The sequence below is a fragment of the Eretmochelys imbricata genome, chromosome 26, assembly GCF_965152235.1.
Source record: "Eretmochelys imbricata isolate rEreImb1 chromosome 26, rEreImb1.hap1, whole genome shotgun sequence".
NCBI lineage: Eukaryota > Metazoa > Chordata > Testudines > Cheloniidae > Eretmochelys > Eretmochelys imbricata.
The window spans coordinates 2158310-2228276 of NC_135597.1; the positions used below are offsets into that span (position 1 = coordinate 2158310).

General features: G+C 47.8%; 4 protein-coding genes across 5 annotated transcripts in view; 2 read left to right on the plus strand and 2 right to left on the minus strand.

Annotated features, from left to right (window-relative positions):
• The first annotated feature begins 9559 nt into the window (after positions 1–9559).
• On the plus strand, positions 9560–14675 carry STAR (steroidogenic acute regulatory protein). The gene is made up of 7 exons (XM_077805761.1): positions 9560–9623; positions 10907–11020; positions 11392–11519; positions 11613–11771; positions 12492–12676; positions 14119–14212; positions 14559–14675. Exons 1-7 carry the CDS (start codon positions 9560–9562, stop codon positions 14673–14675), a joined length of 861 nt encoding a protein of 286 aa, XP_077661887.1.
• ASH2L (ASH2 like, histone lysine methyltransferase complex subunit) lies at positions 12404–32170 on the minus strand. Of its 2 annotated transcripts, XR_013344578.1 has the most exons (18): positions 32043–32170; positions 31533–31602; positions 29213–29358; positions 27437–27525; positions 26885–26979; positions 26541–26636; positions 26219–26314; positions 25005–25080; positions 23897–23914; positions 22253–22346; positions 21520–21737; positions 21163–21330; positions 20365–20558; positions 19651–19743; positions 19069–19167; positions 18300–18359; positions 16812–17038; positions 12404–12986 (listed from the first exon to the last, which is right to left on the minus strand). XR_013344578.1 is itself a non-coding variant. In XM_077805755.1 (17 exons), exons 1-17 carry the CDS (start codon positions 32168–32170, stop codon positions 16931–16933), a joined length of 1848 nt encoding a protein of 615 aa, XP_077661881.1. In that variant the 3' UTR covers positions 16380–16930. The 2 variants fall into 2 exon arrangements, 1 of the variants encoding a protein (XP_077661881.1); XM_077805755.1 differs by lacking the exon at positions 12404–12986 and having other exon boundaries at positions 16380–17038.
• An 11683-nt stretch (positions 32171–43853) lies between these two features.
• NODAL (nodal growth differentiation factor) lies at positions 43854–49002 on the plus strand. The gene is made up of 3 exons (XM_077805536.1): positions 43854–44166; positions 47016–47827; positions 48850–49002. The coding sequence occupies exons 1-3, from the start codon at positions 43854–43856 to the stop codon at positions 49000–49002; spliced, it is 1278 nt and encodes a 425-aa protein (XP_077661662.1).
• An 18287-nt stretch (positions 49003–67289) lies between these two features.
• The window catches only part of EIF4EBP1 (eukaryotic translation initiation factor 4E binding protein 1), a 7232-nt gene continuing 4554 nt past the window's right edge, over positions 67290–69967 (minus strand). Inside the window, exons 2-3 of the mRNA XM_077805893.1 lie at positions 69087–69257; positions 67290–67689 (exon numbers count right to left, since the gene is read on the minus strand). Of these exons, the coding sequence (XP_077662019.1) occupies positions 67658–67689; positions 69087–69257 (203 nt within the window). The 3' untranslated portion in view covers positions 67290–67657. The remainder of the gene's footprint in view (positions 67690–69086; positions 69258–69967) is intronic.

Genomic DNA, 69967 nt, shown 5'->3' on the forward strand with positions numbered 1-69967 from the left:
GAGTGGCCCTGGATCTGGAAGCAGATGGTGTACAGGAAGGCAGATAAATGCAGCAAGCACACGCAGCAGAAGATAGTCACCGCAATGATGGTGTGGGACTCCCACGGGGACGGCTCCGGGGCCAACGGAGACCATGTTGTGTTCTCGTTGAGCTGGGGACCGCTCCCCAGCCCCTCTGTGCGGTTCATGGTAACCCGGGCCTTTCCTAAGGGAACACACATTCTGGCATCTTCTCAGCACTGTCTGGTTGGTAGCATGGTCTCATGGGAAGGGATTTCCAGGTACCTGCAAAGAGAGAATGCAGCAGCTCTGGGCTCCCCGTGATTAGCCCGCCCCGCCCCACCCTCCGAGTCGGAGAGAATGGGCTGGTTGCACCATGCCAGGCTGAGCTGAGAGGAGCCAGCCCAGCTGGGGATCCCGTTCTCTCAATGTATGTCCTGCGAGAGCCCTCTAGACATGCAGCCAGTGCGGGGCTGGCTGCCAGATGTCCAGAGCGCACGCTGCACAGTGGGCTGGGGAGAGGAGAGCTTGGCCACGGATCCTGGGGAGCCCTGACTCGGGAAGCGACCTGCGATCCTTGGTGTCTGTGGAGCAGGCAGGACCTTGGGATTCGAGGGCTGCGCGCATGGCAAAAGGCCCTGGCTGCTTGATGTATCTGCCTTGGAGGGAGACGGGGCTGGGATCCTTCCATCACCATCCCAGCCTGGGGTGCGGGGATTACAGGGCTGTCAGGCCTGAGTTCCCTTCCTTCCCTGGGAAGCTCAGAGGGGTCAGGCCTGGTTCGCAGGCTCACTACAGCCCCTGCACACCGCTCTGGCAGGGAGAAGGAGTTTTAATATGGGAGCAGCTTATCTCCCCGCCTCCCCTTGCCAGGGTGAGGTGGGAATCGGGCCCGTTGTTTCCAAATTCCTTCCTGCACCCTGCATTGGGGAGCCTGTTTGCAGCCCCACCTGGCTGGATTCCTCCAGCTGAGGGCTAGAATCAACCCCCTCTGCCCCTGCTGGGCCCCCCGTTCCTGGGGAAGGGTGCCCTGTATCTCCCTGAGATGGCTGCTTGCCAACTGAGCCATACGGGTTGTGGCAGAGCTCTGCCGTGGGGTACCTTGGCTGACAGGCTCTTGTTTGGGTGCCAGACCTCTTTCCCTGCGGGCCCATTGCTGGCGGCTGAGCCGTGAGACTAGCGAGGTGAGTCACAGAAGCCCGAAGTGCAATGAGGATTGTGTGCCGTGGGTGTAGATTGCAGTGACACCGGGCTCACTTGGGAACCGATGTACAGAGCCCTTAAATCAGGGCTGCCCATGGGCTGCAGACCCTCATGGGCAGCTCCACAGCATGTCTTTCTTTAGGAGAAGGGCCTAATGCTTTGCTGGTGGTGTCATGTCTGGGCAGCAGGGGGCGCTGTTTATGATCTGTGTTTAGTACATGGCTGAGGCCACAGAACACACGATTTCCATCCGTTTGCCAGGAGCTTGAGGCCTGTGTCCATAAGGCAAGAGTCTAAATGCAGCTGGTTGAAAACGTTGCATCCAAACAGTTTTCGGCCAGAAAATGCAGTTTCAACTAAACCAATCGTTTTTGCAAAACGGTATCGACGTGGATAAAATCCCCCACGAAAACAAACGTTTTGAAACGTTTCTTTTGTTTGTTTTGGACAGAAAAAGTAGGAAATTTCATTTTGAAAAATTTCCAAGGCAAAATTGTCCAAACCCAAGATTTGAAGTGTCCCGTGAAAGGCAAGTGTCCTTCCGATTGGAACAAACCCCCTAACTTCTGCATGTCGCCATTTCCACCCTGTTTGGAGCAGCCCGAACTGTGAGCGCTTCGGGGCAGGGACTGTCTTTGTTCTGTTTGAGCAGCGCTTCGCACAAGGCTCCTACGTACTGTGTACAGAGCACACGCAAGACTTTGCCCTTTGGAGACTACAGGGCCCAGCGTGCAATGTTCCAGCTTGATCCCACTGCCCTGCCGGGGCCCTATTGTCCATCACTGTGTCGAGGACGGAGGGTGAGCTGCATTGTAAAATGCTGGGAGGGGAGGCTGCCTTTTGAAACGGCCAGAGTGCTAGTGACCAGCTCTGGGAGCCCCGGCGGGGGCCCAGAACGGGCTCCTCCAAAAGCCGCCTGTTTTTATTCCTGCGCGTGCCCCTGCTCTGGGGGTGTCTGGGAAAGGTGACATCAGCCAGGCTAACGAGAGACTTGTCAATGTCTCTCGTAGGAAATGGGCCTTTTCTCAACCCCAGCAGCCGGTTGAGCTCCCTGCTCCCAGCTGCAGGAGAGAAGGCGAGGACCCTCCGGGATGTTGCTGCTGCAGTTTTATCTCTCTATGCAGTAGCACGTAGAGGTGACCAGGCTGGGCGCCATCACGCTGGCCGGGGGCAGATATGGGGTAAAGACTGGCCTGGCCCCAAAATGCTCAGAGCCTGCAAGCAAAGTTGTGCTGAAGGCTACAGCTGGATGGGAGATGGGAAACGGTCTGTTCCAGACAGTCCTTTCTGGGCCTTTCATGCTGGGAGCCTGGGGCCCGACTAGCACATCCCACCTTCCATGCCAGCTTCCACTAGATGATCCCGGTAACAAAAATGACAGCCTCCCCTACCCGGCATAACCAGCCAGCCTGGGTGTCCGACTGCCTGTCCCCGAGCGAGTCCCGAGGAAACCGGCTGCATCCCCTAGCCGGGAGAGCGTTAGCCCTAATGCTCTAGGCATCGGCACCTACCTCTCCCTCTCTGGTGCAGCAGTTGGGCATCTGGTGCTTCCAGCCACGAGTACCTTCTGTCCAGGCAGCCCTGCCTCCCACGCCTGTCTCCCCACCGTCCGACTGCTTGGAGGCTCCCTGCAAACGGTGAGGAGAGCAGGGGAAATCGCCTCCGTTCCTGTTGCTCTGGAAACTGAACGAGCCAAAGAGCCCTCAGCTCTGTGTGAGGGTGGGCTCGGGCTGGGCTCGCGGCATCCCCCTGCAGCGGTGAGCCGAGCATGTGAGCCCCTGCTCTGCTCCATGGGGCCGGTGCTGGATCCTCAGCACTTTGCCACTTCACACCCCAGCTCCAGGCTTTACAGTGTGTCTGCTGTCACGAGCTGATTGAAACCCGTTTACTTCAGTACCTTAGCGGCTCGGCTCAGTTTTAGGGGAACCTGCTCTCCCCTCTTGGCCCCAGTGGCTAATAGAAGGGGTAGGTGATTGCTGCCCCCTACAGTAACCCTGGTCTATTGGCCCTTCTCCGCCACAGGTTTCCTGTGTGACCCTGGGCAAGTCATTGAGCTCTCTGTGCCCCAGCTCCCAGCTGTACACAAGGGATCATAGCACTGCCGTCCCTCCCAGGGGGGTGAGGAGAAAACGGTGTCAGAGCCAGGCATTGTTACGACAGTGAGTGAATAACCTGTCTTGGGTCACTCCTCTTTCCCTGCCCAGGAGCGTGTAGGCCTCGAACATCAGGGCCCCCAGGCTCCCCCGATTCAGAGCCTGATGTCCTGGCTCCAGACAAACCTGGCAGCTCGACTCTCGTGCTGTGGGCAGCCTGTTCCATCCTGGCTCTGAATTGGTCTCTCGGGTGGCATTTCTCCCTGCGCCTGCCAGCTGGGCTGTGCCACTTCACCCGGGCACCTAGAGCCAATTTGCCTTTGCGTGAGGAGCCAGCCAGCACGCACAGCCCCTCCAGTTGCAACTGCCCTAGTCCCGGGAGAGTCTTGGGTGAAACAATGGACCTTGCTGAGCAGGTCATGCTGCAGCAAAGGCCACCGGGGCCCATGGTGGGATGGTTTGCGCCGCGGCTGCTTTTTGTAAAATGGACCCTGTCGCTATGTTCTGAGCGCTGAACGCCCACCTGCTCGCTTCCCGGGACTCGACTGCTCGACTCAGAAGGTCTTGCTGGAGCTGAGGGCTCCGGGAATCCGAACCCTGCCGCTCCGAGACCCAGACTCACGCTGCTTTGGGAGGCGAGAACATTGATTTGAAATCGGTGGTTGTTCGTGCTGCGTGCAGTGAGCTGGCCTGTCCACATTCAGACAGCGCTCCTGTCTTAGCAATCCCTCTGCTGCCGGCCCCGTGCATGGCGCTCTCCGGCATGTGTCACAGGGGGCCAGCCCACTATCCCTTCTGGTCTTACAACTGACACTAGCGTCTGGGACCAGGAACTGCAGAGGTGGCTCTGTCCTGAGCTCTTGGGGGTGGTTTTGGTTTTGGATACTTTTCAAAACAAAAGGAACAGGAGGACTTGTGGCACCTTAGAGACTAACCCATTTATTGGAGCATGAGCTTTCGTGAGCTGCAGCTCACATCCGATGAAGTGACCTGTCGCTCACGAAAGCTCATGCTCCAATAAATGGGTTAGTCTCTAAGGTGCCCCAAGTCCTCCTGTTCTTTTTGCGAATACAGACTAGCACGGCTGCTACTCTGAAACTTTTCAAAACAAAACCATGTCCTTGGACAGAGGCCTTGCCTTCGGGAGCGACTGCTTTGTGTGGATAAGTGCAGCCTGCACAACCACAGGGGCTCTGGGCTACCTCGTCTGACCAGCACCTCTGGGGAAGATGAAACCTGAGGGGTTCAGGGTACCCCTGTCTGGGATGGTTTCCTTGTTACCCACTGTCACAGCGGTCTGCTTCCTGTGCCTATGCACATGGAGACTCTCTCCCCTGCAAACACTGCTGTTCCCCAGCCATGCCTAGAGTCTCTGTCCCTCTGCTGCTGTTTATCTGCAGCTCTGCGTCCTGGGGATGTGGTTCCTGTGAAAGACGCAATGCAAACAATTGCATGTAGACTCTTCAGCCACCAGCTGCAATGCGGGTGTCCAGCTGGCTGTCCCACTGAAGCAGAAGCTGCAAAACAAGCCCTGTTACCAACCAAGTAAGCCACAGACCAGCCATGCTAAGAGAGCCACAGTCTTGGGGTGAGGGGTGTGTGTTCTCTACTTGCATCTATTTCCCGGGGCAGTGGTGGGCAGCCCCATGTCTGGAGGCATGCTCTCACACACTGGCTTTCCCCAGTACAGCTGGAGCTGGGTGTTGGATGGTTTTTGCAAGAGTTAAAGTAACTGAATATGATCTGTCTGCTCTGGGAGGAGGTGAGGCAGGGTCAGTAGAAGCATTGGCCACCTGCAAGTTAACTGTGGAGAGGGGGCACTGCTAGCCAGTGCTGGTCAGCATGCAGACCTGCACTCAGAGGTCTGGCTCAGCTTCTCTCTCAGGCTGGACTAGCCTCTGCTGTGGCCACCACCAGGGATGGGCCTTGAATTGGGATCCCCAACTGGAACGTTCTGAGCTGTGCGCCCCCGTAGGGAAAGCTGGGCTGAGCCGAGTGCCCATCTCTAGGGCAGCTTAGGGGTAGAGTGTGCCAGGGGGTGCCAGGCTGAACTCAAGGCTGTTTGGGAGGTGTCGGGCATGGTGATGGGAGCCATAAAGTCAGCCAGATAGATGCCTGGCCTGGGCCTTATAATTCTGGTTCTCTTGGAAAATCTTTCAAACTCCTGCGAATGGCAGGGTACATAAGAACGGCCACACTGTGTCAGACGAAAGGTCCATCTAGCCCAGGATCCTTTCTTCTGACAGTGGCAGGTGCCAGATGTATCAGAGGGACTGAACAGGACAGGGCAATTTATCGAGGGATCCATCCCGTCATTCCAGCTTTTGCTCCCGTGCTTGTGTTGTCAGCTGAGCTGCGAATTCCAGCAAAGAGCTGGCTGGGAACTTTTCTTCTTTTTTTATTTAAAAAATTCTTAATTTTCACCAAAAAATGGCACTTTTCCCCCTGCATGTTTCTACCTGCTCTAAACAAAACAAAAAGAACCAGCCAAGCAATACGTCTGAGGTGAGTCTTCGATATTTGGGATAGGAGGGGAAAAAATCTTCGTGAGTGAAATGTGACCTTCTGACATACTGGTTTTTCCTTCTAGGGACTGTTGCTGACTTTATCTGGCCCCTGTATGTGTAGATCTGCGTCCCTCTCAGGCCCCACATCTTCTTTCTGCTCGGTGGCTGCATTGCAAAATGGTGAGTCCTTTCTGTGCAAATACTTTGAAAGGGAAAAAGACCCTTTTCTCTGTATGCAGGGGAGGGGGAGTGGAAAACGGACGGAAATATCCCTATTGCTTGAAAAGCCGCTCTCCTCCCCCCACCCCCCCAAGACCTTTTTGCTCAGAGATGTTCGACTGGAGAGGAGCGTGGCAGGGGGCTGGAATTGACCCACCTTGTGAGGAAAGCCGGCTCCAGGCCTGCTTCAGTTGCTTGTTGTGTAATTTTCAGCCAGGACTGATAGTTTATCTGTCTGTGTTAAAACACTTTATCCGAACCCTACCAGGCAGCTCTAGCGAATTGATTTTATTACTCACTTAAATGCTAGATATCTCTTATCTAGCATGACCGAAGAGGCTGTTTGTTTGTTTCTATGCAGTGTCCTTCAGGCACACAATCACTGCATGATTTAGAGGGGGAAGCGCATGCTAGCCAGGGGGAGGATGGGGGTGGTGGTAAACTAGCTTGTTATATATACCCTGCTGGGAGGGGTGGCGGGTGAATTGGTGATAGGATAGCCCCATGGTTGTGTCAGAAATTCACCTGCCTGCTTGTCCGTCTTCCCTGAGCCCGTTCCACGGCCCGAGCAGCATCCCCCAGCAGCTCCTTGGTTTTTAAATTGATCTGCCAGAGAGAAACGTTTCCCTCGTGTGGAACTGGCACTGACTTTACCCTTGCCTGAGGCCTACGCTCATGCCTGGGCCAGCTGCAGGCTTCCAAGCTGTGATGCTGCCCTGGGTGGAACCTGTTATGGCCTGGCAGCTCGAGCTGTGCCGGGCTGAGGAACTGGAGGCTGCTGGCAGGGGAGGTGCATGTTCTTGCTCTCGGTAGCAGCAGTTGTTTGTATTATGGTAGCACGTAGAGGCTGGAACCCCATGCTGGGTGCTGCACAGGATCATAACTGGAGACAGTCCCTGCCTCAAAGAGCTCGCAAGACAAAGGGTCGGAGGGAAAATGGGGGAAGTCACTTGGCTGGGGTTGCCCAGTAGGTCTGGGGAAACAAAGCCCAGCATTCCTGAGTCCCAGCCTGGTGCCCTGGCCATGGGCCCCCCCAGCCCCATATGCTGGCTTTGAGACCGGACTGTGGGGTTAATGGCGCAGAGGGGGCTGGCCTCATCCATTCTTGCAACATCAAGTGCGAAGGTCAGGCTCCCCGCACAAGGGTACGAACGCTGACGTCAAAAGAAGCAGCTGGTGATTCACTAGCTCTTCTGGTCCTTTGTCTCTCTGGCTGTAACTCATCTGGGAAATGTCATACCATCCTTGAGTGTTATCGTTGCACTGTCAGTTTGCCCACCCTGCTGGGAGATAATCCAGCCTCTGAAGGAGATATTGGCCCTGCCAATACAGGCTTTTTGAAAACCTCAGTGTAGGGGGACTTCCCCTTCCCTTGGATGACTGCATCTGTACTGCACTGCAGAGCAGTGCCTATGGGGAGACCTGGGCTTTGTCCCCTGCTATATTCAGAGATTCCCAGGCCAGAAGGGAATCTGGGGGGGAGGGATAGCTCAGTGGTTTGAGCATTGGCCTGCTAAACCCAGGGCTGAGAGTTCAATCCTTGGGGGGGGCATTTAGGGATCTGGGGTAAAAACTGGGGATCGGCCCTGCTTTGAGCAGGGGGTTGGACTAGATGACTCCTGAGGTCCCTTCCAACCCTGATATTCTAGGATTCTATGACTGCTGTGATCAGCTAGTCAGGCCTCCAGTGTAACAGAGGCTGGAGACCCTCCCGAAAATCATCCTTAGAGCAGATCTCTGTGGCCAGTGATGGAGAATCCACCACGCCCCTCGGCAAATTGTTCCCGTGGTTAATCACCCTCAGTGAGTCATCTCCCAGCCATTGGATTGTTGAGCACGTCCCCCTGTATGCCTCAGTTTCCCCCACTGTAAAATGGGATGATGGTACTGACCTCTTCGAGCTCTATGGATGGAGGGGCATATAAAAGCCAAGTGCTACTGCTGTTCATTAAGGTTGCTTCGGTTAGTACATGCGGTCCTGCTTTGAGCAGGAGGTTGGATTAGATGACCTCCTGAGGTCCCTTCCACCCCTGATATTCTATGATTCTATGTCCTGCAGGGTTCGAATCCTGCACCGTGCCCTGGGGAGAGGATGAGCCAGTCAGCCTTCTCTGTCTCGAGGGGCAGATGTGCCAGGAGAACGCCCAAAGCCAATGGTTCTGTTCATTCCCAGGAGACTCTGGGGGCAGCTGAGTTCAAAAGCCCACTCAAGGCACTGGGGGGTGTGGGGCTTCTGAGGGTGCAGGTATATACATAATGGGTCGGCCCCGTGCTCAGAGATGCCAGTGTAGCACCACGCCATGATTCCAGCCTACTTTCCCCCATCCTCGCTCAAACAGGGTGGGACTGCTGCCACCCCCTCCCCCCGCAGCGGCATCTTTCCTCAGCCAGGTCTGCTCCCGTCGCTGGGAGGCTCTGCTAACTCTCCAGGGACTGGATCCTCTCATGCCCAGCGTCCAAACTGAATCCGCAGGAAGCTGCACTGACAGACCAGCCCTCATCACGGGATATGCCCCTTGTGCACGCGGCTGGCTCAGGTACGAGCAGCACACAGGGTCTCTGTTTTGCTAATGCTCTGCCCAAGGCTAGTGACTCCACTGGCTTTCTGAGGCTGCTTCTCCCCCCCAGCACCTTCTTTAAAAATCATGTTTTCAAAGTTAAAGGACACTTCCACCAGCCCTGCCTGTTACAACTAGATCTGTGTTTGCAAATCCATGCAACTCGTTCCTTAGGGCACCGGTGCTCCATTCAGTTACCCTGGCCTGGCACTCCCGGGCCCCTCTACAATAGCCAGACAGTGCCTGTGAGCTACTCGCCAAACGGTGAGCTACTCTTCACCTGTCCTAGGTGAAGGCAGGTTCCATTGCCAACCCCCTGAGCCATCCAGTGCCCTTCCCTGTGACCCCCCCACACCCACTGATCCAGGGCTACGGAGCAGCTCACGCCATGTATGACAGACTCTGGGTCCTAGCTGGCCAATCATGGGGGAGAAAAACAACCCTGCTTGGGACGAACTGCAGTGTCTAAGTCGTGGTGACCATGTCTAACTATCACTGCACTGTTTGGTCCCTCCCTGGGAGACGGCCGCTCTCACGGTGTGCTGGACACCTGCATTCGGGTGGCGCCAGGCTATCGGTACTCATAGTTCAGCAGGAACTCCAAGCACTGGCCTGCTGGCGGCCTTTGCTTTGGGACTAGGTCCAGCTAACTGTGCTCAGCCGTCGCTCTGGAGAGAGAACGTCTGGTTGGCTGCAGAGAGTTAACGTAGCCAAGGGAGGATATGTCTGTTCCCTTAATCAGCTTTGCCTCTTGTAACGCTGCCCACATGACAGATGCATGAGAAGGGTTTGGCCTTGGCCCCCCGCAGGCCTGGGTAAGTGATGTCTTTTCTTATCTCTCTGCTGACTAACCAGCATCCTTCAGCGGGAGTATTTAAGGCTGCGAGTGAGGAGAGCTGCAGCAGAGAAGCGCTAGTCCAGCAGAGGCAGCCCTGGAGACACTGACGCTGGAAGCCTGAGCTGCAACCAGAAAAGAAAAATGCTGCCAGCAACTTTCAAACTGTGTGCCGGGATCTCCTATAGGCATCTGCGCAACATGACCGGTGAGGGGGGTGTGCAGCTGTCACTGGGGCAGCAGCTGCCTTAGGAGCTGGGCTGGGGGCGGCTGGCTTGAAGGCCCCATTGCTGTGGATTCAAAGTGCCTCGTTTCTTGCTCCTTAGTAGTGATGTTTATTTCTATTACGGTTACTCTGTCTGCGACACCTGATTGCCCCAAGCACTGGGCAGCAAGAGGCTGCCCTGCTCACCACCCAGGAAGCCAGCAGGGATCACTGGGGGAATTCTCTGCTGTGTGTTACGCAGCTCAGACCCTCAGCTGGTGTAAATTGTCGTAGTTCCCTTGGAGTTAAAGGTCTGTCCCATGTCCCCAGTGGTTCCAGCTGGCCTTAAAATCTATTCACCTCTCCCATTTTTGCTGCCAGGAGACTCTTTCCAGCTCAACGGGGGAAGGGTATGCCTGTTTCTGAATGCAGAACAGTCCTCTGTTTCCATGGAGGCTGTTATTTATAGTGCCATAAATGTACCTATGTACAGATAAAACATTCTCCCTGCCTTGAAGAGCTCACATGGAAAGGACTTAAGATTATCCACTCCAATGGCTAACCATTGGCTCTCTTTTCCAAACTGCTGGAGAGAGAGAGAAAAACTTCCAACAGACTCTTCTTGGCTTCTGGATGTCTCGGTTTCTGCTGGACCTAGGGATCAGTTTGAGGTCTAGATTACACATTTCTTTGGCAAAAGTCATTCTGCAGGCTTGGCAGAAGTCTGCCTCCCTTCTGCTTGGTGTGGTGTTGCACACACTGCTCTCCAGTCCCAGCATGCTGTATAGGCAGAGTTTCTAAAACAGCTTCTAGTCTCAGTGTAAAGTGAATTTTCCGCTATGGTGAACTGCTGGATTCTAGAGCGCCCCCCCCCCCGCCCAAGGATGTGATTAGTCCCCATTCCCCATGTTTTGCACGTCCTAGGCTCCACATATGGTCCCCAAATACAATTGTGACTCTGTTGGGAAAGGGCCTACATTGATTTTCTTTTAAAAGACCACCATGCTTGCAGAAATCCAAAGCAAACCAAATGTAGCTGCTGTATACACATGCTGCTGCTTCAACTGTGTGTGGATGATGATAAACCCTCTTTCTGTAGATGTACTGACCCAGCCGGTGATGATGGAAAGTAAATAAAACTAAAAGAAGGATCAGCATAGGCCTGATGGGAGGAAATTGGCCAGGAACAGCTTTATCTTCAGGCAGGGTCACAAACAGTGAAGCATGAAAAGTAAACTGTGAAGTTCGTAGCTCTTTTCACTTCTATCTTACCCTCTCATTTCAAGGCTTGAGGAGGCAGGCTGCTGTTGCCATCAGCCAGGAACTGAATAAACTCGCCTTTGCTGGACCTGGTCCCAGTAAATGGATCAACCAAGTTCGCAGGAGGAGCTCCTTACTTAGTAAGTACCATAGTCAAATGTACAGTGACAAGCAAAGGGGGTGATCCAAGCCTGACAGACTTGCACCTGGCTCCAGTGGGAGCAGGATTGAGGCCCAAGTCCTTTAAGAGGCTGCAGCTGTGGTATAGACTCAGACCTGCTGATGCATATAGAAATGCACAGCCTATGCTGCAAAATCTAAATACAGAAAGATAGCAGGAAACTAGCATCACTCCTAAGCCCCCCAGCACCGGTGCTGAACTGGAAAGGTTACTTAGTTCAGCTAAGTTATTCGGTCCTGTGTACTGCAGTGGTGATTTGGTTAGAGGACAGAGCTGCAACCAGCACTGTATAAATGCCCAAGTAAAACCCTCTACTCCAACCCCTTTCAGGCTCCAGGTTGGAGGAGAAGCCGTTCAGTGAAGTGGAGATGTCCTACATTAAACAGGGAGAGGAAGCCCTTCAGAAATCGCTCAGCATCCTCGGAGAACAGGATGGCTGGAAAACTGAGACCATAGCGGTACAATTTCTGACTTGTGGTGATTTCTGACTTGTCCTTTTTCAACTGCACCTACTGGGAATACTAACTCTTTGGGGCTTTGACTTCCTGTAGGGGAATGGGGACAAAGTGCTGAGCAAGATGCTCCCAGACGTTGGGAAGGTATTTCGGCTAGAGGTGGTTGTGGACCAGCCCTTGAACTCTGTGTATGATGAGTTGGTGGAAAGAATGGAGCAGATGGGAGACTGGAATCCAAGCATCAAGGAAATCAAGGTGAGAGACTCAACTGCATGCGTTCTCCGAAGAGGGAGGAATGCTTGCTTTGGCCCCGATGCAGCCAAGGACTTAAGCACATGCTTTGCTGAATAGGGGCCTTTATGATTAAGCAGTAAAATAAAGGGGTTTTCTACTATATATTTTAAAGAGAGAAACGTCTAATGTGCCCAAAGGGGTAAATACAGCTGGCCCGAAGGGTGTTCCAGCCTTTGAATGCCAGCTCCAAGCTTAAGCTGTTATCTTGGCTCCGCTGTGCAGCTGATATGGAGGGTGTTTGGCAATAGCCACAAGGTGTCAGCAAAGGGGAGAAGTCCAGTTCTTTATCTCAGCAACATGTTTCCAGGTGGAGGTTATGGAATCTTATTGCAAGGGGGTGGGTGTCCTTTATCTACTGAAGTGGTAACAGTGGTGGCCTGCTGCCTGACTGACTGCCACATCTCACACAGCACAGCTTGCTCCTAGAGCGCTGAATACCGAAATCCATTTCCCCCCTCAGTGTTGCAGGACTGCAGAGCCAATGAGGTAGACCTAGCAGGCTGTGGTTGGGGGAGGGGAGAGGCACAGAACTTTATTAAATGCATTGCACGATTCCTAGTACAGGGAGCCCGAGAGAGAAGTAGGGCACAGAGACATACACCACGACCCACCGGCTATTGAATGTGTAAACAGCCCCGTTACGCTGGCTCTGCCTAACGTTGTGTAACTGTCACCCTCCAGATTCTCCAGAAGATTGGGAAAGATACCGTGATAACCCATGAGACTGCTGCGGCCACGCCTGGCAATGTGGTGGGACCACGGGACTTCGTCAGCGTGCGGTGTTCTAGAAGACGTGGCTCAACGTGTGTCCTGGCAGGGATGGCCACAAACTATGGAGCGATGCCAGAACAGAAGGGATTTATAAGGTAGGGAAGCCTCCAGCTGTTGTCTTGCTTTACAAACCTGGAGCCAAAGCTACGGTAGTTGGACAGCCAGGAAAGGGCACATCTGCACAGCGTGGGGGAGGCGCCATTCCCAGCTCGGGTGCACATAGCAGTGTGGCCGCAGCTGCCCGAGTACGGTGCCGGGGGGTGGCTAACCCAAGAGGCCATGGCCTGGTTGCTGTTTGGAAGTAACAGCTTGAGCAGAGCTAGCCCATGGACGTCTGCCAGTCTGGGAGCTGCTGATGTACCAAAGTACAGAGGCTCCTGCTACCAGCCTGGGGTGGGAGGAGGGCTGTAAAAGAGGCGAGTATGTTAGTTTGGAGTCCTGCCTATTTTATACATTTCAAGCTTGCTTGAGCTGTTATCTTGTCTCATTAGCAAGTCCCTGCTATCACTGGGGCCTCAGGCAGTGGTCAAACCTCATGTTCTCCCCAAGGACTGAAATCCTGTAGTCTGTAGCATGCCGTTTCCCCAGTCCTCCCTTAACTGGCTCTTGGCATTCACCAAACAACCAGGACTAAAGGGCTAGAAGCTGGCAATCTCTCCTGTGGCTACTAGGCCACACTGCTTTTCCCATTCTCTGGTTTATCCCACTTAGGCCAGCGAACCTGGGTTCTACTATACAGGTATCTAGGTGATGCTCTAGCCTGCCCTCCTATGTACCTCAAACCACCTCCTGGGGCCTCCTGGCCTTACGTGCCACGAAACAGGAGGCTCTTCACAGCCAGAAGAGACTATTAAATCATCTAGTCTGACCGCCTGCATAGTACACGCTATTAAATTTCACCTAATGTCCCTTTACTAAGCTCAAAGCCCCTACAGCATTTCACTCTTCAGTGGCAGAGAACTGATCTGATATCTCATCCCCATTACCAACAAAGATTCAAATGTGTAAAATAGGCAGGACTCTAAGGTCCCCCAGCCCCTGCCCCTTTTTGACTGGTACTGTCTCTCTCTCCTCTAGTAAATGCACCCTTCTTTCTCAACACTCATTCTAGGCTGTAGGAAACTATAGCTAGGCAACTTTTAAATTTAACTCCAGGAAGGAGCATGGGGGTAGCAGCCAGGCTTGGCACAGGCCCTCATTACACACCTCCATTAAGCAGATATAGTCTTCAAAGTTCTTTATTTAACCTGAATTTTAAAAAAAATTGGCAGTCAAGGGCTAGAGAGACTTAAATCAGCAGAAAGACTCGTGGCCAAGTCCTGCTACCTGGACAGCAGTGACTTGTGCCATGGGAAATTTCTGGCTGCTGGGAGCACGCTGAAGCATCTTCTAGGGCTCTGTAGCAAACTCCAGCCTGCAAGGTGAGGTATTGCCACCCTCCTGCCTTTAAAACTGACTCTAGAGAAGACACACACATTTGGATGGTAAATCATTTGTCCCTGGTTTCCTAATGCAATGTTTTCCTGCCCTTCTCCAGAGCTGAGAACGGTCCCACCTGTATGGTTCTCCATCCACTGCCTGAAAATCCTTCGCAGACCAAGTTAACCTGGCTACTCAGCATTGACCTAAAGGTAAGTGCTCCTATGGAACCTCATTCAAACAGTATAAATGAGTCCTCTCAAGAAGGAGTCTGCCTCGGAAGGGGGTGGTTGTCTAAGGTTAGGAAATTAGGAGCAGCTGCTTAACTTCTTGAAATGAAATTCTCCTGATTGAAGTCATTCCCTGTGTGGGTCAGGTGAAAACTAATTTCATAGTTCCAGCTCTTTCCAACCAGAAAGAAGTGGTTCATGTTTCATCCCAATCCACTTGTCAATCTCATTGCAACTTAAGATGCAAGGTTGGCTCCCTCCAACCCCCTACTCCTTAGGTTCAGTAAATACCTCTGCTTTAACACATGCCTGCTCTCCTCTTTTTCAGGGCTGGCTGCCTAAGACGATAATCAACCAAGTCCTTTCCCAGACCCAGGTGGACTTTGCCAACCACCTGCGCAAGCGCTTGGCTACCCCAACCACTCCAATTGCTGTCAGCTGCTGAACCCTCAAGAACTATTAACCTTCAGCAACAGCCAGAAGCCTACCTGATGCTTAGATTTCGCCTCAGAGGTGATTATCCTGTGTAGTGTTACCTGAGACATGCTTTGGGGCTTTTTTGGGGTAAATGAATGGGTTCAGGTTTCTAATGCTGGGCTCCCTTCTTAGCTGAACATATCAGACTTGGTGGTGTAGGCAGCCACTTCAAAATCCCCCAGAAGGTGTGTTTGACTGAAAAGGCTACTGCTCCGTGCTCTGCAACAGCTTGTGATCAAACAGGGGCTGGATGTCAAGGCACCCAGTAGAACACTCAGCGAGAGCTCCAGGTTAACCCTTGCTGTACAGGAACACACTCTTTAGCTTTAAGATCAGAAGTGAGTTATAGGTTTAATACATAACTCAAGGCATCTTGCAATATCCAAAAAATCAATCCCCGTGCAGATCCTATTATTGAATTGTTAGTGCAAAGGGAGATTTGCCAATTTATACCAAGCTAGCTTTCTGTTTAATTTAAATGTGCCAATGTAAGTTACTTTGCTGCTCTTTTCTGTCAGCAAACTCTAAGCAGCCCTGGTCTGTTGGGTACAAATTTAGCATGTACTTACACAGCCCCCTCTGAAAGTGGGCAGGAATAACTTGTCTTAGTTTTGAATAGGCTGGATAGTGTCTGATTTGATTTCTCATAAGACATTTTATACAGTTAACATCGTAGGACAGTGTAAGCTTACACTTTTACCTAAGAACCCAATACACCAGCATTCGTTTTGCACTCAGTGGAATTCAGCTGTAGGAAGTTAATTTATAAAGCCAGTTTGCAGGTATTTATTTTTCATGCATGGACTATTTAATATTTATTCTCAGTGACCATGGAGCTCTAAGCAAGTTTATTTTAGGGGGTGGGGGTTCCTTATCCAGTAGGGAAATCTTAAGCAATGCTTGACTTCCCTAGAACCAACCAGTTCCTGTACCCTGCTGAGATAAGACTGTTGCTATGCAGAACTCTGCAAATATTTCAGTGTAATTCTGTAGTAGCCTAATGTACTGACTCAGTTTAAATAATCCACTTTGATGTAAGATGTATAGATACTTTTAAAATATATAGCTGAAAAAGATTAAAATTCTTGCCTGGCTCTCTTTATCCAGACCACAGAGTGCAAATGTAACAACTTCATACAAAGCCTTACTCTCCATTATTAGTAGTGTTAGCTGTGAGTGGGAAGAAGAGACTTGTCTTATAATATATGTGCTGCTAGGCACCAAGACAAACCACTGTGATTAGAGACATACTCCTCCAGGACAAGGTAGTGTTTTACAGGCACTGGATAACTAACTTATCTAAATATGCTTGAAAGCCTGGGCCCTGGAATTTCATCTTAACTTAGCTTGCTCTCTCTACTCACAACAAAATAAACCTTTAGATGGTTTGTTAGTGCCATAAGGCCTGAAAAGTAGCTTATAGCTGCTGTTGGTCTCTGCAAGTCAAACCTTAACTTACATCAGGTAAGCACAGTTCTAGTGAATAGCCCCTGCAGTATACATTTAAACTCAGCGAAAGTGCACTCTGACTCACTCCTACACAGGATAAGGCTGGTGCACTGTTTCCTACAATGCCTGGAGAAAGGGGGGGGTCAAGCTAAGAGCACATCACCTATGCTACTCTGGCTAAGGAGGTTTGTTAAGTCTTTAGCCATAAAACAGACAAAAGATGTAAAAAGCTTGGGGAAAGTTTATTTTAAACTGGTTGCCAGTTAATATAAAAATCACAATCTCTCCCCCATAACTTTAGTTTTGGTACAACAAGATCCCTTTGTATGGAAGCTGTTTACAGTTTCAAAAATCCTTAACACAGTTTAGTATAAGCATCTGTGTTGAAGGTATTTGGCTACAACTGCTCAATTGAAATGTATGATGAAGCAGGGCTGTATGGCTATTGCCCACTCCTGGTGCAGTGACTAATCTGGATATTAAATGCAGTTGTGATACAATCAAATACTCACTCCAGTAACTTGTTAAAAATAGTTAGCTGAAAACTCCAGAAAACACCACTGAGTAGCACAATACATGTAACGTGGCGGAGGTTTGGTTTTCAAAATATAGCGTACACCTACCACCACCAATAACCCAAGCCCTCTATAAATACCTGCCAGTTAGGTAGCAGCTGAGCCTGGTTCATCCTTTACAAAGTAGTGATGTTGCAATTCTCTAGAAATAAACCATGTCTGTCCAGTGTTTAAGAAATCTGTATATACAGCATCTCCTCTAGGGCTCCCACGGTGGGCTTCGTCTTCCATCAACTTCGGTTTCCACATGATACAGGACATCTGCCAATGTGTGCTCTACAACAGCACCCCAGCCCATGTCGCTTAGCTGTCAGGAAGGGGAAGAGAAGAGATTACAGCAGCCCTGCTTTAATTACTTGGGGTGCAGGGCACAGCTTCGCACTGTGCTGTTTTCTATCACTTCTCTGATGGGAAATGGGTTAACTTCAGTATAAAGACTCCTTACTTCTGTCACACAACTCTTTGTGTATATAGCAATGGGCATAACTGCCTTCAAGGAACATTTTCTGCTAAATATACCCTATGGAAAAGGCAATAATCCTTAAACTACCAGTGTCTTACACTAAGCAATGAAATCCACATCCAGGGCTTTCACTCACTCTAATCTAGCTCATCCCTCTATTTTAATACCTGTTAAGAGTTCTTTAGACCAATTCCTTAAGATTTATTGGAAAAAGCACTTAAATCCCCCACCACACAATAAGGTTGGCAAGCATACGCTCTTTTCAAAGTAGAGAGCTGGTGGACAAAGGAAAGTTAAAGGAATACCTGATGCAATACCTTCCATTTGTGACCGGGGTCATACTTTCACCGATGGAACACTGGAGTTGACATGCTCTCTGAAGCATCGCCTTAGAGGCAAAATGCCGCTTTCTACCTTCCCCAATATTTTTAGATGCAACCTTAACATTTGAAGACATTGGTCTGATCCAGTCTGGCCTAGATGCTTCAATATAAGGGACTGGACGCAGATGTGGGATAATGTGACCATGTTTTTTGAAAGATATACTCCAGTTCAAAAAGGAAGTAATTCATGTTAACCAAGTAAATGTCCAATCCCTCTTTGGATTTTTCTAACTTGCTCTCAATAGAGTGAGAAGTAGGAGTCTGCAATACAGGGTAATGGGAAAAATTTTAGATTTTTTCCCCCTAATTTTTACTTCCAGTAAATATTTGAGGTGAAGAGTGCCTTGTTTTAGGAACTGCACTTCGAGCACATAGTCTAAGGTTGCACATGTAAACTACAGGGAAATAATTAGCAGGATCCATCAAGTACCTCAAACTAAGATGGTGCTTTTGGACTTTTAAAACCCAGTGTATTTTTCCCCTCAACAAAATGTTGCTCAAATACACACCTTGGTAATGTAGCTGTCCTAATGAAGTTAGCAGAAAGTTACTATTAATGCCTCCTTGCCACCCTCCAAAAGAGAGCCAGGTGACAACTGAGTGGTCCACTCATAATCTTGAGCTCTCTTGCTGACAGAATGGAGGTACAAATGTTGAATTTAAACCCTATGCCATGTTAACAGCACAAGAAAAAGCAGATGTAGCTATGAATTAGTACTTACGGGACGGTAAGTGATATCTCTTGGAGGGTATTTGAAGTACGGTCCAAAGTTTACTGAAACCTGTGACAGGGAGATACATCTATTTAGCATCAGATGGATGTGCACAACAGGAAGCAAAGTAATACTAAAAAACAGAAAGAAAAGGAGGACTTGTGGCACCTTAGAGACTAACCAATTTATTTGAGCATAAGCTTTCGTGAGCTACAGCTCACTTCATCGGATGCTCATGAAAGCTTATGCTCAAATAAATTGGTCTCTAAGGTGCCACAAGTACTCCTTTTCTTTTTGCGAATACAGACTAACACGGCTGTTACTCTGAAACTAAAAAACAGATAGCAAGGGAAATTGCTCACTCAGCATTTAACAGGCTGGGCGGTTTTAGGTGACATGGAAAGCTAGGATCTCACTCACCACAGGTAAATGCTTTGCTTCAGTTTTATGGAGATTAGTGATGTAACAGAACTAAAGTTAAGAGCAGCTTCAAGTGGAGTCTCTTTATACATCTACTTGCAGCCCACAGTAGGCGGATGAGCTATTGCAAGAGTGCTCTGAAAGCACCAGGCCCACATCACTGGAATAATCTTAGTTCTGTTTGACTCCTCCCCGAATGCACGTTCAGAGGGTACACTGGTATAGGTCGGGACCCTTTTTGTGGTGTTTGCACATTGCCTAGTTCAATGCGGTTCTGCTCCATGACTGGACTTCCTACGCACTACGGCAACACAAATAATTCACTTTCTGCCCCCCGAGCACCACAAGCTGTACCTACCGTGCAGCCCTTATACAAAGAAATGGCCGGGAAATAAACACCTTCAAAAATCTCTTTAAAGGCAACTCCTTGGCTGACACCATTTTTATAGAAGATTATCTGCAAAATGGAAACAGTAACGGAATCAAGAGATGTTCATGCTTTACTGACTAGCCCTACATTATTTGTAGCCGCCCTCCCCCAATTTGTTGTCTTATGCATTTTGGCTTTATGCTCTGTTAGCAACTCTCTCTTTGCTTCATTTTGCAAGATGCCTTGTCCATTTGTGACTGAAAAATAGGTTAGTCTAAAGTCTTGCATTCCACAAAACATAACTAGCTGCAGTGTTATTACAGGTCAAAGAAGGTGTAACCCAAGCTGCATTGCTTGCTTATTCAAGTCTATGTAAGCCTAACAGAGACCATCCAACTTAACATCTTTGTAAAACTGTGTGATAAGATTCAAATAAATGAACACCAAGAATCTTAAGTGAAAATCTGCCAAGGACTGTACAGTGAACCTGTTCAAGAGATTGGTGGTGCTCTATGGATTTCTAAAGTGTCTGGGCTCAAGTTTCCACCCCACTCCAGACATCCAACTTACTTGGCTTCCAGGAGTTTGCTTTAGGCTCTTCTCTGCTTTATCCACAAAGTCCTTCTCTTCAAAATACAAGTAACTTTTGAACTTGATCAAAGCCTAAAAAAGGTAAGCAACAGATCCAGGTCTGCAAGACATTCACACCATTACTTTTAGTAATATTCTAATTAATGGTAGACAGATGCGATAGGACTGGTTAGTACACAAGCCCCTGGCAACTGGAGACCCAGATATAACAAACATCAGGTCACCAATGACAAATGAGGCTCCATTAAGTATGGAATAAGAATTCTGAACTAGTCCCCTTGGCAGCATTTCTGTAGATTGGCACATTCATGGAACCAAGACATTGATGTGCCTTACTGAATAACTGGGAGGTAGTCAAGCTCATCTGACCCTCACTTGTAGCATCTGGAATTGAGGTAAGGACTGTTGTAAGGCATTTGGGGCTTTTAAAACTAGTCCTCTAGACCTTCACACCATGCTACTTCCTTAGTCAGTGTTAAGAGTTAACACGTCATTATTTGCCTCCCATTCAGTTAGAGGGATGCTGGTTCATCATAGAGCCTGGGCACCTGCAAGACTGAGGTTTGGACAAGCCCATTTTCCACTGTGGGTTACTGCATATTCAAGTGTCGGGCCCCGTTTAGCATAGCCAAGGTCTGGTATAGTTAAACAAATTGAGACCAGCTAGGCACAGCCTAGAGGAATCCAGCTTACCTTATCTTTATAGGTATCAGGCAGTGACTTTGCAGTCTCTGTGTCTTCAGGAAGACTGATATAAAAACCCAGTACATCTCCTTGCCCATAGCCAGCTGAATAGTGTTTGCCTATGGACTGATGAAACTTTGTTCCCTTCTTGCTGCGCCAGGAGTAACTGAACTTGTCATAGCCTAGGGGAGCCTGAAGGTTCCCTGTAGAAAACCAGAGGTCAGCCCTGGAAGCACCAGACCCTTTTCTTCAGGACCTTGCATGAAAGTAACTGTTTCTACAAGCAGCTCGGGTTACCAGGCAATAACATCTAATCGTACGAGACATTTTTTCCATCCAGGCTACATATTTCTATGGGTTTCAGTGCAAAGTTTTCCACTTAATACTGAAAATATTTACTTCATAAATATTCATGACACACCTGCTGTTGGCTCTTAAAACTATGGCACGGACTGTTGAACTGGGCTAGAAGGAGTTAATAAACCCTAAATGATTAGCGAGGCCCAGCAAGCAACAGTGAAGCCAAGAATCTGCAGGACTAATCTGTACTCAAGCAGAAAACTAGGTGCTTGGGCACTATGACTCACTACACAATATTGCAAAGGGTTTGCACCAGTCCTGCTCCAATCACATTCTCAGAAAAACACACTTAAGGGTTCTAGCACTTCCGTAACCAATCAACATCGACTTCCTCTCTCGTTAGTACTTGGGCTTATTGTTCAGGGGTCTGAGCTACTCAAAATGCAGGAAATGAAAACAGAAGCAGGAAGCTTTGCTTTGTTAAGGGGTCTTCAGCAATTACTTTACCTAGTGGCTGCGACCAGCCAAGTCTGGCAGCTGTGTCTGGAGGCATCTCATCCACAGATATCTCAAAGTACCAGTCTCCCTTCCGCACCCCATGCGAGGCTCGTACCATAGAGTATCCTTTCTCTCCAATAACGGTCAGTCTGTCATCGGAGATCTTTAGCTGAGGTGCTACAGTAGTTAGAAAGACAGATGCAATTTGTGATTAACAAGCGGGTGAGCGAACCGATCAAAGATTGCGAAGCTCAGTTTAACATCCATATCTGTTTCCCAGCACAATTATGTCTTGAAGCTTTACTAACCGAGACAGTGAGGTTACAGAGAAGATCCCTCATGTGGGGAGCTGGCTATCCAGCTTACCTCGGTCATGCAATGCTAGGAGGACTCGTTCATATAGGCATGCTCTGTAGAGATCTCCAGGAATAGGTTTTCCAGCCCAGCAGTCTAGCTCCAGTTTCTCTGGATCAGGCGCATGGGGGTCAGGCTCAGCCAGAATGTAACGATATCCATCTTTATTAAAGGGGTGCTCCAGAGGGTAACCGTGAGGTGGCAGGCGCTGAGCAGAAAACAAGGGGTCACTGGAAGAAGCACAAGGAAAAATGTTAGCATTGACTTCAGCATAATTGCCAGGAACCACACACCCACATGAACAACATTCTAACAATTTCTTAAGCAAAGCCACCCTTCAAATACTTTCCCCTTCACTGCCTTTTACAGACATGCAGATGACTACAGCATCCCACTGGTGATGAGCTTAAGTGGTGCTCAAAGTGACAGTTTCTAAACCAGGTGGGCATATATTCACATACAGGAAGTTTATATTATATGATGGTCTATATCTTAGCGTGAGGACAGATTATATCAAAATGTTAGTTTGAATGGTGGGAGATTAAAGTTTATAACAAGGTTGCACCCTCTTAATTTCCAAATAGCACGTGCAGAACTGCGTCAAAGATGGGAGGCACTTATTCTGTCATTAAGACAGACCATCCTCACAACCCTGGCCGATACAAGAGTGTTCCCTATATTTTCCTGTACTTTGTCCGTCTGCCACTGTTAAGTTATTTCACTTAGCCTGTGTCTTTCTATTTACCTCCTGGTTTTCTTGGCTGTTCCTGTGGTCCCTCCATCTTGCTGTTTGCGTTTTGCTCCTCTTCCTTTCCCACTACCTCCTGCTGGAATGCCCCCTTTGGAGAGAAATTACCACAAATCCACATCAGCTAGTGCTTTATATGCAACGGTTGGTTATAGAAGGAATCTGTGAGTGCAGAAACTCCATGTGTGTCACTATCAAATGGCTTCATTAAACAAAAAACATTCAACTTCTATATAGAAGTTTGACATTGACACCATTCAGAGAAAACTAATCTAGCAAAAGAAAATTTATCTTCAGTCTCTAATCAGTTTTAAGAGAAACGTGTGGATAATAAAGTCAGTTTATCCAAATGCATTTAACAGGAGGAAACTCAACGATTTTATTACGTGAATTACAAATCTTTACTTGCCCATAGTTTTCTTTTCAAATGGTATCATTTGTATATTTAGTTTGAGAACAAATGTTGACACACTTTCATGGAAGTTCCAAACACACAAGGACAACAACGGATTTAATTTGTTTTTGCAGAAGTAACCGCGCTCCTAAAGTTGACTTTTTTCCCATTTTAAGCAGACTGTCAGTTGTCTCAATGATTTACAATATGCCTGCAATACACTTTGACACACAATATCTGCTTCAGCAGTAAGCACTTAACGTTAAGTTCAATATAGAAAATGAAATACACCAAAATGGGGAAAATAAAAAGCAATAAAAGGTGTTTCTCTGCAGTGTTTCCAAAATTGTTATTGTTTGCAATGTAAATATTAAGAGCAAGGCATTTCATGTTAATATTAATGTCTTCAACACTAGTTTCATCAAACTGCAGGGTAAGACAAAACATTGAACATCTAACACCAGAATTATGCCAAATAGTGTCTAACTCCTTTAATGTATTTGATAAACCAAATTACTTTGAACCTGTATTGAATATATTTATTATTTAAGTGATAAAATAAATCACATCCTCGGAGGAAAAATATAGCTTACTTACATTACTGACCTAAAAATGAAAGAATACACAATTTTGCTCTACTGCAGTGAAACACGTTTAACAACTGCGTAGTGTACTGTAAAAAGTAGCAAGCTTTTAAATTATCAGCATACCTGTTGCAGTGTAAGGGATTGAGATCTTTGAGGGATATCATATTCTGCACAAACATGAACTGATCTAAACTGCACTTGTTTGTAGCTATACTGCAGATTACTAACGCCTTAGTTTGTCATAGTAGGTTTATAAATCGCAAAACTAAAGCTACCCTAGCATGTCTGAATTTTACCTGACCAATAGCACAGTGTAAATTTTGTGCTTGTGTTTAATACACCAATTCTTCAGAAGCCAGTTCTTACATTCTGAACTTGAGTTTGGTATCAAATCAAAATTGAATCCTACACAAGAGAACAAATTAAAGTGAAAGAGACACTTTATATCAGTCATGTGAGGCAGAATATGACAATTTAAAAGCTTCTAACTGCTAAACATTAAAAACTGGAATTACAGTTTCATATTAAAATATTACTACAATCATTTTTAGGACACGCTTTAGATTTTTACTTCACTTTAGCTTCTAAGACAATTGAGCAAAAAGCTTTTCCAAACCACAACAATACTTAAGTTTTAGAAGCTGAAAGGTAAATATTCACCTCCCAAAGAGGCTCCACCTGTAGGGACAGAAGTGGCACCATGTATTTCTCAAATTTTAATAACTAAAGTAAAACATCACCAGTGCATGAAATGGAGACAATATACACTTTAGAGATCTGCAGTGATGGACAGGTGCACAATTTCTTTTTTTTTTGGTTTAAAAAGAGAACCACCTCAGGCTGGGCACTAGATAAAGCACGTAGGGTTACTGAGAAAGGGTTTAACACCGTGCACAACCAGCAGGTTTTTGGTGGCTAGTTTATATTAGGCAACAGTAAAAAGTCTGCCTCACACACAAACGCTATGTCTACACTTTGAGCTACGGGAGTGACTCCCAACTTGCACAGACGTTCTCAGGCTAGCGGGAGGAGAGCTAGCGTGGGTATAAATAGTTGTGTAGCCGTGGCAACAAGGGATGCAGCAGTGGAATACAGACCCACCTGAGCCGTGCTGCCACAGCACGAGTACATGTTGGCAAGCAGGCGATCACTCCTCTAGCTCTTAGTATGGACAGAGCCGAAGAGATTACTCCATCGGCGTGGTCATTCCACTAAGAGAGAGAACACTAAGCTGCAAGTGATCGTTACATGGAAATGTATAATGGAATAAAGCTTCCCAAGTGCTCCTGAAATCTCAGAATGAGGAAAATGGGAAGTTGGTGGGATAATGTTCTGTCACAATTAAACATCAACATTTTGGGGTTGGACAGGGAAAGAGGAAGGACATTTTGGGGTTGGACAGGGAAAGAGGAAGGCACTTTGTTTTCAGTGATGATATCAGGTTTTAAAACAGCTATCTTACAAGCACGTGTACTACTATGGTATGACCAGCTGTCTAAAAGTGTGATCATCTTACGCATCTGTGATCGGGTAAAGACTAATTGATATCACGACAGAAAAACAAGACAGATTTAAGTTGGCTCAATAAATTCTGGAAATAGCAGTTACAAGACTATTTACATACAGGCCAGTCGGTGTTTAATATTTATTAAGCTGTAAACGATAAAGTTAATATAATCAAGGGTGTGTTCAGCTGTAGGACTTTAAGAAATGTGAAATATTCCCAAATATTCAGCACATTTTCTTTTAGTAAAATTAAAGAACTTGCCATTTAAGCTTCCACTAGCAGATACAGCATTGCTCTGCTTCTGGTTATCGTACGCTGGACCAATATTAGCAAGGTCCTGAAAAAGAAAAACTCAGTTTAACAATATTACAGATTTATAGGCAGGTTGGTACTTACCACTCATTCTGAGAGCATGTGTCTGGTTCAAATTCTGAGCAAGAAGTTTTTGCTCTTCAGGATTTCCGAGAACTGAAGTGCTACTGAAACTTTAGCAGCATGGCATAAAACAAGTTCAGAGCAGAAGTCTTGCATCTTATACCTTGGGATGATTATGTTTTTTCTAGTTTTATAAAAAGGACCCAAATTACACAGCCACAGCCCCCTGTGGGTCAAGCTCTTGCCATTTTTATTTGTGCTAAGAAACTGTCACATAGCATCAGGAAGTTACCAGTCTCTGGGATTGTGTACCACATATCTCATATAAACAGCTAGGCATAAGTTAGTATAGATTTTAAGCCTTCCTATATCCTAGACACATGCTGGCTGAGGGACAAGCTTTTTAAAAACAGAGGCAAGATTCCTGCCTGCATTTTGAGTGAATCACAACAAAAAGAATGAGGAAAACAACAGGATAGTCTCCATTGCCAAAGGCAGGAGATTACATCATAACGTTACCAGAACAGCATGAAGAAAGGGTATTTTTGATGCCATCAGAGAGTTCAACAAGGGCCATAAAAACAGAGATACCTTTTAAAAGCCCTTGCACACACTAGAAAATAAAGCATTAGCACCCAACAATAGTAGACTATCACGCATCCCTTCCAGAATTATTGCCAAATCATGTAATTGAGTCTGGCCAGGCAGCTGGTGGGTGGAACTCCCAACATTCCCATATTCTTTCCACTTGAATGTTCCTCCAGCAGAGTTGGAACAGCAGCACAGCACAACTGCACAGAATGTGCTAAAGAGGACAAACAATTGGAATTTGTATCAGAAAAGTTAACTAGGTCCCTGGGATTAAATTCCTGGTGGGACTCCAGTTTCTTATTGTGAATACATTGTCAAACAGCAGGCAACATGTATACATTCCAAATGTGTGTACTTAAATGTGCCTTTTTACATTTATAAACACACCTTTATGTACCACAATCTTTGGCAATGCAATACAAAGTCCTAATGCTCAAATGCTCTTAATATTAGTTACACGAGAACCATGGTGCAGAAGGGAGAACTTTCTCCCTGCCTCAATCACGTACCTGATCTAGTAGCCCAAACTTTGGATAATCGTCCTCTGGATCTTTACTACCTGGGTCTGGATGCTCTTTCACCAAGAACACATCCCTTTCTTTACACTGAAATATGGGAGTTAAAAACACCTTCAGAAGACCAAGTCATGCCCAAGAATAACTGTGTAAAATTTACAGTAGATACACACCACAAAGTAAGAAGTCACAGGGACAGTATTAATGTCTGGACTATTTGTCTTGTTCAATTCTAATTATTATTAAATAATATTATCAGAAAGCAGCTCAATCATTAACAAAGATCCTCTGCAAATTTAAACTTTTAGTTACTTACCATTGTTTTTACAATGTTATTTGGCCAAGTCATTTTTCCAGGTCTCTGTCTAGTTGTCATACACTCCCAGTACTTGTCAATAAATGGTATAATATCCTATTTAAAAAAAAAAAAAAGGTAATAAAATGAGGCCTTAAAACAGTTATATGATAGGAGTTAAAATTACTTTATTAAGCCAACATATCTTTCAACGCCAGATCATACACATTATAACTGACCTATCAGAGCTGGTCAAACTGACAGCTCATACTGTCAATTTTTGTCTGAACTTGTGGATCTAGGCAATTCCCTTTTTGTCAAGTCATAACTCACGTTCAGGTGTAACTGTCTAATTATATCTGTACCTTGTCCTTTGAGAACATAGTTTTTGGGTGCTCATCTTGTGTCCTTGACTGCCACGTCAAGTTGGCCAGAGCACTAAGGCACATTTCCTTCAGATCTTAAAAACAAAACAAAAATATACCAGAACCACAGTTACATTCTTGATGAAGGTCAAGTATATTTATATGTAACCATAAGGTTGGTAAATACTAAGAACACAGCAGATCTAATCTTAGATGAACTTCCATTAGTTGGCCTCACATCTACAATATCCTGAGTTTTGGAAATGTGGGTGCTAGAGCGAGTTATGTGCTCCTAAACAAAAGGAACCTGGGCTGAAGGCAAGAATTCTACCAGCCTAAGAAATTCATTTGCACAATGGCATCCTCCAGGTCTAGAGAAGTCAGCTCTCCAGCACATTGTATTGCAATCAGCACCGCAAATCGTCACCTGACCCACAGACAGACTTTAATCAGCTACAGGACAAAGGTCATGCAGGACCATTCCATCCCCAACAAAGATTCAAAGAGGGGAAGAAAATCAAGCTTTTGCAGTAAGTGTTTGTTTTTACTTACTTGCTTGTTTTCTTAGAAAGTATGTGTTCCCACTGTGATGGCAGACATTGCAATGGAAACTGTAGTTGGTCATGAAAGGCAGACATGATCTGTGAAACAGCAAAATCATTTGACACTATCCACAGCTTTTCCATTACATCAGAAAAAGAAAATGATTACTCTCTTTCTGCATTAAAAGTCACCCACGCACATTCACAGATGTTTTCATCAGATTTGGTAACTCAGTGTCAGCAACAATGAAAACTATTAAATTCTGGAAAACGTGAATGTGGACTAAATGTCATTTTTCTGTTTTAAGAAGCAGTCCTGAAATTCGGCCACCAAGGTAAGCTGAAAGCAACTCAGGGGCCTTTAACAATGAACCATGGATTAGTCAAGGTACGTCTATAGCTATAGAAAACTTCCCCATAAAACACTAACCAAGCCCATTTTAAAACTAATTTTTATTTAACACACATTAAAGTTACCTTTAAAAAGAAGATTCCTTAGACACCTCAAATATCAAATTGAATTTACTTTCCATTTACAGTGTCTCTATCTTTTTGCTCTTCAGTCAGCAAATATAAACTAGCCGACTCTCTCCTCCCTCCCCTGACCCCTTTTTTAAGTCAGTTTCACATCTCTCATGCAGTAGCCCAAGGCTGCAAATACTTCAAGAGAATGTCTAAATGCAAACAAAGACTTTTCATAGAACTGTAAGAAAAAGATAAATAATTTGTGTTATGTAAAACTGTTGTTTATTATTGTTTACATAGCTCTCAGTGTGCTAGACTGTACACAAACAAAATAGGAAGACAAGGTCTTTTCCCCAGGGAATTTACATTCTAAATATTTCCGTTTTTGTTTAAACAAAAACAAAACAAAACTTAGATTTAGCACTTCGTCTACCTCGCAGCATCTTTTCAAAATGTATTGATTTGACTGAGTTTAGGCTCTGAATCTTTTAATAAAGAAAATTCTTCACTCCATCACCTTTGCGATGTAACAAAAATGTTCAGAATCTCATGTAATGCCGTAGAGTAGAACCCCAGAATTATGAACACCTCGAGAACAGTGATTGTTCATAAATCTGAAATGTTCACAACTCTCAACAAAACGTGAAGCTTGTTCTTTCAGAAGTTTACAACTGAACATTGACTTCATACAACTTTGAAACTTTCCTGCAGAAGAAAAATGCTGCTTTTAACCATCTTGAATTTAAAAGTACAGAAACAGTTTCCTTGCCTTGTCAAGTCTTTTTTTTAAACTTTCCCTTTTTTAGTAGTTTATGTTTAACACAGTATTATACAGTATTTGCTTTTTTTCTTTCTGGTCTCTGCAGCCAGATTGTGTACGTCTGGTTCCAAATGAGGCGTGTGGTTGATTGGTCAGTGTGTAACTCTGAGGTTCTACTGTATGTGTTATTTTCCTTAGCTCTGCTTCACTGAGCTTTTTAACTTTTTGGAGTCTGTGAGTGCATATGGTTGTTACGTTTGCCTTAACTGGGAATTTCCTTGATTGTTAGTGATTGCGCTGATACAAAAATTAGTCCTGAACAACCCTAGCTCTAAGTTAACTGTGCTTTTTGGAGGCCTCCCTCAGCTGGAATCAGAAGCATTTCACAAGTAAGTATACTATTCCTGGGTTGGAGTTTGTTTTTAAAAAACAAACCGCTATTTTACAGAGAAGTTCAATAGAATTTAGAGTAAATTCTGGAAGATACAAAAATACCATGGTGCTGGGGGGGCCAGAGAAGAACAGCTTATAGGCAGAGTACTAAACAGAGTTATTACATACGTAGTATCAATGCCAAAGGTGTCCGCTGTGAACCACTTTGTACAAATCCCGCACTGCAGCTCTATCTCTCCAAGCTGTCGCCCATTCTCTTCATCCACTGAACCCGGCTGAGTGTCCAAGACTTCAGAACTGTCCCCAGCACCTTCCTGCAATCATAACAGCGTTAACAGGTCTGGACTTGATTAAACAGAGCGCCAAGAACAATCCCATGTCAATCAAGTCACGTTTCGTCCATTACAGTCCCCTGTAGAGATTGCTAAAGTTTAAAGGATCAAAAGATTCCTCCTTATTTCTTCAAAAGGCCAATAGTTGAGGTACAACTCTGCTGTGAATGGGTCTGAACTATTGAATGGCATCAGACAACAGAGACAAACACACAAGCTTCTCCCTGGAAACAGGTGACAATTTTAGCTGCTGAATCAAGGATTGGCTTTTGCATAGGTGAGCAATATAGCATGGTAAGTTAAGGGAGGGGAGATTTAGAGGTGAATAAAAGCCAAAATGAGAAAATCTCTCTCGCTGGACTCAAGGAGTACATGTTTAATTTTTCATATACAGCAATGGCTGCTAAAATGTAACTTTTTGAAATTTCAGTCTGAATTTCTTCACATTGTTCACAGTTCCAGCATTTTCATTCTATCACTAGTCTGAATGCAGCTGTCCCTGAGCCAATATGTAACTTTAGTCTTTCAAGACCTCTGACATTTCATACTTTGCCAGGCCACTGAGAGCTAACTAGTGACATTTTACTGGTGCCTCAGGGAAAATATTTTCTATTTTAAATTATATTTCCCCTTCTCTTGTGCTAATCATCAGCGAATAAAGTATACCATTATACTAGTAAAGACAAAAAAAGTTTTCTGCAAGCATCTTTATGACAGTTTCCTCCCAAAGCAATAGGTGAATCAGGCCAGGTGTACTAAGCTTTTTTTGTTGTTATTAAGTATCAAAAGAACATTTAAAAAAAACAAGTTTTAGGTTTGACCACCAGAGAAAATACACTGGGCAGGATTCTCTGCCACCAGACACTTTGTGTATCCATTTACATCTGGGCAGAGGCTGTAAGATGCTACCAAATAAGAATGCACCACACACACAGGAAATTTATGCCTACAAACGATTGCAGGCATTTTTTATATTTTTTTGCACTGGCTCCGTCAACACTGGACTCTACAGATAGGGCCCTACCAAATTCACGGCCATGACAAACATCACGGACTGTGAAATCTGATCTTTTGTGTGCTTTTACCCTACACTATACAGATTTGCTGAGGAAGATCTGCGTTTCTCAAATTGGGGTCCTGACCCAAAAGGTAGTTGCAGGACGGTCGCAGGGTTATTTTTTTTGGGGGGTGGGGAAGAGAGTTGCAGTATTGCCACCCTTACTTCTGCACTGCCTTCAGAGCAGGGTGTCCAGAGAGCGGCGGCTGTTAGCTGGGCACCCAGCTCTGAAGGCAGCACCCTGCCAGCAGCAGCGCAGAAGGAAGGGTGGCAGTCCCGCAACCCGCTCGTACAATAACCTTGTGACACCTCCCTCCCTGAACTCCTTTTTAGATCAGAACCCCTACAATTACAACACCATGAAAATTTCAGATTTAAATAGCTGAAATAATGAAATGTATTATTCTTAAAATTCTATGACCGTGAAATTGACCAAAATGAACTGTGAATTTGGTAGGGCCCTATCTATAGGCAAGGCACAGGCACCTACTAAAGTTCTCTATTCTTATTCTGAGCAACCACACAGAAAAATACATACAGATTTCCTTTGGTAGGCCAGGTCTTACACCAGTTGTATAACTTTACTCCTGCTTGGCATAGGTGTTAATGACTCCACAACCTGCCAGGCCTATGTCCAGCCCACGGAAATATTTTGTACTTTACATACAATTGATTCAGTTCATTTGTGGGGCAACCCCACTGCGGTTAATGAAAACACCTCAGGGATAAGTCTAACGTAGCGCATCGGTGTCAGCGCACAGGTGACCCATCTGCATGGTCTGACAGGTTACACACACAGGCTTTCGGGCACAGAGGCAGGGCAGCTGGAAGGCAGTAGTGAGCCGGATCCAGACTGCAGGGCACACACACGAGCAACGTGCCACGGGCACCACACTGCTACACCTGCTTTGTAACGTGCCAGTGTCTAAAGGCCCCATCAGGGATCAGACTCTCCTCGTGCCAGCTGTTGCACAAACCGAGCAAAGAATGGCCCCTGCCCCAAAGGGATTCCCCCAACCCGCTGGGGACTTGGTGCTGGCACCCCACCGCGCTGCCCTCCCAGGCCCCGCAGAGACCCAGGTCAGCAGCACTCACGTACTAGGGGATCCTTCCCATTAGAGGACTCGGTCTCCAGGCCGGCGGTAACATCGACCAGGGTGGTGTCCCCCCTGCACCGGCAGGAGAGAGAGGGTGAGAAGCCCCAGGGGTAACCGTGGAGTGGGGGCCCTCCCCCTCTCCCGGGGTAACCGAGGGGCCCCCGTTCCGAGGGGTGCAACGCCCTGGCCCTCCCCCCCGGGGTAACCGAGGGGCCCCCGCTCCGAGGGGTGCAATGCCCTGGCCCTCCCCCCGGGGGTGACCGAGGGGCCCCCGCTCCGAGGGGTGCAGCGCCCCGCCCCCTCCCCCCCGGGGGTGACCGAGGGGCCCCCGCTCCGAGGGGTGCAGCGCCCCGCCCCCTCCCCCCCGGGGGTGACCGAGGGGCCCCCGCTCCGAGGGGTGCAGCGCCCCGCCCCCTCCCCCCCCGGGGTAACCGAGGGGCCCCCGCTCCGAGGGGTGCAGCGCCCCGCCCCCTCCCCACTGGGGTAACCGGGGCCCCGCCCCCCGGCCTCACCCGGTCTCGGAGTCCCCGGCGCCCTGCTCGGGGGGTCCCGGTGGGTCCCCGGCCGGGGCCACGGCCTCCGGCGCCGCCGCCTCCCCCTCCTCCGGCGCCGCCGCCGCGGTTGCTCCCGCCGCCGCCATCTTCCTCCCGCGCAGTCGCGCCAAACTCACACCTGGGCTCTCGCGAGATTTCCCTCCCCGTCCCGAAAGGGGCGATGGCAGCGCAGCGTCCCACCATGGAGGGGCAGTGACGTCAGCGGGCCTTACCGTGACCTCACCTTGCCACACCATGACATCACCCCACCGCGGCACAGTGACATCACCGTGATGTGCTGTGCCGTGACCTCACTCCACTGCGGTGCAGTGACATCACCAGGCCATGCAGTGACATCACCTTGCCACACCATGACATCACCCACTGCAGCATAGTGACATCACTGTGCTGTGCCGCGCTGCGTGCCCCCCCACCGCCGTGCAGTGACTCCCCCGCCTGCGTCGGAGTATCATGCCCCATGATGCTGAAGTCATACTGCTAGGCTGTGACTTCAGCAGGCTCCCAGGAATCTAGGAAAGGCAGGAATCTATCTACCGCTGAAGATAAGCCGTTCTGCCAAAAGGCCAGCTGCTGACCTGAGATTGCTGCAACTCATCGGTTTGTCTCCATTAAAATGCATCAGTATCACTATTACTTTGTCCTGCCTTAGTTTACTGCCCCTCCACCCGCCCCAGTTGCGCCTTTCCTCAAAATAAAGCTTTTAAACTCTGAAGAAGGGATATGTCTGTCTATCCAGACCTACCACAATGGGGCTTTGATCCTCCATTGGAGGCCTATATCGGGGTTCTCTTTCCGAACTCCCACAACACGCTATAGAACTCCATGGTCCAGCTGTGCCACAACAACTGGTTTTCTGCATATAAAAGCCAGGGCTGGTGTTCGGGGTTAGCAAATAGGGCAATTGCCCAGAGACCCACACCACAGGGGACCCTGCAAAACTAACTTGTTCAGGCTTCGGCTTCAGCCCCAGGGGATGGGGCTGAAGCTCGGGGCCGAAGCTCGGGGCCCTGAACCCCATGTGGTGGGGCTTCAGCTTTCTGCCCTGGACCTCAACAGGTCTGATGCTAGCCCTGGTTGGCAGCCCCCGTGAAACCTGCTTGTCGCCCTCCCAGGGGGCCCCCAGACTCCTGGTTGACAACCACTAGCTTATAGGAACTACTTCAATACAGGTAAGGTTTATCTCAGATCATAATCTAATAGAGGGAAGTGGTTCACTAGCCAGTCTCTTGCAGCGTAATTACTACTTCTATTGTGACTTTCATCTTCAAAGCACTGCACAAACATTACCTGCTTCAAACATCACAGACAATGGGGCTCTCATTGAAGTCAATGTCAATAGTCCCATTAACTTGAGAGGGACAAAGGCCTTGACCATCCCAGCATCCGTGTGAAATACTATCCCTATCTTACAGGGGGAGAAACGGAGGAATAGAGAGGCAAAGTGACTTGCCCAGGGTCACATAATGATTCACTGACAGATCCAAGAGAAGAACTCTGCTGTTCTTGGCTCCTGGTCCTGTGCCCAGATCCCCAGCCTTCACAGCCTGTCAGGAATCGCCAAAAGGAATACGAATCTTTTCTCAAAAGTTTGCAATATTTTCCACCAGAGAAGGAAAAGCCCTGTGATTGAATGAGCCTGAGACATCAAAGGAGAATTCCCATCTGTTCAGCGAGGCCCTCTGAAGCGCTATGTGACTGGTTTAAAACATGGAACATCAAAGGATGAAATAACAGCATCAACCTTGCCATTAGCTGTACATCCACCTTTGTACCAACTGAGCAAGAGTTGGACAAATGCCTTTCCCAACTCAGTATGCACAGACCCTGTCCTACACCAGTGCCTTCTAATGACCCATCTCTATGCCCAGGTACACTGCCTAGTGATCCTGGCGAGGTGTGTGGCCAAGTAGTGATTCATTAATATTCTATCCTATTCATGTCCTTACGCTGCACCCATCACCATGATCTCTTCAGAATTGGTCTTATTTGGACCTTTAAAACCTCCAAATGTCATGCTGAGCTTACTGACTATGCAACCTTGCCTGCCTGTTTCTGTCAGCCTGGTCTATGCCATGTTGTCCTGTTGCCTCTTGTCCCTTTTCCGGTTGTAAAGTACTTGGGGCCTGGACTGTCCTTTTCTTTTACGTTTGGAGTTTCCTCAGTACAATGACACCCCCTACCACCTCACCCCAGTCATGATGGGGGCCTTGGAGTGCTACAAATGTCCAATTTACTAAAGATGAATGTCCAATTTACCAAAGAAAACAAGGTCTCCTTGGTATTAGGACCCATCTGCTCCCCTCTATTATATAGCGGTTTGGGGCTCAGACAGACAAAAAGCAGGAAGAAATAGGCCTGTACAGAAGCAAATGCTGTCTTATCATCCCATATGCTTTTGTTATTTAGAGTCTCAGATCAGCTCTTCTATTACTTTGCTGGGTCTCTTTCTCAATTTAACAGTATCACTAAGGTACTTATCACCTTGGTATCTGAACACTGATAGCGAAGATAAGATTGTCACATATAGTAACTGACAAATAGGAATGGCACAATCTGGATAAAGGTTGAGGCAAATATGTTCATTTATTAAAAGAGGGGGAAAGGATCATCTAGAGGGATCTTACCCAAATTTAGGGAAAGATTTTTAAAAATGCGTTACTCCAGTTTGGTACCTAAGTCTGGATTTAGGAGTCTAACTCAATTAGTGGGAGTTGACCTGTATAATCAGGTTATTTCTGTGGGTGCCTAGATATGGACTCAGGAGCTTTACTTTGAGCACCTGTTATTGCAAATCTTAGCCTCCTTCTTTAACTACTCTAAGGTGCCACAAGTACTCCTTTTCTTTTTGCAAATACAAACTAACACGGCTGCTACTCTGAAACCTATCATTGTCCAGTGACACCTACATATTTCAATGATGAGAGCTGTAAGAAGCCATAAAATGAGGGCAGAGTTGTGGAGAGCAGTCCCTGCTGGGATGCTGGTGTACCCTTCCCTCTGAAGGGTAGAGTGGATGTCTCTTTCAACAGAGTGCACTAGTTCCAGTACTAAATGCTGGGCTCAGTAGGAATCACTGGGTGAAATACTATGGCTGGGGTTATGTTGGTGGCCTAGATGATTGTGAATTTGGGAAGTCACTGCAGTCTACGTAAATAGTAACTAATGACAGAAGGCAAAGCAAAGGCCCACCTTGGCCAGGGAGGAAATAAAAGGGATTGTAACAATGCCCTGGAGCTGCCTTCTTGCCCTGGAGTTCTCATCTAGGGGAGCTGCTGTCCAGCCTGTTGGTGCTGAAAGTCTCTCCCTTAATTTACCACTAATGGCATCCTTCCATCTCTCTCGCCCCCAGACACTGACCAACCCCATCCTCCTCCTGCCCTTCTTTCCTCAGGCCCCTGTCCAGCTTCCTGATCTTCTCTCAGCCCCCTACCCCCTTCCCATCCATCTCCTGCATCACCACACTGCATGCTCACTGCTAGTCCAGTCGTCTCCCTCGGTTGCTCAGGGCCTATCAACACTGCACCTGGGGAGACCTCCAGGCCTAGGTCAGTGGTAGCAGAGCTTGTGTAGATGTTATGGCTCGGGCTGGAGTGGTGACTGTCAAGCCTGGGGAGGGGACATCCCACATTGCCAAGCGCTGAGCCCGACAGCAGAGGTGTGGAACTCAGACAGGGAAATCCTTCTTTACCCGCAGGGAATCAATTCTGGCCCATAAGAGGCTGGGAAGTTGAAGTTGTGGGTTTCAGATGTGGCAATCTTGTGGGCTTGAGTCTCTCCAAGTCCTTCTGGCTCGAGCGCTGCAGGAGTATACACAATTCTTCTCACCCACATCTCTGCTCACACCAGAAACTCTCCATCTGGGTGGGTTATTCCATTATTGTCCAAAATGGGGTTTCTTGCACCTTCCTTTGAAGTACTTGGTACTGGTGGCTGTTGGAGACAAGATGTGAGACTGAAAGGACCATTCCTATGATCCCCTCTCCGACTGAGTTCTATGCATGCACTGGGAATCGAGGTACGTTGCCTGCATCAGAGTGTAGCATTTTGCCCCAGTTGAGTTTAATGAGTCTGTTTCCCTCAGAGCGAAAGCAGACTTTCAAGATCAGTCTGTTTGAAGTCAAAATTCTCTTGGCTTTAAATGCCTTTAAAAGCCATCAATATTTTGAACACTTCAGAAGGAAGAAACAAAAATGTTTTTTTCATTTTCCTAAGTGGCTGTGGGACCATAACTGGACTCTTTGATCCTGAGCTAGAGACAGAGCAGATCCTTGACGTTCTGAGCATGTGCAGAGTTGAGTGTGGAGGGGGAGAATGTGCATTTGGTACTCTGCTATGCTTCCATCTCCATCCAGAGCCATTTCAATCTGTGCTGGATCAGATACCAATCAAAATCATGTGTCAAGAAATCCGTTGCATTTTCATCCTAAAATGGCAATATGGATCATCTGTTTGAAGTAACTGATTTCTAACAAACTCCTGCTAGCAAGACGAACAGGAGCATTTAAGAGGTATCAGTCTCTCCCTTTACTGTATCTTACAGCTCCCTATGCTCTCCTGTTTGTTGCTTTTCCTGCTACAACCCTACCCTTTTGCCCCTTTGCTGGGTAAGTTACAACAGTTTACCCTCAAATTAAATTCATATTCACACCAACTTACTCATGTGCAACTTACAGTACATCTAAATGCAGTGCTATGAGCCATATACCATCATTAACATAGATCAAACTACTTCTATTTTAATACTAACTTCTAGTTTAAACAACTACTATTTTAATAGGCAGCAGTTTTAAAACAAACAAAAGGAAGTATTTATTCACACAATGCAGTTAGTCAGTTAGTGGGACTCCTTGCCAGAGGAGGTTGTGAAGGCCAAGACTATAACAGGGTCCAAAAAAGAACTAGATAAGTTCATGGAGGACAGGTCCACCAATGGCTATTAGCCAGGGTGGGCAGGGATGGAGTCCCTAGCCTCTGTTTGCCAGAAGCTGGGAAGGAGCAACAGAGGATGGATCACTTGATGGTTACCTGATCTGTTCATTCCCTCTGGGGCACCTGGCATTGGCCACTGTCAGACGACAGGATACTGGGCTGGATGGACCTTTGGTCTGGCCCAGTGTGGCCATTCTTATGTTCTTCTGAGCTTTATACATAGATGAATATATTTTAAGCCTGCATCAGAAAAGGCCATCAAATTTCAGTGATTCCAGTATCAAGCCCATAACTTGTAGTTGAACTACAGCATATATTTGAAAGACATCCAGTCTTGACTTAGAGACTTTTATGTGATAAAGAATCCAACCATTCCAGTAACGGTCTCGCCAATGCTGGATACAAAGCGAATACTCCTTCGCTACTCCTATCTGATATTCCCCAGCTTATGTTGCCTTAGCACTGTTAGCAACAGCATGACGCTGGGAGATCACGTCCCGTGACCCCCCAAATCCTTTTCAAAGTCACTGCTTTCCAGGGTACTTCCCCACCCCATCCTTTAATTGAGACCTACATTCTTGGTTCCTCGATGTAGGGCTTTGCATTTGCCTGTATTAAAACACCTGCTGTTCACGTGAGCCCAGCGTACCAAGCAATCCAAGCCGGTCTGTATAGCTGACTATCCTCATCATTAGTTGCCACTCTACCAATTCATGTGTCATCTGAAAACTTTACCAGCAATGATTTTATATTTCCTTCCAGATCATAGATAAAGATATTGAATAGCATTGCGCCAAGAACAGATCCCTGTGGGGTTGTACTGCAAACCCCTCCTTTGGAGGAGGATTCCTCACTTACAATTGCCTTGTAAAAAATCGACCAGTTCGCTGGATTTTAATCTACGTAATATGAGCTATACTGATTTTATATAGTGCTCTTACTGGGAAGGTCTAAATCAAATGCTTTATTCAAGTTTTTCCATGTCAACACAATGACCTTTATCAATTAAACTTGTAATCTCATAAAAATGATATTGAGTTTAGCTGACCAGACAGCTGTGCTGATTGGCATTAATTATGCTACCACCTTTTAATTCTTTACTGACTGAGTCCTGTATCAGCCTTTCCATGATTTTTCCCAAGATCAATGTCAAGTTAACTAAGCTATAGTTACCTGGTTCCTCTCGGTAGGCCAGAATAACTGTGGTGAGAATATGGACAGTGTGTTTCACAAGATGGGGGAAATATAGCCCCACTTCATTCCAGATATTGCATGCTGGGGAAAAGTTAATAGCAGTGGAGAGCGCTGGAATCTTCTATGTTAACTGCGTGCTGGGGAGAAATGGAAAATAGACCAAAAAGACAGTAAGGAAAAGAGAAAAGGAGGACTTGTGGCACCTAAGAGACTAACCAATTTACCTGAGCATAAGCTTTCGTGAGCTACAGCTCACTTCATCGGTTGCATCCGATGAAGTGAGCTGTAGCTCACGAAAGCTTATGCTCAAGTAAATTGGTTAGTCTCTAAGGTGCCACAAGTCCTCCTTTTCTTTTTGCGAATACAGACTAACACAGCTGCTACTCTGAAACCAGTAAGGAAAAGAGAAGATTTACTTCTCTGGCCGCTGGGTGGCAGTAGGAACCCACGTCAGAGACCAGCTCATGGGGACTTGCCTGGAAAGAGAAAGATGAATGCTAGAAAGCAATGTAGTACAATACGTTCCCAGAGGCAACATTCCTGTATTTGCATTAGGGAAAAATGAATCCATGAATAATAACAACTCTGCTTGAGTAAAGGGAAACATGCAAACAATACTGCCACAAAATGTCCAAGCTTAAAATGTCTGTAGCAGACAGACATCTTTTTATGGCTCCTTAGTGGCAGTGGACCCCAGAAATACTTTACTTTTGCAATTTTAGACCCAAAGTAACATTTTCAAAAGCATGTAAAGTGACTTAGGAGCCTAACCCCCATTGAATTTAAAGTAAGCTCCTAAGGCCCAGAGCCACAAGGGTATTTAGGCTCCTAACTCCTATTGATTTTCATTGGGGCGTAAGTGCCCATGTCACTTTTGAAAATAGGACTTAAGTGCTTTTGAAAATGTTCACACCTGGCTGAATTTGAGGCTGCTCCTTGAACAGCCTTGAAACCCGCAAAGTTGTACCTGCTTACATCAGAGCTAAATGTTTGGGTATATATGCACTCAGGGATAAGCAAGAGGGATAGAACTTTTTTTTAAAAAAAAGTTCTGTTTCAATAGAGCTACTGATCTGTGTTAGACAAGTTCTACCATTTCTTTCAAACTTTATGCCTGGCTGATCTTACAGTTGGTTGGACAGCTGTGCGCTGCATAAAACAAACTAAAAGCAAAACATAACAAGTGACAGAACTTGCTTTCCAGGCACTCACTGATTTCCAGCACTTTCTCAGAGCCGAGGTTTTCCAGCCTATTCTGCATTATCTGATCATCAAGATAGCAGCTTCCCTTTTAATTATTACTAATTCTTCTCTACAACACCTAAGGCACATTGAAAAAAAAATGGATTTACTTCTATTCCATTCGAGTCAGTTTAACTATCACCATTCCTGCCTCAAACATACATTCTTTCCTGTATGCAGACACAGTGTCTGGCCCAAAGAGCGTACACATCCGATGAAGTGAGCTGTAGCTCACGAAAGCTTAACCAGTTTATTTGAGTATAGTCTCTAAGGTGCCAAAAGTCCTCCTTTTCTTTTTGTGGATACAGACTAACACGGCTGCTACTCTGAAAGTGATTCCAACACCTTCCTCTGTGAGAAACCCCAGAGGGCAGCCCAGGGAAATTGCGCTCTCATAAAGGGATAGGTTTCCTCTCCCCTTCTATTCAATGAGTGCAGTGTGTGAAGACACCGGAGAGATGGTGAAACAGCCTGGACTGCATGTATACACTAAAAAGGAGGTGTCATCATCAAAGCTGAAGGAGACTCTAGCATCCAAAATGTGTGGCTGACAGACCTGGGTGCCAGCAAGCCAGCTGCTGCAAAAGCAAAAGGAGGTTGCCATGGTAGTGGCAGCAAAAGGAAGTACTGGGAACGTTTGCCGGCCTTTCAGCAAGGTGGACTCCAGTTGGATCTGTCACAGCTCGTGGGCACAAGGACCTTTCCCCATCTGTGGCTGGCCAAGAGATGGTGGCCTCACAGTGGACATCCATGCCTTTGCCATGCAATGCAATGAAGCAATCTGCCTTCTGACCGAGCCATAAAGTTTGGTCCCTTTTGGCCTTACCGGACCATATCGTCTGGCCGCCTGTGTACCACAGGCCACTAAGCCCCACCCAGCCACAGCACACCAAGCACAACCACCTGAATTAGACCAAAATATTACAGCCCTCAGGAGACTAAACTGTTGTATGCCACAGGCAGAGAGTAGGAGGGACTGGGGTGATGCCTACAATGGCAGGGAATTGGTTAAATTAGATATACCCAGATGATCTAAGCAGGCAGGTCACTATGGTCTTATTGCACCCGTGTTCAGGTCTTGGTACTGGCTTCCTGTTCATTTGTGGGTGCCATGAAGCTGTTGGTGACAATCTGCACTAAGCTGTCTGGGACCCACTAATCCACAGATGCCTCTCACTTTATATCCCATTCCAACAGGTAAGGTCAGCTGGGAGGCTCTTGGTCCCAGTACCAGGGGCTGAACTCTCCAGGGCCACTGGCAGGGAGGTCTCATTAGGAGACCCTCTGCCTTTGTAACCCACTCTCCTTGGTGGTCCACTGAAGCTGCATTCAGCAGCTTTCAGAGCTTAGCATAATGGATGAAGTTGACCTCTGGTGTAACTCCATGGGAGTAAAGGGGATTGAGCCAGGGATGAATCTGGCCCGTTGTTTGGGTTAGCCTCCAATGAGCTTCTAGCCGTCTTGCCTTACCTTGCAATCCGATGGGTGGGGCATCATTGCCTCTTGTAGTGGCAACTGCGACTCCTCCACTGCCCGTGGCAGACACAAGGTCAGATGCAGGTTCCAGACACGTGGCGTCACATTGCCAAGGCCCGAGGAACTATGAAAGGAAACAAAGGAAACAAACCCGAGTAGATTGTGGATCAATGCTGGAACGTCCCTTCAAATCAAGAAGATGAAAGGATTTGCTTTGAAGTTGATTGGACCTTCAAGTGAAATCCGAAGCATCAGAACAAGGATGGATTCTTTCATGTATTGGCAGGGCTGCAGGCTGGGAGAACAGAGAGTGCTCAGAGGTGTTCTCCACGGCACCAGAGGGGCTGGTGCCCTTCTTCCTAGAGTCCCAGCTTCCTCCCCTCTGTCGGGAGGGGTTAGCGTTTGGTGGCTGGTCTTGCTGCTGCAGATCTCATTATGGTAGCTGGCTGGAGAGTCCTTGAGGGTTATTAAATGAGGAGAAGGAGGCCAGGACACTGGTCTGTTTCTTCGGGGAGAGGCGGGTTTCCAAGGGCATAGATTTGGTTAGAGCAGTGGCAGACATTGGTTTCGGGGGCAAGCTTGGTGGTGACCCAGGACATACGCTTCTTCTCCTATTAAGGATGGGCGGTCTCCAGTTATGTATGTTCGGTGTGACCCGCCTCACCGAGTAGTGCATTTATCCTCACCACACCTCTGTCAGGAAGGAAGTGGTCTTGTCCCCATCGTATGGATAGAACTGGGGCAAGACAGACTCAGTGACTTCCCAAGGTCACACAGGGAGTCTGTGGTGGAGCAGGAATCGAAACTTTCCCTCATGGCCCCTCCAGCTGGAGAGCTGCAAGGCAAAGAACATGCCTCACCTACAGCAGCGGCTTGTGTCAATGTACAACTGGACTAAGCAAACAAATGTTTTTATTCCATAGATTATTATCCAGTTTATTCCCATCACAGATGGGGGAAAAAATGACACAAGACCAGATCCTGCACTCAAATTTCCTCCATAAGTTTCCACACAGGAAACCACTGGGTCCTTAAATGGGTACAGGATCGCTGGCTTATGGGCCCAAAATCCTTCAAGGAGTGGCAAATCCACAAGAGATCTCTGTACGCCAGAGCTTACCTTCGGAACTCCGTGTTAGCTGAAAGATCCATTGAATCACATGGAGCCAGACAGTTCCCTACAGACCTTACACATCTATTATTCCATCAAGGTTGGGGACTAAATTACACTCATTATTGTCCTCTAATATACCTGCTTCAGATGGCACGTATAATAAATAAAAATTGCGCAGTAGATAGACAGGATATAAAGATGTAGGAGCCTGATTTAGTTTTGGATATAAGGCAGTAGACTAGAACTTGGGAGATCGCTGTTCAATTCCTGACTTTTCCCACAAACACCTGGTATGTCCTGACTCTCCCCAGGCCAGGTTCTGATCCCCCTTCTCATGCAGAGTAGCATCTTACCCTAAAATAACCCTATTGTTAGGAGGAGAATATTCTATCTGACTGAAAATGCTGGGGGTGGAATTTAGGGAGCCAAAATATAATTATCCTAATTAGAATTTGGCCAGGACTCGATCAGCGCCCTTACTCTTTATGAAAGATGCCATAAAAATGAAGTGGCCACATCGGATGCCTCCTGCGACAGGAGCACTCCCAGCGGCACAGCACTCTCCCAGCACCGCGATGGGTACCAGGGAAATGCTCGGCAATGTGACAATGCTGCTGTAAAGAGCGTTACCCAGGAGGACTCTGCTGATTTATAAAATGGTACGGCACAACGTAAACCAGACTGAACACACGACCAACCTTTGATCTCAGGGCATGTTACTGATGTGAGTTTCTCTGATCGGTTGAAGAAGAGATGAAAATTCTGCTTTGAAATGGGATGTTTTCAAAAAAAGCATTTTGCTTCCTGTTATTGGTTAGTAAAATTCAGTTATTAGCTAACTTCACTCCAGAATGGGCATACAGAGAGAATTTGATTTTCTAATGGGACTTGCAGTAAAAGGGAGCTGGTAGGTTCTTTACAAAACTAAAGAAACAAGCAAAAACAGGGAGTGAAATTCCATGGCCTTCTCTCTCCATTTTGAAAAAAGAAAAGGAGTACTTGTGGCACCTTAGCGACTAACCAATTTATTTGAGCATTCAGACTAACATGGCTGCTACTCTGAAATCTCTCCTCTTTGTTCTTCTGGTACTGCAGTCTCAGTGCTTTCCTGATCATACAAAGATTGAGCTTAATATTGTCTCTCATGACACTTCACTTCCAATTTGCTGCTGTTAAAATCAGCCAGCCTGTTTCCATGCTCCGAATAACTCGATTTTGCACTTATTGCACTGCAAAGTGTCCCAGATAAAACAATTCACCCTTCACCTCCACAGCCCCCTTTTCACAAGTGTCACAGGGCAATCACCCAGACTGAAATCATGAGCATCTAACAACCAGAGACATTGCCACCCAAATCCAGATTCCCCCACTCTGGGCAAAGTGTAAAAGCAGAAGCCACCAGCAAATACACCAGGATGAAGGGGAATTTCAGGATCTGACCATTCTCAGGCCCTTGGGAAATTATCACTCAGGCCACATTCCAGTTTGGGCCAATGCATAATGGAGAAGAGTTTTGAGAGGTAATTAATCACCTGCTCTGTGTGTCTTCCCATCACTTCCTCATTAGAGGGAGGGGTTGCATAAGAATAGGGACCATGTGGAGACTGTAGAAGGTTTGACAGCTCTGGACTCAGGATGGAGGGAGTGTTGACATCAAAGGATTGCAGGCTAGAGCCTGCTCAGGGAGCCTCAGGTATATAGTGTCAATAGGCAGCAGTGAAGAGGAAAGACTCAGAGAGCCAGACAGCTCCGGGTGTTGAAAGGAGCCAGAGGGAAGCGTAAGAAGCTTAGTTTGGAGAGAAGCAGCAGCAGCTATGCCACCCAGGAACACGTGCGGCTTGGAGCTAGTGTGTTGGGCTCTCATCCTCATGCAGCTGGGCATGTCAGAGTCGACCGGTCTCTCACAGCAGAAGGATGAGCAGCAGTTACATACAGCAGGATCTAGCCCAGGGCTAAAGAGTTTGTCTACAGTCCGTGGCTTCCGGCACCCACACCCTGCTCTCCGGTACCCCTTGTACATGATGCAGCTGTATAGATCCCTCGTCATTGGGAATCACCTGGGACAGCCCACCATGGAGGCATCAGCACTGCAGGAATCTGACTCAGTCTTAAGCCTCGTAGCTAGAAGTAGGTGATGTTCATTTTTTCTTTTTCTTTCTTTCTTCCTTCCTTCCTTCCCTGTGTTTCTAGCTTGCCCTAGGACCTGGCTCAGCAGCAGCAATGCTGTGATGGGGGTTGAGCCCTCAGGTTTGTCAGGACCTCATTGACTGATTGCTGCTTATCAGACTCTCCCCTGTTGGGCCTTGGCTATTCCAGTGCTTCTCTTGCCATTGCTTTTGTGGATTGGGACCCCAGACGTCTGTGAAGAAGGGACCCCATGGGGACCCAATCCACATCTGTACTGTTTTGACATCTGGCAGGAACAAGCTTGGGCAATAGCCAGTTGCTGTTTTGTTAACGGGTGGCATGTGGGGAGAGAAATGTGGAGGGGGGAAGTGGGGGCGGGGGCGGGGATGTCTTGCTCTGAAGGGGTCAGCCTGAGCCTGGATCCTGAACTCTGCAGTGGGAGGACGCTTGCCCTAGCTTCCCCTGCCAGTGGTTGAAAAAAGCTAAGGTGTTACCCTTGGGATCCAAGCTTTGGCTGGCAGGTTATTTGGAAAGGCAAATCTTTGTACAGAGGAGTAGGTCCCTTCCTCAGCCTGCCACAGGCCAGCATGGGATCAGGGAGATTGGCTAGTGCCCTTAAACACGCCGGTGTCCTGTCTCAGGCTGTAGAATCTGGGTGCTATTGCAGTATTTAGGGGCACGGTGCAGCGATTTTAATGAACTGCTTGTTGGATGCAAAGGAGAACATGGATACAGCAAGGAGAACAGCCCCTTGGGACGGCGAAGGGAACAGACTGTCTAATTCACCAGGCAGTTTTCAAAGCCTTAGGGCATTGCATTTCTAACTCCATTCATGGGAGCCCTCGGCCTGCCGACTGCAGCAGTGGCCTCCGATTCTGAAAAACGACTGTATAATGGCAAGCAAACATTAAAATAGCTGCAGAAGCAAGCACGGCCAGATACAGGAAAGTTTGAAATAACCAACCACCTAGCAAAGTCCCTAGAAGGAAGGAAACAGACACCCTGGTAAATCTTATTCTAGTGCTTTGGAATAAGGGTGGGGCTTCTTCCCATCAGCATAATTCCTGTTTTCTCCACTCTAAGTCGCAGGACTTTATTTAATTAATGCTGTAAATAACTGACAACAGGGAGCATTTTCAAAAGCACCTACCCTAAGTCACTTGGGTAAAATTTGCCAATTTTACCCAACAGCATGAACAGCATTAATGAACAATTCTATCAGGAGGCAGTGTGGGTTAGGAGCTAGACCCCTGGGTAAGGACTCAGCTCTGCCACTGCTGCTGAGTGACCTTGGGCAAGTCACTTTACCACTCTGTGCCTCGGTTTCCCCATCCCCTTTGCAAAGGGCTTTGAGAACAACTGATGAAAAGCACTAGGTGAGAAGTAGGTATTTACGCAGGACTCTGATCCTATGGGAATGGATGGGATATCAAAGCCTAGTCTGGCTGACTGGTGGATGCCATGGTGCTTTACATTTTCAAACAACCCAACAAAGGGAAACTACTTCGGCTGGGATTTTCAAAGGCATCTAAGTGAATTAGAAGCCACAATCCCATTGAATTTTAATGAGATTTTGATCATGCATTCCCTTAGAGGTTCCTTGAACCCCCCCAGCCCTCATTAACGGCAGGACTGTGTTAATCAGTGCTTGGTAAGACTGGGGCATGGTCAGGGCAAGCTGGCTGCAGCTCAGTCCTGGTAAGGTGGAAGAGATACTGGGAGAAGCAGCTGGTGGATATGGGGAGGAGTCGCAGTTTGACCTCCTGTAGAGCAGAGGGCATAGGATTAGATCTGCCCCTCTTGTTGGGGGTGTGACCACCATTTAGTACTAGACTGCAGTACTGGGGTGCATTAAAGCCTCAGCTGCTCCGGCGGGGCTGGTGTTGGTGGGGGAAAGCAGGGTGAAGTTTGAGGTTCACTCCTGCCATACTTCCTGGCTCTGGGGAAGCTGCTGCATAGCTCATTCGGCCCAGGGAGGGATGGCTTTGTGCCTTTAGAGAACAGGACACCTAAATACATACTATAGAAAAGGCCTGGCCAGGGCCACCAAGGCCCAGCCCACAGTGAGGCCAGGACAGGGTGGTACTGCAGTGCCCCAGGGCCAGCACTGGGAGGCAGAATACTTGGGGGAGGCAGATGTTCCAGGAGCCCCAGGGGGGTGCAGATGCTGTGGGTCTATTCCTACCTCCCCTGGTGAGGGGCAACATGCTCTCCTGCGTGAAGGCCGGGCAAGGCGGCTGATGCCCCGGGGCAAAGGATGGAGCTGGGGCCGGGGTGTAGGGAGCAGTGCACAGAGCGGCAGTTCTCCCTGGCCCTTATGGGACCCATGTAAAGAAGGTAGAGAAGGCGCCTTGCCCCCTTGGCCCCTACCTGCTGTGCCACCCTAGGCAGAACCCAGCGAATTAAACCAATAAACAAGATACGACTCCCCATGTGGGGAGTAGGGGGGTAATCTGGGTCCAGGCTGGGGGAGATCCATTGGAACGGGGCAGAGCATCCCACACCCAGGGGAAAGGGACCATTGTGAAAGCGAGAGGACTGCTCCCCCAGGCCTGGCCCATTGCCCTGCTCCACCATGCACCAACCAGCAGGCCTGGCCTTCATGGTCATGGTGGGGTGAGGGTGTTAGCAGGCACACAGCAGCTGCACCCCCAGAAGCTCCAAGAGGCATTGTGCCACCCCCCCCCAGTGCTCTCCTGGGGGCATTGCAGCTCTGCCCACCCCTCACTGCGGTACCAGTGCCCCGTGGGCAACCCCTGGATTCTTTACAGTCCCCAGAAGGGGCTGTGGGGTGAATGCTTTGTGCTGGACAGGTCCCTCATCTCTGGCACTGTGTTGGTCTCTCGCAGGTTCTCTCCAGGCTGGGGATCACTGGACTCTCTCTTTCGACCTGACCTCCATCTCCAGCAGCCATGAGGTGAGGCTAGCCGAACTGCGGGTCCGCCTGCCGTCCTTCCCCCAGGCCCACAACGTGACGGTGGACATCTACCACAGCCATGAGCACAAGCGCCAGGGCAACCAGACCTGCGTGGACAGGCTCTTCCTGGGCACCTTCACCAGCAGTCCTGCGGTCAGCCACTCCTCCTGGAGAGTGTTCAACGTCACCAGCTTGCTCCAGGCCTGGCTCCACCAAGGGGTGGCCTCCGGCAACGGGAAGCATGCAGATGCTCAGGGCTCCCAGGGGCAGGAGCGGACTGGGTCAGACAGTAATGTCACTGACTTGACAGGTGTGCAGAATTCCAGTGGCTCCAGCCAGGCGGAGCCAGCCGTGTCCCATGGTGTGACGGACAAGGTCCTGCTGGTCGTCTTCTCCAAAGATAAACCTTCAGCAGAGCCCTCCTGGGCATCCACCCTCATCAGAACTGCGGAGACCTCCAAGCATGTCATGATTGACAACGCCTCCAAAGAGCTGGGGAACCGCCGGCACCGCCGGAACAAGCAGGAGAAGCGAAGGATTAAAATGGCCGACCTCTCCACCCCGGGCCTGGGGGAGGAAGGCAGGTCTCTGTGCAAGAGGGTGGATATGATCGTGAACTTTGAGCAGACTGGCTGGGGAAGCTGGATTGTCTACCCCAAGAAGTACAACGCCTATCGGTGTGCGGGAGAGTGCCCAGCGCCCGTGGATGAGACCTTCAAACCAACTAACCATGCATATATCCAGGTAAGTGAGGCCTCTTCCTCTCTGCTAGAGCAGAGGTTCCCTAAACTGCCCCCCAGCACTATGGGATGAGCGGTCCCCTGGCTCTGTGCAGGGTGTGGTCTGCTGAGCATGGAGATTATAGTGAAACACAAAGAATAGTGGGCAGTTTCCCAAGTTTCATCTCATGTAAAATGCTAAGCCAACTACAGCATCCTAGAACCAGAGACATTCGAAACGGGAAGGACCCATTAAGCCTACAGTCCATGTCCCCTTTCCCATCCTAAAGCCATTGCAGGATTGGCCACTGTGCTTTTTAGTGTATAGTCTAGTCTAGTTTTAAAATGTCTCAGAGCACAGGGCTTCTGCCACCCAAACACACTGGGGTGAATTAAGACTGGGGTGGCGGGGAGGTTCTCAAGCAGCCGCTATCCGCTAGCTGAAACGTCACCCCGAAAGCAGCTCCTCCATGCCACAGGAATCTCAGTCAGGCCCTGCAGCCAGCCGGAGCCAATGGGGTTCTGTGCAAGGGTTGGCTCCTTTACCTGCAGCAGGTCCTATCCTGGGAACATGGGTACATCCAGGCTATATAAGGGGAACCTATACTGCTGTTGAGTGGGTACTGTGCTCTAGGAGCAACCTCACCGATTTCAGCAGGGCTACTCACAGAGCAAGGACTACTTGGGGGCAAGGGGCAGCTCTTGTTCTGTTTGTACAGTGCCTTGCACAATGGGGTCCTGGGTCATGGCTGGGGCTAGTGTGTGCTACCAGGATACAGATAACAGCAGCACTTTTTGTGGGAGCAAAATCTGGCCCAAATCCTGGCTGGTGATTTTCCAAAGGGACTAGTGATTTTGGGTGCACAGCTGGAGCGGACTTGCCAGGGCCAGGTTCCCAGAGGGTGGGGGCTCAGCACTTTCTAAGAATCAGGCCTCTGTAAGGCGTCTCAAGTGGGGCACCCACAGTCACTAGACTTGTTGGCCAACCTTGGCCACAGGCTGCATTGGTACAAGCCAGACGACTAACGCCTTCCCCTTTCCCAACAGAGTTTGCTTAAGCTGTACCAGCCCAACCGGGTCCCCTGTCCAGCCTGTGCTCCGGTCAAGATGAGCCCGCTCTCCATGCTGTACTATGAGAAAGGGGAAGTCGTCCTCCGCCACCATGAAGACATGATCATTGAGGAATGTGGCTGCAACTAAAGCAAGCTGTTCTCCTCTGGGTGACAGGGATCCTGCGGCTCAGTGATGAGCACAGGCAGGCTACCAACATGAGACTCGAGGCTCGTCCTGCCCTGGGGGTGGCAGGGAATAAGCCCTGTGCAGCCAGGAACCAATCCACAAGGATCTGAAGTCTAAGTGCTTATAAAGACAAAGGCTCAGGTCATCACCCACCCACAGATTAATGCATGACAGGGATCAAGCTGCCCTGGTGGAGCTGTCCTCTTGGGATTCCGACCTGGCCTCTCCAGGCAGCCCTCACTAGAGAAGGCTGGGAAGAAGACTGAGGAGGATAAAGGCAGGGCTGTGGGAAATGCACAACACCCCCCTTGACATTAGACCCCACCCCCGATGGGAGAATCTGGGAAGGCAAGCTCTGCAAGGGGAATTTCATGGCTGTTGCCTTCCCCAGCAACCCCTGCTGCAGCTTTGCCTGAACTGGGCCAATGCTGGCCAGCAAAAGGTACTCACTCAGGTGTAAATAGCTCTTCATAATGTTCTGTGAATGTTGTAAATAGATAGATCTATATTTCGTGCATATAGGCCAAGAGATTTTTATCACTACCCCCCAAAAACAGTTTTCCAGCAAAATAAAATAAAATAAATAAATAAATAAATAAATAATTAAAAAAATGGAGCGTGCTAGTTACTTTCCTTTCTGTGGGCTTCCCCTTATCTACATGCGGTGTTATTCGTCTAAACCAAACCAATAGGCATTAACTGCTCTGCCGTTGTCCTCTGGGGCTGTGACGGCACGGTTTCCTTTCGGAGTCTGTATTTCTGGACACTGCACTGGGAAAATGTTCTCGTCTGCAGGATATTTGATGTGAAGCATCTCTTGCAAAAAGGTTAGGAGCCAAATTCTGCTCCCAGCCGAGGCACCCAGGAGGCAGAGAGCAGCATTTGACCTTGGAATGGACAGAGCCATTGAGAATGCAACTAGCTTGGTCTCCTTTGTTATTGTTCACTATTGTTAAACATGGCAAATGCTGTTTGTTTTTCTTCCACGTGTGATAAACGTTCTGGCCTGTTACAGTCTGGCTGAGAGGAGAGGCACAGGTGTTTGCTTTGAAAATCTCAACCATTAGTGTGATTAAATATTAAGACAGTCTCGGGAATTTAGATATTTTCTATTACAATGAACACATGGCATTCTTTTTAGGATTAGTATTACACTGGGTAACTGGGTACACAGATTGGAACCCCATCGTGCGAGGTGCTGTACATACACAGACAGTCCCTGCCCTGAAGAGTTTACAGTCTAAACAGACAAGAGTGGCAGAAAGGAACTATTGTTATCCTCATTGAACAGATGGGGAACTGAGGCACAGAGCAATTCACTGGCTTGTCCAAGGTCACATGGGGATTCTGTAACAGTCTCAGGATTTAAACCCAGGCCTCCTTAGCCCTAGCCAACAGCTTAAGCACAAGAATATCCTTCCTCTCAAACCCTGCAGGGCTCACTTGTAACCAGAAACAACAAGACCGTTGCTACTGGCAAGCAAACTTGTGAGTATCATGGAGGTGCAGAGGTCTGGACTGAAATGTACCGGACTCCTCTGGACTGAAAATCTCAGCTCAGCTCATGCTTCTAGCTTCTTCAGTACCCCTTTACCTCTAAAATCTAACTCACGGTGTTAAAGCCATGATAACTACACTATGATTAAATAACTAGATCCACAATACAAGGTCTTTTCTTGTATTATTGACCAATAAACAGACAGACATATTTAAATAAAATGGTGCCTGGCATATTCCAGAATCATGCTTTGTTTTCACCGTTGCAATTACTTCTTTGGCTTTAATCTCCATGGGACCCCCACCCCACCCCACATACACACACACTCTCTGTACTTCCTTTGTGCATTGAGGCCCCCTGGGGAGGGAGCTACTGTGGCAGAGGGAATCCCTTACAGCTCAGCAACACCGAGCACAGGGCCCCGATCCTGTCCCTGTTGGTGAGGGAGCAAACACTGGCTGCTGCAAAGACACTGAGCATTCCTTAGCAGCAGTGGGGGGCCCTCAGCACCATGCAGGATCAAACATGGCAGACATGCCAAACCCATGAAAAAAACCAAACAGACAGAAATTGAGCTAATTTTTGGTTTAATTGGCTTGTGAGTTGCTTGTTGGCTAGTTTTTGGCTTGTAGCAAGCAGGGGCAGAGAGTCCGGGATGCACAGCAGGCCCACCACAGTCCCGGACTGCATGCCAGGGGGATCTAGTCACATAGAGTGCTGGGGTTTTTAGGGATTGGCTTGTTTTGAAATAGGATTAGCTTGTTTTTTGTCTTATTGTGAAAGTCGGGGTGCTTATTTACCCTGTGAAAGTTGGCAACTGTGCAAGCCACAAAGTGCCAGGGGCTGACTCCCCACAGCAGAATATGAGGAGATCTCATTTCCCCCAAGTGGGATCCTGGGGAGGGTGGATTGTCTTTTGTGTGGCAGGGCTGAGCGCTCACCACAGAGGCAGGTTGGCTCTGCAAGCCACTCATGCTCTCAAACATGCCCAAACTAATGAACTCCAAAGCTAAGCAGCGAGTGCAGCCAGGTATTGTCCACACAGAGACAGCTCCTCTGAAATCCTGCCTTGGGAACAGGCAAACCAGGGTTCCACCCACCCTGCTAGCTCCCCAGCTGCTGGCCGTCGGGCCACTGGCAGCCACTGGGAACTAGAACAGTCCCCAGACTGCTCTAACTTATGACAGGGAACCAGCTTAGCCCAGGGAAAGAAAAGGATCAAGGAAGGCAAGCCAGCTGAGGGTAGGGCCACTGTGTCCAGGCTGAGATCATTTGATCCATCAGCAGCCTGCAATACCATAGAGCTGGGCAAAAATTTTCCATCAACACACTTTTTTTTGGAACAGAAAACAGCTTTTGCAACAAAATGGAAATTTTTGTAGAAAAAATGATTTTGGTTGCCATGTCGGGGGGAAAAACCAAACCAAAACAACCCCCAGGACCCAAAATTTCCATTGTCAAACACTGCAGAAAAAGAGTTTCCATTTTTCAAAGACAATTTTTGACATAAAGAAAAATGTTTTGTTTTCATCATACAATTTCCATGGGAAAAATATCAACTTCCCAACAAGCTCCCAAAAGCCCTGCTTAGGGGTGCGATTGGTTTGCTTGAGACTCCAGAGGGAGTGAATGGTGGTGATGGTGGGGGGTTTTCACTGGCTTCCTTCCTACTTCTCAAGTCCCAGAAGATACTGAGGTGGCATTTGGGCCCCTTTGATTAAACAAATAATGTGTGCATGTGTGCACGTGTGTGCATTTGAGCAGGACACTGATACGGGAGGCATGATGTAGTTAAATGGGTTTTGTGAAAGGCGACCAAGCTGCCCAATGAATGGGCACATGCACACAGTGGTCTGAGAATGAGCCCAGAGAATGTTCACTGGCTGATTCATAGATTGCCTTTCATTGGAGGACAAAGCTTGTGAAACACCTTCATCCTGGGAAGGGAAGGGAAGAGCTAAATGGATTTTTTCTCTCTCTTTCTTTTCTCCCGCATCTTAAAAACAAGGAAGAGATTCCCCCCAGTTACACATTTTAGCCATGTCCTTTGCTCTCACATCTGGGACCTTTTGGTTTATGAGGAGGTGGATGTTTGTGAAACAAGAGAAAGCCCCAGCCCACCCCACTCCCCAGGAGGGCTGGAGCTGCAGCCAGACTCTCAGCTATGGCACCACTACTTCACTACACAACCCGGACACATCCCTCCCTGAGCAGGTCCATCCTGTGCACCGACTGAGGCTGGGGACCAAGGGAAAGCATAGCATGCAATGACGTAATTAAAGACTGTATCATCATGCATAATACAAGGGGCTGAACTGCATGTTGCAGGTCCTCAGGCGAGTCACTGCCTTGCACCGAGCCTGCCTTTCTCTCGGGGTAAGGTATGGAGAACGATACCTTCTGTGAGTTGTTTGCTAGAGAAGGGCACAGCATTCTGATTGCAGAGAGTGGAAGGGAGAGGTTTCTGTCTCCCTGCACAGCCCGGTCCTGACCTGAGTCTGGAGGTGGGGGTGGGTCTCTACTTTCTTTGCCTAATGATTTTTCTTTCCTCAGACATCTGTTGGTGGCAGCCAGCTTTACAGCACAGCATTCCTCAAGCCCATCTATCCCTTGCCAATAAGTCTCCAGCAGCCCCCTGCCCCTGTGACATTGCTCCAGGGCCAGGGACTCCCCTCATTTTAAGGATCAGGGAAGTAAGAGATAACAGAAGCCACATCACGACCAGGAGACGGTCATGTTTCCAACAGGATCAGCCAGCGCACACTTGCGAAGCCCGACTGCATTTCCTAGCAGGACAGGTCCCCAGGGCAAGGCAAGGCAAGGCATTCCCCACTTGCTAGTGCCTTGTCCAGTCTAGCTGAAAGTATCCGGAGCAACGGGGCCTTCCCCACAGCCTAACCTGGCTCATCGCCAGCAATCCCTGCTGTCCAGCCCTGTTTCTCCTTGCTCAGGGTGTCCTGTCTGTTACTGAATGGCTGTCTGACTCTGGGGAAGTTTCCTACCCATGGGACTTGTGCATCCCTCACCATCTGTACAGGACCCACGGACCCCTCTACCACACCCCGAGAGACTGGCCTGGTCTGGCCTGGCCCAGCCCTGTCATGCATTCCCTCCGAGAGCTAGACACCCTCTCTGGGGGTGCAAATCATGCCACCCACATCGGAATGGTGATGAGCCCATACGGGTTCCTGTCCCCTTGCTGCTTGTCATGCTCAGAGCACCCCTGTCCCCCACACCGCAGAGCCAGTGCTCATGGTGCCCCCAAAGAGCAAGCCCAAAGGATTCTGGGATGGCTCCCAGAAGAGGCCGAGCATGGCTCGTGTTGGGACAGAGGTCAAGAAGCCCTTCCTGAGTCCCCTCCCTGCTGCAGAGCCCCAACAGCAGGAGGATTCCACATCCCCCCAGCCGCCAGCATGGGCTTTGGCCTGATTAACTCCAATCCACATCCAAGCCCAGGGATAAACAAAGCGCGTCTGGTTCTCACAGCAGAGGCCCTCCTCCCGGCATTGATCACCAGCGCTGCTTACATATTCAGCTGGTATGTCCTGCTGAGACCCGCCAGTAATTAACAAGCCACTTGAGGGTCATTTGCAGGAGCCATTAAACTGCTCCGAAAAGGGGGAAAGCCTTGCACTGTGCTAATGCCAAGCATGAGTCAGACACCCCCAAAATTATAAGGCTGGTTTAAAAAACAAACCAGGAACCTGGGGGCTCTTTTTGCCGTCTCAGTGTTGAGTCTTTATGGGTTGCATTTCCAAGGTTTTGAGTGGGTACTTCGAAAGCTAAGACTCTCCTACAACTCCGGGAGCCAGGGCTTTAAGAAGAACATCAAACACCAGGAGACTCAGGATAAAAATCTCATTGATCTTGCTATGCATGGTGCCTACTTAAGGGCATAGAGCTCTGGGGCTTGCACTATGAATGGGGACCTAATCTTTGTTAGCAAAAAGCTTTGCAGCCCCTGTGAGCATCAGCCCTTCTGACAGCCCAATATACATTTGCTGTGTTAAGGAGAAGGCTTTTGTTGGGAAGAACAGCAGTGCAGTGAGACCAGGCACGCTCTGGCCTCTAGACCCTAAGTGCTCAGGCAGTTTCCACAGGCAGTGTCAGTTACTGTGTTCCCTGCCTTTCATGCAGTAGCCACCTCTCTGTGTTCTGAGGTCAGTGCCACTTGTGAAGGGAAAGTCCTGCCTCTGGGTGCCTGCCCAGGGCTCTCGCTGAAGTCAATGCAAAGCGCAGGCCCATCACCCATAAGAGGCAGGGCAGACAAGTGGGTAGGGCCCTGGGCTAGAAGCCAGGAGGCTTGTGTTCTGTTCCCTGTTCTGCCAGGGACCTGCTGTGTAACCTTGGGCAAGTCACTTCCCTGCTCTGTGCCTCAGGTTCCCCTCCTTCCCTGTCTTCTCTATTTATTATGCTCAAATAAATTGGTTAGTCTCTAAGGTGCCACAAGTCCTCCTTGTTCTTTTTGCTGATACAGACCAACACGGCTGCCACTCTGAAATCTGTTTAGACAGTAAGTTCGTCAGAGCAGGGATTGTTTCTCATGCTGTGTACCTACTGCACCTGGCACCATGGCACCTCGGCACCTCATGGTGCTACTGTAAGTATCTGAGGGTAGAACTGGGGCCTGAAACGAATAAATCAATCAACCAAAATGTGCTGAACTTGGGGGAGGGGGAACGACTCCTTTAGGGTCTCTTCACCAGCCCAGTGAAATCTGCCTTGAGTGCCCATCCAGGGATCCGCAGAATGGCCAGTGGGTCTTCAACTGAAAGAGGAACAAACCTGTGCTGGAAACCACTTGGCTGCTTTCGACTGGGGTTAGAACAGGGGGGTGGTGCATAGCACAGCTTCCACGGTGTTGGATTCCTGAGGAGGAGAGCGCCCCTGCTTGGCTCTATCCCCCACTGGCTGTGGGTGCAGCTCCGAGTCAGGCTGAAGTTGAAGTTTGAGCCAAGCTGCAGTATTCTCAGCCTCAGCTCCTAGCCTGCAGTTCTCCATCCTGACCATAACGCAAGCTCTGCAGAGGCTCAGGCTGCTGACCTGGGGCGTGCACCGTTAGTCCTCATGACAGATTCTGCTCTAAGTCACACAATCCGAGGGACACACAGCTTTGCACCTAAGCCAGGTCTGGCGTACAGTTCTAATTTCCCTCCGGGACATGGCATGTGTGTCTGTGTAGACTCCTCATCAACGTGCTGGGTGAAATCCTGGTCCTATTGAAGTCAGTGGGGGGTTTGCCATTGACTGAGCGTGCAGACCCTGCAGCATAGCGTCTAACTCACTGACAAGGTGATTGGGGTGAAGGCCTTTTAGGAATGGGGTGAGCATCCTGCCATTTGGAGCAGTTTGGTCCCTTCTGCAGGCAGGGAATTTGCCCTTCAGAAACATCTTTACAAGTTGGCCTGGGCAGGGATGAATTATTGGTCTCCAGGGAGAAAGGAATCATCCCAACCTTCCCCCAGCTGGGTGGCAGGTTAGAACAGGAGACTCCAGCACCAAAGCAAGGGGACTTGGAAGAGCAAATCCCACATAATCAACAGAGATGCAGTTCTTGCATCATAGAATCATAGAATATCAGGGTTGGAAGGTACCTCAGGAGGTCATCTAGTCCAACCCCCTGCTCAAAAGCAGGACCAATCCCCAACTAAATCATCCCAGCCAGGGCTTTGTCAAGCCTGACCTTAAAAACTTCTAAGGAAGGAGATTCCAACGTCCAACCTGGCTGGAATCAGGAAGCAAATCTCATGGGAAAACATATCCTCACTGTATTTGCAAAGTAGAGACGTAGCCAGTGCTTTGGTTGCTAGTCAAGTTGATAAATTGGAGACAGTTCAGAGAAGAGCCATGAAGATGTTTAAAGGACAAAAAAACCTGCCTTATAGTGATAGACTCAAGGAGCTCAATTGATTTAGCTTACCAAAGAGAAGGTTCGGGGTGACTTGATCACAGCCTGAGAGTAGCTACCTGGGGAGCAAACATTCGATAATGGACTGACTCTTCTATGTGGCAGACAAAGATAGAACAATGGCTGGAAGTTGAAGCTAGACAAATTCAGGCTGGACACAAGGTGCCCATTTTTAACAGGGAGTGTAATTAACCAGCGGAACAATTTACTAAGGGAGGTGGTGGATTCTCCACCACTGGCAATTGTTAAATCAAGACTGGATTCTTTTAAGCTATGCGCTACTGGACCAGGAATTATTACAGGGGAGCCCTAGGGCCGGTGTCATGCAGGAGGTCAGACTAGATCATCACAGTGGTCCCTGCCATCCTGGGAATCTATAAACACTGAACCTTAGAATCGTTTTAGCTTCCTCTCTCAGTGCATGAGGCCAGATTCCTGAGAGACTGTCTGAGTCATTGCTCCAGTCTGCTGTACTTGACCTGACAGCAGTGTAAATTTGCAGACAGCATTAGCCTGATTATTCTGCAGTTCAGGGCCTGCACGGGTCTCTGTCAGCAATGGAAACCTGTGGGACTTCCCACCTGCCTGTTTGCTTAACAATATCCACCCTCAGGAAGGCCGAGCCCGAGTTCTAGGAGGGGAAGATAAGGAGAGTTTGCTCTGGATGCATATGAAAAGGAGCGAGTGGGAGTAAACAGTCTGAAGGGCTGTTTATGGGGAAATTGCTTATCAGAGGCACAGGAGTAATGCTAAAGCAAACTGTTGATTACGGCCCTGCCTGGGCAGCACCTGGGCCAGAGGGGAGCACTGGTTCCACCTCCCCTCCCTGATCCTTTCACTCACTGGCTCAGCTGGAGACGGCCCCTTTGAACAGTGTGGATAAGGCACTGGCTCAGAGGAAGGATGGCCCAATGGCCAGGGCACTGACTAACTGGGACTCAGGTCAGTTCCCTGCTCTACCACAGACTGCAGAGGGGACCGGAGGAAGTCACTTGGGCTTTACAAAGTGTTACCCCAAGTGAGTAGGGAGCCTAGGTCCCATTTAGACTCTAGACACGAATGGAAATTAGGCGCCTAAATACCTGTTCAGGGTCTGCACCCAAGTCACTAAATGGGCCATCTTGATTATCACTAGAAAAGCTTTTTTTCTCCTGCTGATAATAGCTCATCTTAATTAATTAGCCTCTTACTCCACCTTTTCATATTCTCTGTATGTATATTTATATCTTCTTACTATATGTTCCATTCGATGCAGCCGATGAAGTGGGCTGTAGCCCACGAAAGCTTATGCTCTAATAAACGTGTTAGTCTCTAAGGTGCCACAAGTCCTCCTGTTCTTTGTATGAGCCGCAGTCTCAGTGGAAGTCCTTGGAACGTAGGCGACTCTGTGCCTAAGTTAGCTTTAGAAATGGGACTTGGTCTCCTTACTCATCTAGTAGCTTCTGACATTTTTATCCTCCATTCCCCATCTGTGAAATGGGGCTAGCAGCCCTGCCCTCCCCCACAGGGGTTGTGAGGAGAGAGACATTAAGGGACAGCATCTGAGCATCTCACAAATACCTAAGATAGTGAGATAAAGTAAAATCCTCCCTGAACCTTCATGCCAAATTCAGGCTATGTCTACACTTACATCGCTCCCAGGGCACAGCTGCACTTCTGTAGCACTTCAGCACAGACCCTCACCACAGCGAGAGGAGGGGTTGTCCTGTCATTACAGGGAATCCGCCTCCCCAAGAAGTGGTCGCTAGGTCGACGCAGGAATTCTTCCATCGACCTAGCGCTGCCTGCACTGGGGGTCAGGTCAGCTGACGATGTCTCACAGGGGTGTGGATTTTTCACACCCAGGAGAGAGACAGCTATGCCAGTGTAAGTTTCCAGTGTAGACCAGCCCTCAGGCTGACCCTGAAGTTAAGTGGAGATTTTCATACTCCAGGAAAGGTTAACTCATCCACCCAGCACTGTCACTCAGTGGTTTGAAGAAATCCATACCCCTGAGCAGCATAGTTAGACCGACCTACCCCGCAGTGTAGACAGCGCTAGGTTGAGGGACGAATTCTTCCATTGACCTAGCTACTGCAGCTCTGGCAGGTGGACGAATACAGCAGCAGGAGAACCCTCCCAGCCGTGTCCTGGGCGTCTACACTGAAGTGCTACCACGGCACAACTGCAGCCATGCTGCTGGAGCAGTTTACGTGTAGACGATGACAAAGCCTTCGCAGCCTGCGTCTCTCACCCCTTTACTGCTCAGTTTTATCCCCCGATGGAAAATCCCCATAGAACTGAACGGCAACAGTGTTAGAGGTTTGAGCAACTACCCTGAAGAGTTGAACAGAGGATTCAGCCGCAATGGATTGGATGCAAAACCGAACAGAAGGAACTGAAGAGAGAGGGAAATCTGGTCAGTCTTGAAAGAGTCCCCTCCCTGTTCAGTTCCACAGGGTTCTGCCATAAGGTCCTGCAGTCTCTGCACTTCCCAGCACTGAAAGCACTAGTGCCAGAAATAAAATACAATGCATAAAAATTATTAACAGGGCTCGATCCTTTAAATGGATCAGGGTGGAGGGATGTATGCGGGGGGTACGGGACCCGCTAGAACCTGTGCAGAAAGACCACTACTGATTGAAGGAGACTTGGCCGAGGTGTAAGTGTCTCCCTACGGAGGTTGGGTTGCAGGCTCGGGGGGGATAGTATATGAGACGGCACATTCTGCTCTGTTTCACAGGGGGCGGGAGAAGGAACAGTTAGTTCAGTGGAGTCTCATACTGGTGTAATGGAGAGCAAGTCTGGCCTTGTGCCATGGGCCTCCTGCCTCCTCAGTTCCTGGGGCGCTCCGCTCCGCGGACAGCCTTCCCCTATTATGGTTATTATTTGTATTGCAGCAGCCCCTAGGGACACCAGTGAGGGAGCAGGGCCACACTGTGCTAGGTTCTGTACAAACACAAGCAGATGAGACCATCGCACCCTGAAGGGGTAGATGAGGGCAGGGTGTGGGGGGTTGTTTCTGATGGGGTTCCACTGATCCCTGACTTCCTAAGGGCCCCAAGTCCCCTGTGCTGAAGGATTCTTCTAGCTCAGACAGTTCCTGTGTTGCATATAATGAGAACAAAACCTGAATCCTTGAGGGGCCAGGCAGCTCGGAGATGGCCATGGAGAGTGATCCTTAGTGCTGATTGTGGTGATGCAGATGCCTGTGTGGTAGGAAATAGACCCAGGCCCTTAGAAAGCCCACAAGCGGTAATGACAGGCAGTCACTGGTTTGCAACCCAACCAGCAACCAGAGAATAAAGGCTCTCACTCACGATCACACACCTGCATGTAACACCAACCTCTCTTTCTTGTCTGGTTTTCAAGGCACTGGGTTAACTAAAGGCACAATTTTAAACCCATTTAGTTAAACCACAGCTGCAAACCCGTGTGGAGAGTCTGATTTTGGTTTAAATCAGGCTTATTTCAGGTTAGCGTCAGTCAGTCAGTTTGAAGCTGAACCAGATTAAGCCACGATTACCTAGAAATAAAAGTGCCCACACAGGGGTCTGCGGTGGGTTGGTGGGCATGCAAAACCCAAGAGGCAGGCTCTGCTGGCCATGTTTATCACCGCCTTGTGCTGAGCAATGGGAAGTGAATTGGGAGGAGGTTTGCCCTGTGCTTGACATGTCACCCCAGCACAAATGCAGCAGCTAGACTTCCAAAGCTGCAGAGTGCATTTAGCAGCTAGTGACAGATTTGCACCGATCATTTTCAGACAGCTTTGCATTCCAATGCCTGCAGGGTGGTTACTCTCACTGGGATTAAAGGTGTGCTAAGGAGAAGGCTACTAACCACGTGAGGAAGAAGCAATCAGCTGCTGTCACATGCATTCCTACCTGTTAACCCCCCAGGAGAAGAGCTAATGTCTGGAAAGTTTGGAGACACACAGGTGCCTTTTCTGCAGTGTACTTCCCCCACAATCCACAGCTTAGCAGCACCATTTCTGGTCCCCAGGAGCTGGTACACACAACCCTCTTTGTCCCACTGGGGAACGCACCTCTTGGGGAGGGACCCCTCTCAGTGAGTCTGAGCCTATCCAGAGGAAAGCAGTTAGATTTGCTGTGTAAACTCTAGGTTTGCTTGCTTTGGGACAGAGCTGAGCTGGGTCTCCCTTGAACACAGGAGAGTTAGTTTTATCCATACCAGTTAGGAAACCTATATGCATTGTCAAGCCATCGTGTATTTCCACCCGACTAAATCAGGACAACAGGAAAACACATTGTGTCATGCTGTTGTTTAAAGGAGTCTCCATTTCCTCCTTAGCGAGGTTTCAGTCATTTACTGTTTGGCCCTGCATTAGCAGTCTGAGCAAAGAGATCAAGGGTTATCTTCCCAGCCCCAGAGATGGCCCCTGCAGGCTCACGGCTGTTAGGAAGTTTGTTCCACTGTGGCCTGTGCTTTATCAAGCAATAGGTTTCAATTTTTTCACCAAACAAAAAATAAAAACTGCAGCACCCACCCAGCACTCCTGAGCCATGCTACAAAACAAACTAGCCAATGAAACACCTTTCAATAATAAAGCAACACACGCAGCCCAGCACTCACATGCCATCCTGTAACAACAAACCAGCAGGCAAAGCCCAGCACTGAGGAGCAAATCAGTGTATGCAGCCTAGTTCAAAAGAGTGACCCTACAACAACAAACCAACACACACAGCCCAGCGTTTATGAGGGGTTCCGTAACAAGAAGTCAGTGGGTGCTCACATTATAAAACTGTTTGTCCAAGGAATCAATGCACACATGCAACAAACACAATCTGGGTAAGGAAAGGGGTTTGATTTCCAGGCTTAGAAAGGAGTGAGCCGGAAGACAGTCAGCAAGGAATAATAGGGATTTTTAAACCATGCAAAATACCTGGGGACTGGGCTTCCACATAAAGATGCGGCAAAGTGACAAGAGACAGGAAATCTAATGCAAATACTGACACCTAGACCATTATGTTAAAAAATCCCAGCTGTGCCATTTCAACCCAATCAACAATTCCATTAATCACCTGCCATTAAACATGTGGCAGGTCTGTGGGTACTAATGATAGGGGCAACACTTGCACTAGGCTGGCAGCTAAGCCTGTATTTTAGCACATGGTTTACAGACAAGTAATGAACCCCAGAAAACACAGAGATCTATATTGGAAGGGCTTAGCTGCTCTTTGCACATCTTATGCAAAAAGAGGGGAAAATTAAGGTTCCTCAGGGCTCGGGGATGCAGTGTTACCTAGTAGTTAGAACAAAGGAGTGGGAGGCAAACTCCCACTCTTATACCTTGCCCTGGGAAGAAGGGCTACAGAGTGGTCAGAGCAGAGGGCTGTAAGGCAGCACCACTCTCCAGAGCTCTTCCAGACTTTTAGAATCTCCCTGTGTAATCTTTGGGGGGCAAGATCTGGGCCAATGTTGCTCCATCTGTAAATTTCAGAGCAGCAGCCGTGTTAGTCTGTATCCGCAAAAAGAACAGGAGGACTTGTGGCACCTTAGAGACTAGCCAATTTATTTGAGCATAAGCTTTCGTGAGCTACAACTCACTTCACTGGAGGCAACTGAGACTCCTACTGCTTACAAACTCAGAGGACTGGTGTAAGGATTAATGAATGCAAAGGAGAATCGTTGTCAGGGGACCAGCCAGGTGAATACACAACAAATCAACATGCATTTTTAAAATAGCATGTAGTTCCAATAAACTATTCATGAATATACAGTAGGACTCCTATTTTATGAACTAATTGGGGGGGTTAATAAAACTGAACATTGCAAAACTCCATCATTCAGTGATAGGGTACACAATAATGGCGACAGATGTCTACAGTACAGTGTGCCGGATTTTTCTTGATTTGAGAGAAGCTGCGTCTCTTCTTTGGTTCAGCTTTATAACTGGATGGGAGATAATAATAAACATCAAATAGCTTATTTAAAAGATATCGTGGAATCTACCAAAAAATTATTCAGTGATTTATTTGATCAATTGTAGTTTTCTGTACATGCTTTGGATGTGACCAAGCTCTTTACAGCTTGCAAAACACAATTTCTAAGCAATTTAGGATAAGGAAAATATATAGGTAATCAAATCTCAGGCTTCAGGGCTGATCGCTCCAGGAGTCAGGAAGGAATTCTGCCTTCCACTAGAGCATTTCATACTTGACTAGGTGCTTCACGGTGATACTTTGCCTTTCTTTGAACCATCAAGTATGAATCACCTGTGGAGGCTACACTGGCTTTGATGAGGCAAGGGCCAAGGCCCAGATCCACAAAGGTATTTAGGCTCCTAACTTTCATTTGTTTATTTCAGTGGAAGTTAGGAGCCTAAATACCTTTGTGGCTCTGGGGCCAACTGTCTGATTCATAGATTATAAATCCTGGAAGGACCACTGTGATCATCTACTATGATCTCCTGTATAACAGGCCATAATACTTCCTTCGTTTGATATGTGAGCTCTTATGACCAAGATTTTTAAAAGTGAACAGTGATTTTGGGTGCCCAACATGAGAACCTTAAAAAGTTTGGATCGCGGGGAGCTCAGCACTTTCTAAAATGTAGGGCCTGTTTAGATGTCTCAAATTAGACACCCAAAGTCACTGGGCACTTTTGAAAATCTTTGACCTATACTCATAAATGACATATCTGCCTATGCGTAATTGCAGAAAGGATTAACGATATTTGGAAGTATTTGCTATATGTTCAATGTGGCTATTGTAGATGATGTGGGAAACAGAATCAGTGAAAGTTAATTTACCTTGATTACTTCTAGCAAGAGGCAGTGCTCATCTGAAAAGTCCAACTGGGAGCACATAAAGATTTTAATGGGAATAAATGTCCAGCCACTTTTGCACCAAAACAAACACCTACAGTATCAAACATCCCTTCCTAGCTGAGCTTTGTTAAAGAATCCCATGGGCTGAGAAACTCTCACAAAAAATGAGACCATCTTTCCAGAGACAAATCAGCTGGACATGCCTTTTTATTTTTGTAGCAGCTTATTGCAGGCTGTCCTATAAACTGTGCAACATTTCCTGTAGCAGATCTATTGTCACCCCTTGGAAAGGGGAAGGAACATCACGTATGACTCCTGTAACCAGTATTCCTACAACAGAGCTGCTTTTGATAGTTCAGGTTAGATACACTTAGGTTGCATTAAATCCTTAATAACTGTGCTCCTTATTGTAACCTGATGCTGGATAAACATCACAGCATGCTCTCTAATAGAGAAAAATCTGCTTAGAATGGGCTTATCCTGCAGTCTATGCAAAACCCTGAAGTGTCAAACATGTAACAGTTGTTTTGTAAATGGCTCACCTTGTCATTTGTCTGCCAGTGTCCCTCAGCTGGTTTGAAAAAACCCTGTTTTTAAAATGCGACCTGAGCATCCTGGTGTATGGAAACTCATGTTATCCAGTTCTCTGCAGAGCCAAACTTGACTGGCCGCTCAAGATAATGAGTGCACAGCCTGGGCTTGTCTACACACAGAAGTTATATTGCTTTAACTATACCAGTGCAGGTAAAACAGTACAGCATCCCCTCGTATAGACGCAGTTTTAGACCAGTATAGTTTTGGGAAAGTGAAAATGCTGTAATGCTCTAAGACACCTTTGTACTGAGAGAACTGTCCCCCTCCAGGTTGTACCAGTGTAACTATTTCAATTTAAAAACAAATAAACCAACCCCCCCCCCACCCCCTCACAAAATAGTTACATTGGTTGAGAAATTGCACGGAGCAGGCCTGAAAGATACTGTTTATGGGTGTTTATTTAGAGCAAATAGTCCATGTCATGTGCTAATCCCTCTAGTTTCTCTCTACAACATCCGTAATTTGGATAGGATAGTTGAAATGTTAAGTTCTGCTCTGGTGGTTCTGATATTTGTGCTGGTATCTTTAACGCCCAGTCTGGATACTGCTCCAGAAAAGCCATCTCAGCACAGACACAAAGCACCTAAGCTGTTACCCCCAGTTCTCTGCTGGTTAGATCAGTGACCGGAAGATTGGATTCCTTTTGGAAAACATGAATACGATCAACTCTTGTGCATAGCTACCAGCCCTTTAACGAAAGAAAGAAAACTCAGCCAAGTGAGGTGCATATGGATTTACCAATTAACAAAGAGAGGCAGTAAGTTCCAGTAGTAACTTGCTCTATTGTACACATTCTGCTAATGGTAGGAAAAGTTCCCTGGATACAGATCACATTAAAACCCTACACAAATGCTCAGCACTAGTGTCAAGATAGGGATGGAATGACAACTGAATACCTGTTCCTGTCAGATTGCAAGTGTTTCATTTCAAACCTTATCTTCAATGCAGTTTGATCGGTGTCATTTCTTTTGTCTTTGTTTCCTTTGTAATTCTCAGAGTAATAGAGTAATTTAATGACAGGTTTCAGAGTAGTTTAATGTGATGTGTCCTTTGTAATTCATTAGCAGACTTTTCAACAGTAAAAAGCAGATGAAGACACATGATCTGCCTTCTCCCCCAGATAGTCTTGTGGAAAGCCCAACTTCCAATCCACATCCCAATGCTTTACACTGTGTTCACTCTCGCCCTCGAGCACCCAGTCAGACAAAACCAGCAGCCCATTGTGCCTTCAACAGCATTGAAAACTAAACATCAGGTCAAAGCTGGTATTTATTGTCAAGCTATAAATAATCCCTGCCCAATAAAAGCAGAGAATTATAAAGGAAACTCAGAATTTAAAGACAGTATCTAGCTAGCAAGACACTAGAGTGCTGTCTGCAACCTGCTACCATGCATTGCTCTGATCCAGTTGTCCTGACTCCAGCAAAATTCTTGATTTCAATTAGCTTTGTCAGTACAGAAATGCTGGATTGGGTCTGGTACCCTGTACCAAAGTGATCTGGTGAAAGACAAGCTCTAAGCAAGAATTTTAATATAGGTCAGAAAGAAGAGACACTCGAGAGAGAACTAGGATAAGCAGTCATCATTTATATGATGAAAGGGTTTAGTGATTTGGTTGAAGAGGGATTGCAGGGAGTCCCTAATCAATACACTTGAACTGGAGGCTCAGACTTACCTACCTCGAAGATGATGCTAGGTAGAATGGGGGACAGGTGTTGGGGTCCTTTCTACTGCGGGTAGGAGACTTGCTGCAGGCTCCACTCTGGGAGCGGAGGAGCTGCTGAATTGCTCCTCTTAAGCAGACATAGCTGCAGGTGTCTCCTTTTAAGACTAGATGGGCTAGAGAGAGCTTCCACCTGTGGGCTTGCTGAGGCTCGCCCTGCTACAGAAGGAAGCTATTAAATCCTCTTTTGAGGGAGGAGGGGAGGTGATTGTATGCAAGAGGGGTGTTTTGGGGTGCTTGTGAAAGGATGAACCACCAGAGAAGATGGCTACAGAGCCTCTAATGACACAGGGCTTGAGAACTCATTCTGGAAGCATGCTGGGAAGACGTTTCAATCTCTTGCAAGTGACCAGACATTGGGGTGTTGTGGATTTCTAGTAGTCCTTGGAAGCATTAAAGGTGACCTCAGTCTTAAAAGGCTATCTGGCCTTTGGGGCATTCTAGATGTTTTGTAATGGGGATTATCAGTGTGTGCTATTTGCAAGACTAGGCCTGGCAGGTCTAGGTCCTTCCCCAAAACCTAAATGCCTGCTCCTCCCCCGCCCTGCCAATTAACAGGGAGGAACCATTAAGCCCAGGGCACAATGGCATCCATGCGACAAGGAAGGAGAAAACAGGAATAGGAGTGAGGTCACAGGTTAAAAATGAGGGCTCTAGAGGAAGACACTGTGCAGAGAACCCTCAGGAAGGCCTACCGCTCCTCAGAGGTGTCTAAGAAGTCAATGGACACTGCCCGGAGACACGACTGGACAAGGGACTGGAAATAATCCCCAAGTTGCAGAGCCCCCACCCCTCCTGGAGTGATTGATAGCGGTCCTGGCCTGTGCCAGGAGGAGGCTGACAAGGTTGTCCTGTAAGTGTGGGGTCCTGGATAGGGTGTCCATAAATCAGCAGGTGTGGGGAAAAGTGCAGCCGGAACCTCAGGAAGAGGTTTGGGAGGAGCTGGCAGAGGGGCTGCAACCTGATGCGCTACATGAATGTATGCCAGGGTCTCCCTCTCACTGCAGAAGGGACAAGTGTCAGGGAATTTGTGAACCATGCCACATACACGCCTGTGCTCATGGTTCCACGGAGGAGCCACCAAGATCCCTGGTGGGCCCAGAGTATACTCTGGCCCACTGGAGCTCCTCACCCTCCCCATGCACCAACAGGTCCTGCCACCCTGTGTGGGGCATAAGGGCAAGGAAAGGGATGCTGTGGGGCATGAGTGTGTACAGATGTGCTGCGGACACAGTCTGGAGCCACACCAGCTGGATGTCTTTCAGTTGGCTGAGATGGCGTGGGGGTAGAGGCCCAATGACACGTTGTGGAAGGGGAGGGGTGGGAGCACCCACCCACAGGACCAGCTCAAGGAAAGTAAGAGAAGCAGGAGACCAGGCTGCCCTCACCTCCCGAAGCACACGACAAGGGACACACAGGGTAGGCAGCCCCATTCACTGGTCAAGTGCTGCAGGATGCACCCAGCCCCTCTGGGGCCACCAGAATCAGAGACCACCTGGACTACAATCAGCCAGGTCCATCCTCTGGCACACCAAGGGGGAACTCCATCACCTACACCCTAAGGTACATCAGTGGGTGATGCCCAGTGTCTCTTTTTGGAGCACTTAGGCCCAGGCCCTTGTATGAAAGACTTTGGCCTCAATCCAGTTTGTGGGATTGCCCTAGTATATCTTTCCAGCTCAGTAATAGGCAGCAGTTTGCTTGCTATACTCAGCAAAGACCAAATACCCATAGTACGGCATTAACAGCCAAACCTGGAGACCCCAAATGATTTTATTTCTCCCCTGATATTACATTTTGGTCACCTTTACAGTACTGATATACACCAATTAACAAAGGCATAGAAACATGAAATAAAAAATCATAGAGAGCTTTCTTCCTCTCACTGTTGTCCATCGCCAGCAGGAGCCATACTCATGGATTTATACCCATATGAATCAGCTGATACTTTCAGTCCTCACGTAATAGGATGTGTTCTGCTCTCAGTCAAAGCGAATGGACTGCCCTTTGCAGGAAAGAGCAAGTCACTCAGAAAAGCCTGGCTATTCTAAAAGCCTAGCTGGTGGGAGCCCTCACACTGAGGTCCCATTCTTCACCAGACAAACACTCTCAGGGCACATACTTTAGATGTCCATGTCAAATTGAGCTTCCTCGCCTGTTGAAAAGAAACGACAAAAATGCAGGTGAGTACTTGATGAAGTCCTATGTTAAATATCAAACACTACACGGATGTGACACTCAGATCAGCAGCCTCACAAGAGCACAGAAGTTTGGATGTGGCAGTGAAGATTGGGGAAACTCTCAGCCTGCTGGGTACAGGGATTGAGTCTTGCTGGAGAACTGTTGTGAGAGATGGAGGCTTGCTCTGTCTTAGGGGGAAAACCATTCCTCTTAGGTGGTCTGATGTTCTGCTCTTCTTCTACACAAAGAACATCTACTCTGCCAGCGCAGAGCACACAGAGCCTCAGAAACATGATGCATCTGAGCAAATCTGAGAGGAGAATTCCGCTCTTCATTTGGAGCCCTTCTCAAAAAAAATCCACAACAACAGAAGTATTTTCTACCTTTTCCCTATGACACATTTGACCATGAATGTGGGTTTCTGTTCGCAACAAGAGGCAAATGTAATTTTTAGTCAGCACAGCGTGATGCAATTACTGTTACATGTATGATTGCTATTGATAGGATGCCAGCATAAGCAAGGATGCTACTACTCCACTGCCCTATAAAAGATATCACCTCACCCACCCTGTCTCTAACATCCTGGGACCGACACGGCTACAACACTGCAAACGACATAAATGGTCAGCTCTGCTACGCTCCTTATTGCCAGTGATGCAGAAGAAACTTTTCAGAAGAGGAACAAATCTTACTTTGACTTGTAGGCTGATCAGTTTTGATATTTGAAGCCAGGGGAGTGAGACAGTGACCAAAAATTACCAGCCAAATCTTGCTCAGTAGTTGATGTGAGCTAAGCTAGGAAACTCAACCTTCTTAGTTTTCAGTGGACACATGCCCACATCACAACACTGACAGTGCAATTTACAGTAATTGGTCCTTGAGACTAGACATATCTGCAGAGAGATCAAGAACTGTATGGGCCACAAACTCAATTCCCATTTCATCCCCATACCTTTCTGGTGTAGGGAAGAAGCACATTAGCAAAGGACGTAATAGGCAAAGCTGGGCTGCACCTGTTCTACAGATAGAGAATTCAGTCTCCTGGGCTGTTAATCCAGCAGTACGTTTCACTGCTGCTAAATTAATATGAATGAGACAGAGGGAGAGAAAGAAGGAACCACGCGTGATAGATGTTAATGCATTACTGGAAGGTGCTCATACTACAGTGATGCGGTCGGTATAAGAACAATGTCAGACCCAGAGATATCTTGATTTAGCCTGTATCCACAATCCACACACAAGCCTCAATTCCTCCCGAGCTGTTATAACAATACTCTGGCTCCAGTCCGGGTGTGCTGTTGTGTATTTTCCAAGGAGAAAAGGTGCAACTTGCAAGTTATTTTCAGGCTTTGCCAGGGGGTGCCCACTCACCTACGCCCACCTTCTCCTCGTAATTGTGGACATGGTTGTTTTCAATCTTCAACTCCTCCACATTTGGACTGGTAACACCTGGAATGTCTGGAAGGTCACAAGGTGAGGCTTTGGCAACTGGGGAATTGCGGCATTCCATCAAAAACTTCCGGTCATAAATAATTCTTGTACCTACAGGGGAAAAAATGTGAAATACTGTCAGCTTTTAGCATATCTCAAAGTGCTTTACAAGGAAAGCAAGTATCATTAGCCCTAACTTACATAAAACTGAGCCACAGAGAGGCCAGTAGCAGAGCTGGGAACAGAATGCAGGACCCGGTCCAGTGCTCAATGCACTAGGACACACTGCCTCCCAGTGAACACCTAGTTACAAAGTCTACATGAAAAGAATATTTACGCTCCTGCAAAACCAGGAAAAAATCAGTCAAATTAAGATTTAAACTGCTTCTGTTAGTCTCATCCCATCTCCCTTCTGGCTGCAGTACATAAATTTCACATGCTTTTCTGAGACTACCTACAATTCTGAAAGCCCACATGTTTAAGCAGATAGACCAGGAAATTTGTAGTGGAAATTGCCTCTCTTTGTTAAGTCAGATGTTTAATATTATTGGAGAAGAGTTTTCTGCATGGCGGTATTGCCTTTGTGCGATCTGGGCTGGCTGTCCAGCTCAGAAAACTTTGTTTACATTTGTCAGGATTACAGAACTAAAACCAAGACATCACTTCCATTTTATTTGCTGTTTATTTTAGTGGTGAATGGGACCCCACCCTATTGTTGCTGGTTTGTTAGAGCAGAATAAAATTACATCTTTATTAGTGGGCAGAAAGCAACCCTTGAGGTGACGGCAGAGTTCAGACCAAGAGACCCTGCAAGGATTTAG

Excerpts from the sequence above, each read along its gene's own strand:
- STAR (XM_077805761.1), top strand. The coding sequence starts at position 9,560 with ATGCTGCCAGCAACTTTCAAACTGTGTGCCGGGATCTCCTATAGGCAT. Across the intron at positions 11,021-11,391 it reads CAGGAGGAGCTCCTTACTTA|GCTCCAGGTTGGAGGAGAAG; the intron begins GTAAGTACCATA and ends AACCCCTTTCAG. Across the intron at positions 14,213-14,558 it reads TACTCAGCATTGACCTAAAG|GGCTGGCTGCCTAAGACGAT; the intron begins GTAAGTGCTCCT and ends CCTCTTTTTCAG.
- ASH2L (XM_077805755.1), bottom strand. The coding sequence starts at position 32,170 with ATGGCGGCGGCGGGAGCAACCGCGGCGGCGGCGCCGGAGGAGGGGGAG. Across the intron at positions 19,744-20,364 it reads CTGATACCTATAAAGATAAG|GCTTTGATCAAGTTCAAAAG; the intron begins GTAAGCTGGATT and ends TACCTTTTTTAG. Across the intron at positions 18,360-19,068 it reads CTTTGTATAAGGGCTGCACG|GTTTCAGTAAACTTTGGACC; the intron begins GTAGGTACAGCT and ends TCCCTGTCACAG.
- NODAL (XM_077805536.1), top strand. The coding sequence starts at position 43,854 with ATGCCACCCAGGAACACGTGCGGCTTGGAGCTAGTGTGTTGGGCTCTC. Across the intron at positions 44,167-47,015 it reads CTTAAGCCTCGTAGCTAGAA|GTTCTCTCCAGGCTGGGGAT; the intron begins GTAGGTGATGTT and ends GGTCTCTCGCAG. Across the intron at positions 47,828-48,849 it reads CTAACCATGCATATATCCAG|AGTTTGCTTAAGCTGTACCA; the intron begins GTAAGTGAGGCC and ends CTTTCCCAACAG.